The following is a 72,089-nucleotide window of genomic DNA, read 5'->3' as shown; positions in this document are numbered from 1 at the left end:
CTATTTGTGTAGTGCTTTCTTCTAATCGCATTTTTTAAATTCATTTTAATCCGTACGTGTACCATGTATAATACTGTGATTTTTTGCGGCTGGAATGTTAGTAGAGGAGGTGTCAATGAACTCATTCCCAAAATTCACAAAAAAGGTAGAATGGTCACACCTTTCTCCGTATTCTTATAGCATCTCTAAGCCCTCTTTCACAATATGTCTGTTGGTAAGCCCTCCGATCCCCTTTTTTTCTTATTTCATTCATTCAAATATATGTGTACACCCTTATAATCTGTTCACAATCTACTTGCAAGTCCAAAGAACTTTAGTGAATATCTTAAGGCGTCCCGGTGAAAGGGGGAAGGCGAGAGAATGCGTGACCTGGCATATTGATTTCCAGACTATTCATGAATGCAATGACGGAGTCTTGAAGAGCCACATATGGAGCAGAGGGGGTAAAGAGTGCCCCCATCATCCATTGTCAATCTAACCTCCAGCAATGTTTAGAAAGCACCGATGAAGCTGTTGACTCAATGCTTGACTTACCTTAATATAGTTGCAGATATAGGGCGTTTAATCGTGACATAAGAACCAAAACAAGATGTACACAACATTAGTTATTGTGTAATGCTGCTGCTCCTGCTGCTTCTGATAATGATGCAAGTGCAATGCATGTCTATGGAGTCGACTTAATTCAGATGGTGTGTAGATTTCCCAATCTTGTTTGAATTTTCGACATTGATGTTTTTTTACCTTATTTTACCAATTAAAAGTTTACCGTTTCCCTTTACCCAACGACGCACAATTTTTTTACTCAACCTTTTTCGAATGGTGTACAAGGCACTCGTAGAATTCAAACGGAGTTGTGGATTATGTTATATATTCCAGCAAGGCTCCTTCCAGTGCAAATAATAAAAGCCGGGTTCATAACATTTGTAATTGGGGCATGGAGTGCCAGAAGTGGGATGTATCGGGGGCTGTTATTTATTGATATTTCTGTACCGTGATGAAACTTAGAATTGTATCGCAATGAGCGACAAAAATAAAGAAATACAGAGGAGCTGGTTACAGAGGATATAGACTAAAGAGGCTGTGTGACGTAGTTTGAGCAGGGAATGTTTAGAAAGGAAAAACGCAGTGCAATCAGAAATATGAAAAACCAATGTTTTACTATTTTCTCAATAAAATGAGTCACAGTGTGAGATTATCATAATAGAAATAATAAGAGAAAACAGAAATACACTAAAAAATAAAAACAAATCTTGTATTGATGTTATTATTTATAAGAGGGGAGCACTAGCGTACCTAACGTGAGGGGGGGGGTGGCAGACTGCCCCGCTGACGGGTAACAACGCATGCAGGGGACATACCCCTGCCGCCTGACAAGTCACAACTGATCCAGGGGACGTGCCCCCCCCCCCCTTTGAGTGGGATTTAATAGAGGAATGCTCAGAATGGGTACGTTGAAAAGGCCTAGTGCTTTCTTTTTATGGGTTATTAAGCCTATACATCTCATGTATAGGCCCTATGCAACTGCTTGCGAAAGGCGCAAATGCTTCCAAGCATTAACAGATTAAGAGGAAAAGTAAAAAAGGATATGCTAGAGAGAGGAGCAATGAATGAGTCTCTCTTTATTCACGAGGGTGGGCCTATAACCCCGACCGAGAGCTGTCCGACTTTCAACCCCACAGTCTCCCGACACTTCACTTAGAGAAAAATCGAAGATTCGGCGCGCGCTAATAGCGTGTTTACATCAGGTTTTACGCGGGAAATAATTCAGAATTGGCGGGAAAGAGTGAAGCGAGGGTATGTGTATTCATGGGATGGTAATAGAGACTAGTGTCCCGATATAGGTCGCCAATAGGAGAAGATGGGATTACTGCTGCATCGTGTGTGTGATTTCTCACATAAAAGAGAAGAATGAGTTCTATAATGCACCATCGCTACCCAAAAGGTCTACCACACTTAAAATGCCCAAACATGTTAAAATTGATAACAGAATACAACGAAAATAGATTCCGATTCCGCAGCCAACACGTAGCGGGAATCATTGCATTTGCATATATACCGATAGAAAAGATTGGAAATATGAAATTGACATTGTGGCATTATGTTCATGATTTGATAATTAATGCTCTAATGAAGCGTGTTTAATAAAAGAAAATAAATCATTTCAATATGATATTTAATATGGTTTTAAATGAAATGACTATAAAAAACTTCCAACACTAGAATTGAATCGGAACATGAAAAATTTGATATCCTAATAAGAAACAAGGTTTTTATATTGCACACGCGCCTTGTAAGGTAATCGATGCGATATATTGCCCAGGCTGTGAAGCTTGGTGTTGTAATGTGATTTAGGAACTCTGTCCTGTCACTATCCATTTTCATCACCTGGGTCGAGTGCAGCACGATGAGGATTATTGTCATTCTGATAGAAATTAACACCTTGGATGGGATTAGATCATCAGAACCCATAACCCTCTTCATGCAATGCAATGCAAAGTCACTCGACCAAGACATGAACATAGCCTTAAAATAACTCATATATTTATAGCATTAGATTAAAGAACTACAAATCGGAGCCTGTGTCTATTAGATTTCCACTTTAATATGAAAATTTGAGATTGAAAGAAAACAGACTAATCAATTTACGAAAGGAAATTGGAAATATACTTGATGAGAAATGGAGGAAATTGAATACACCGGTTTGTTGTTATCTTTTCCAGCGATCATATTGTCTACTAAAAAAGAAAATGAATATAATATATATATATATATATATATATATATATATATATATATATATATATACATTATATTCATTTATTATTATTAATTTCACTGATTATGATGATGATAAGGAGGTAGAGGAGGATGATAAGGATGATAAAAATAATGTGGAATATTTTATATACAGAATAGAATTCATCACATTTACTCTTGTGATGGTCACACTGTGTCATGGCATGCAGAAACAAATGAATGAATGAGTGAATGAATAAATATATTCCGTTACTGCAACAAATAAGCTAGATTGATTCTAAATTGGATTCCTTTCTTTATTTACAGGAAAAAGATCATACACTAAACACAACAATGCTGGTAATGATAAAAGTGATGTTGAAACACGATGGATGATTACAGTCACTGTATTGAGTAGAAATGTCCGTGAAGAAGTTGATGATGGTAAAAGTCTATTTCAACAGTGGGTTGAACAATGTTCTTTAGCACAGGTTGATGATCTTGATGAGAACTGAGGATTCCTTTATACAAATAAATGCAAACGGTTAATTGATGGTGTAAAAAAATTCCAAAGAAGTTAAGGTTGTATTTCACATAGAAATGAACAATGCTCTGACATGAAGACTGGCGAGAAACTCAAAGTTCTGATCTGATGATCCCCTTAAAGAAACTGCCAGCTTATTTTCACTATTCTGGAAGCTTCTAGTATTGTCTTCAAAAAGAACATTCTCCTTATTTCTAGAGCAGTCCACTTATCCTGTTCTAGAAGACTCTTTAATGACCTCAGTGAAACAACGTTAAGAACATAGCTAATCCCATTGTCCCTTTCCACTGCCGCTAGGAGGCCCTAATATAATGTCTGCCAAGGATCAGTGTAAATGACACAAATGAAGAGCTCACTTGCAAAAGGGGTTAGGTCCATTTTTCATCAAATTAGATTTTTATGTTTTAATGTATAGATTTTTAGTAGCTCTATAAGATACCAAAGAAAGGTTGAAATTCCTATTAAAAAATGAACTAAAATGGCAAAGTAAAATCACTTTTTTCAAAAGGGGTTAGGTCCATTTCAGTTTAGTTGCAAAAGGGTTAGGTCCACACATAATTTTTTCGGAAAAAAATATCTTTAGAAAATGTGAAGACAGGTAGATTTCTCTTATACCCAATATTATGTTCTCGTGGTAGGGTATCATGATAATTCAGTTTCGCATAAGAATATTGCAATATGGGAGAATAACAAAATGATTTTCTTGGAGTGGACCTAACCTCTTTTGCAACTAAACTCTTCTGAAGAACTCATTTGTCAAAAGGGGTTAGGTCCATTTTTCATAAATTGTATTGTTTTCTGTCTCTAAACCTCTAAATTTTAATCACTTTGATGATACCAAAATCAATTTGAAATTCAAATGAAAACGTGAATGAAAGTGGCAAAGAAAAATAACTTTTTAATCAAAATAGATTGGATTCATTTCAGTTTACTTGCAAAAGGGGTTATGTCAAAGTGGTTAGGACCAAAATGTTAATTTGTTTTTAATATATAGAAAAAAATTGAAGACAGATAGATTTATTTTATACCCAATTTTATGTTCACATGATAGTGTAGTACATCATGACAATTTAGTTTCTCATAAGAATATTGCAATAAGTGAGAATAAAAAACATGGTTTTTCTTGGAATGGTCCAAAGTGGACCTAACCCCTTTTGCAACTAAACTCTTCAAATACAAGTCATTACTCCGCCTCATGCCTACATACCAACATTCCATTCTGGAATGTTCGTATTATGCAATGAACTTCCTCAAAGAAAAAGAATAACTAAATGGATGACTTATGGGTAATTTTTCTTACCATTCGTCTTATATGTATATAACAAATAAATTAAAAATAATTTGGCAGTGAAGATCAAGATGCCCATGGTGTTGATAAAGACGTTCATCATGATGATGACCACTTTCATTGTCATCATTGTCATCAACCATCACCATCATCATCATCATCACCACCACCACCATCAACAGTCATCATCAGTCATCATCATCATCATCATCGCCACCACCACCACCATAATCATCTTCATCATCACTACCATCATCACTGATCATTATCATTATCATCATCATCATCATCACCACTACCACCATCATTACCATGCTGTTGTCGACAATATTGACGGTGAAGACGATAAAATCTATGACGATGATTAAAAAAAAAAAAAGTAGCAGTTTAAATGATCAATTGAGTAAAAGCATAAAAAGAGGTTATAGCTGAACGGCTTTTGAGCACGGAATTGATATAGGCCGGAAGTCTCCCCGCAGGGGATTGTGGGAGTAATCACATTTAAATCAATCACTTTTAGTTGATCTCGGTCATTGCGGAGAATAAGGTTGAGATGACAATGGATTAATCGTCGATAAAATAGGTTGCCTATACCACACGGACCCCGCTGATTATGTGCAATATATTTTTTTTGGGGGGATCCTTTTGTTATCGTATTTATGCATTAGTGCTTGTTCTTTTTTTTTCTTCAACTGTTTGTGTTTCATTCTAGTTGAAATTAGTATTTGATCAGGAGGCTACCTCACATTTACGTACATGAATTCAGCAGTCACTTGTTCTATGCTTGTTTTATTAATACTTTGACATCAAATGTGAATTTTTTTTTTTGGGTCATGTAGTTTCAAAAGAGATAAGCCAAAAAATTTGTCGCATCTAAAAATGGATATTCACCCATAATCAACTTTCAAAATGTTTCTGTCCCTGTTTGCCTGGCTAGGGGGCACTTGGGGAGGTGTTATTGTTTTTTTTCTTCGGGGGCACATAAAATTTCCTATTACTATTTTTAATTATCAACTCACTTCATACACCGCCACACACAAACAACAAAACTATTTGAATATTAAAAAAGTGTATTATTGATGAAATGAATGAATGAATTATATATTAGTTGACTAAATAAATAGAGGGAAATATTGATACCTAGATACGCACTAAGGCTTTGGTCAGAAGGGAAAAATAAACATAATAATCCCGAACAAACCGAAACAATATCTCATTTTCTTTTGTAGTGACGCATTACATTTTCTTTTCTTTTTACTCACAAATAGTGTCTCATGTCTCAACAACATTTTGGCATTATTTGCTCGAGTTCTAATCACATTCTTTGCCTAGAATCCGCCTCCTTTTACCCTCATATACTTGCAATGAACATTGAAGCGGTCGATCGCACAGTCAAGCCGTGGAATTACATGACGATTAAATCGATCGCTCCCTTGGGGGTCGAACATGTGTGTACACACATTAAAATTGGAATCGAAACCTTAAGGGATCGATAGTGAACCCTCAGGCGGGGAGCCCGCCCTAATGGAAAATCACGATCAGCCGATCTCTTCCATCCCACTCGCCTACGGGTAGCGGCACGGGTGAGTCGAGCGCTAGATACACGTTCACTGCGAGTGGCACGCAGCGAGGAAGGCGAAAGCGAACGAAATTACTAGATATAGCTCTTTTGGAAGACAAAAAAGAGAGAAATATCCCAGTCGTAAATAGAGTAATGATTCAATTTGGGCATAATTCCAGACCACTTTGCAGACATATCTTGCCCTGGATAGGAAGATATGATTTCATACCCCCAAACGCCCCACCCCCCCCTTTTGAAAGAAGAGGGATGTCTCTGCTAAGGGATTGCTTTAACGTCCACAATAGGGCGATTCCACACTAGAACTTCAAAAATATCATAAATTTCAACATGCTTTCAATAAGTCATAAGTAGTGTAATATTTTACTATGATACCAAAATTTTATGAAAATTATGAGTTTTAACCAAAAGTGAGGTCAGATATATTTTTGTTTTTTGGGGGAAACAATTGAATTTTCAATAATTTTGCTAATTAAATAATCAAGTACAAACACTGCCTGAAACGATTATTGGCAAAGCATGAGAAGATTAAAAATATTGCAGGTCAATGGAATAATGTATCATTGATGGTTCCAAATAATATGTGTGTGTATTTGAGTTTTGTCAGACGTGTATCAATCAGATATGATTATTTACGTCTGGGACCGATCTTTAACGTCACCATCCGAAAGACGTGACCGGGGCTCGAACCTCGAACCTCTGCATCGATTTGTAACTTCCCCACACAGCTTGGATTACAGGCGCACACCACAACGCCCAGTCATATCTACAACATTTCCATGATCCACAAGAGGGGCAGCCCTGATTTTTCCGAACCTATTTTGGCAATGTCCCATACGACGCATGAAAATGTCAAAGTTATTCATACAATTTTATTTTTGATGATGCAATTACACAATATCAGTTTCTCTATCTTTGACCCATGGGTGATCGATCTACCCCATGAAGATGTTTTTTCCGCCCCCCACACGAGTAGAACGGGAAGGTTGTGACGACGAAGGGCATGGGAGGGGGGAGGGGTTATGGGGAGGTGTAGAGGATAGGGGGGACACATGCTTTGGGTTGGAAGGGGGTTTGTAACGTTTTGCTTCCGTGTTTTTTATTTTTTTTTTTCTTTCTTTTTTTTTTTTTTTTTGCTTCTTGGCTATTATCAAACTCCTTTATATAACAACATAGGGTCGGGAGGGGGGGGGGGGTGGTAGGGAGGGAGGGTTCAGGGCCAGATGCTGATGTTGTTAGAGGATATGAAATATTTGAGGAATGAGGCCAAGGTGGGGAGGGAGGGGGGGGGGTTATGGAAAATCCTTGTTAATGGCTTCAATTCGACTAGGTTATATTAATGATTGGCTTTGTGTATTTGGAAAATTTGTTATGTTGTGAATATTTTGACACTAGAAAAAAAAATGAGTACGTTGAGTTTTATTGGGTTTTATTGTAACACTAAAGGAAAAAAGAGAAAATGTAAAGTGTTAACTATATGAGTTTACAATGTATTCATATATTAATTTGTAAAGATAATATTGTATTGACGTATGTATTTTATTTTGTATATCACATGTATGAATTGAAGTTGTTGACAAATAAAAACTTCTTAATACAAAAAAAGATCTAATTACTGCCCTTCATTTTTCAATAATTGTCCTATTAAAAGTTGTCCCGTACGACACACAATATATACTGCGTTCAATTGCAGGATCCTGATTCAGAAACTACAAAATAGTAGGCTTATTTTAATTTAAGTAATTGATTTGACATAACGTGAACTAAAAAAGTACCCTTTTTTATCTCAAGAGAACATGAAATAGGTGATTTTAACCATTTTAATTGACTTTATGTAGGCGTATTCTTTTGTGAATCGCTTCAGCTAAACTGGTGAGTTTCACTGGTCAGAGCAGGATAATTTCTGTGTCATTGAGCATGAAACGAAAACCTTTATAATTGATTCCCCCTATCCTGAAGATGACTCCCTCTTGCATGCTAATGTGAAATTATTATAAGATGTAAAAAAAATATATTTACATATCAATCATCTATTTGGACTTGAGAATCACTATTTTTTATTCACAGAATTGAAACTCCTTACTTTTTTTCAAGTTGTAAAAAATATGGAAAATAAGACAAACCGTGTTGTTAAAAAAAATATGGAAAATAAGACAAACCATATGGTTTCATGAAATGCAGAAAGGTTTGAAAAAGTAGAATCGCATTTCTTTAGAAAAAAATATTTTGTGGAATTACAAGTGACAGTTGTGACATATATCTTGTAAATATACAATTTATATGAAAAATCATAACATTTTATCCCCAGAATTAAACAAACAGTTTCATTCAATCATTGTTTAAATAGTGTATTGGAAATCATCAATTAATTCACTAAACCTATAGTTTTTTCAGCTCGTAAAAATGATCTGAACTAGTGTACATTTCCCATCATGAAAACAATGATAATATATTGCTCCTGATTGTATATATTGAGGATACTTAATTACATTGTCCTGAATGACTACTTATTAAAAGGCTTTTCATTAAAAATGAAGAATTTAGGGGCAATGCTTCCCTTCTGATTGATAAAAAGTTCATTGTTTTATTCAGGCTGTCCAGTACAATACGCAATTGCCTGTACAACACACAATGTCCAATACGACACATTATTTTGTTTATGATATATTGACATAAATATTCAGTCAATAGCGGTTTCTAACATAATGAATATCTTTAGTTTGATAGGATTATCATTATCATCAGCCAAATAAAGTGATTGAAGAAGTCAAAGACACATAAAGCAAGAAAGTTTGGCTTCAATTTAGAGATGTCCCGTACGACACATTTTGAGTGTCCCATACGCCACAATCTTCTCGAAAATTGTAATTTGCTTTATTTATTTATGAATGTTTATTTTGCTTTCTTTCATAGATGTGTTTGTTTTGGGGTAACTGAATATCAATTTGAGTTCAGTTTTTATGAAAATTATTTGTCCAACTCCCAGACTTTAGAGAATAAACTTAAGGTTTCTAAAAAAACAACTTTTTCTGCGTCCGTACGACACATTAATATTTTAAATCTGTATTATACAGGATGTGAATTCAAGTCATGTTAAGTCTTGGTTTTCCTAACACTCTGGTAGTACTTGATGATCACCTTTAGTTACTGGAATATTTAGTGTTTTTCTTGTCAAAAAACTGTCAAATGTTCTCTTAATGTCCCGTACGACACGTCGTATGGAATCATCCAATAATGTAACGCTGTAAAGGGTAGGTCTAAATACATCGGGGCTTACCCAGGGTAACATCCCACACCTCCACCAAAAAGGGTTAAGAATGTAACACATATGCCCCCCCCCCTGAAAGAAAGAAATTATTGCATTTCATTGAACGAGATCGATTTTGTAAAATGGGCCACAATATTTGATTATCCTCTATTTTTTCTTTGCGTATTATTTTTTCTCACTTGCTTCGGTCGCTTGTACGATCGAAATTCTGGTATCGGTTCTGAAGTAGTCGCGTGAACAAGTAATACGATTTTCATGATTGCGTCGTATCGGACCTACTCCCACATGTTAAACTGCTTGGCAGTGGCGTACCTAGGATTTTCCACAGGGGGGGGGGGCAAAACCGTCCACTAAAAAAATTGACAAGCAAAAAAAAAAAAAAAAAAAAAAGCTTCAAGCTCGTCAGGGGGGCAATAAAGGTCTTCAAGCTCGTCAGGGGGAGGGGGGCAAAGAAGGTCTTTCAAGCTCGTCAGGGGGGCAGGGATACGTCCTTTGCATGGGTTGTGGCTCGTCAGGGGGGGTAGACTGCCCCCTCTGCCCCCCCCCCCCCGTAGGTACACTAGTGCTGCTTGGTTTAGTACAGAATAGACAAAACATGTAGATCACACTTCAATAATAATTAATAACAATTGATGATTGGGTTTAACTTTTCCATCATCATAAAAATAACATCGCATTTATTCTGACTCAACAAACTGCGTTTGATACAGTCAATATTCATTTTAAAATAAGATATAAAATTACAGAATTATTATATGATATCTTCAATTGATGTCATATGGTTGGTACTGTATTTATCCGTCTCCGCTTCTTTTACTTATCGTGCCCATTCTAACATTTTAAAACGAAGCCAATATCTGTTTTCATGTCATAACTTTCAATATAATTTGAAGTGCCGTGCTTTTTCATTGAGCAGTGGGTGTTCAGAGAGAAAGTAAAGATAAAGAAATGAGAAAGTCGGAAAGAGAAGAAAACAATAGATAATACGAGGTTTTGTAAGTGTATAATATTTCCAATTCAACTGGGAGAAAATTGCATCACTTAAGATTACCCCCTCCATACCAAATTTCCAATTAATGGATCTCGCTACGCAATTTAAGCTTCCAATAGTGATGCTTCTTTTAATTTTACTTGTCCAATTCATCCATTTGAGAAAACAAGCATTGCTGGATACAAGGTGATAACACCTTGAGAATCTAATCACACACTGATGGGAAAGCGTTTTAATGACTTATTTGCCTTCTTTTGCTTCAACTATTTGAATTTAAAAATACTTATCCATGGTGTATAATGATGGAGTAATCATCGTCATAATAATGAGGCGAAATGGATAAACATGTTCAGTATTAATTTGGTAAACCAGCCAAAGATGACATGTAGCTCTCTCTCTCTCTCACGGTATTTCTATATACTATACTTTTCCCATGTTTTAGACGTTTAGTTGTAATGAAGATGGTGTTATACGTGTAATGATATTACACAGTATATACGTATAATCCCGCCATCACTTAAAATGACAAGCCCATTCCAACAAAAAATTGACTTTGAAGAAAAAAGGAGGAGGTGGACATTCTAATAAGCAAAAATATCAAAATTTGGTGCAATTTAAAAAAATACATTTTACAGTTCTCCTTAATAACAAAACAAATTTACCTATATGCACACCCTGGTCGGTATGCAAAAGAGGGTTCTTTTGACGTTATCTACTCATTTCACCTTTGGTCATTATCATTCAAAAGGAAATTATACAAATAACCATTTACCGTTTGGATGTTTCTAATGGCACGAACCTGAAGTCTAGGAAAATGTGATGTTATGAATTACATGTAGGTATCAAGAAAATAATAGACCCAAATATTAGGGACATTACATTAAACTAAAAACATTTTTTAGTCATGAGGTTGTGACAGAATAAACAAAAAGTTTGTTGTGTATATGTATGAGACAAAGGGCTAAAATGCGAGTGAGAGATAGACAGACAGGAAGTCCAAGAGTAAGCATGGTAAGTGGATATGTTACCACCCACCCCTCGTTCTTTCTCTTTAAAACATCAGTCAAGATCAGGAACGTATTACATTGCGCATTAAAGCCAATCTACCGACCCCCACCCCCTCGCTTTCATTTTCTTTTATTTTCCATCGCTTAATTATTCTACATGTCCACTCGACTATACCCGACTATTTACTTAATCATAACCAAGTGCACTTTTTAACGCCCCCTACCCCACCTTCTCACAAATGCCTTACTCGCTTAAGATACCCATCTCCAAATATTGCTTGTTCTACGAACGCTCCTTTGTGACAGCAGTGTGATTTACCAAACAATCGTGAGAACGTGATCGCAGGATAATGCCCCCTCCAGGATCGTAATGGAATATTCCGACATATAAACATGGCAAATTTAAGAAGGTGTAGAATCTGACCAATATTATGTTATTGAGTTACATGCAATCAAGGTGAGCTAGTGTCTTGCAACCCCTTGATAAATAAACACTTCTTTGGTTATAAAAACGAAAGGTAGTTTGACATGGATAAAACACATGCATGCAGTTGGTAGGCATATCTATTTTTTTACAGGAGCAACGGCGAAGCAGAGGGGATAATGATTTAGCAATTATTACTGCAATCTTCAGACTTGTTTAGATCACTTCTTACGTGAGAGCCAGTGGCGAACATCAAGCTCAAAAATGCAAAGAGCCTATTATTTTTTCAAAGGATTAAAATCCGTCTAAAGATTTGGTAGGGGTCAAATGTTGGTTAAAGTGACGATACAGAAAATGGAGAGGAGGAATTGGGTAGGAGGAAGAAGAAAGGGGAGAACGAAGTCGATCAGCATCAGAAATCTTAATATTGTAACTCCATGATAAAGCGTTTGTCCCCCCACCCCCTCCCTGCACCCACAACCAGAATACCCTGTAACCATGCACGCATTCCCACACCTAAAATTATATTGAAATATGAATACAAAATCAAATAATAAAGGTGCAAATCAAAACGCTGTAAATATCACTGTAACATTCATCTCCAAACGCACATACCTTCTTTAATTCTAACTTAAGTCATTAGACATCCAACTTTCATACATTCATACAAACTATAATATTTCATAACTTTCTCATCTTCTTTCTCTCCTCCACTCCTTATTTCTATTATAAAATTGATCATTTTCCGAAAGGTCTACGAGCATTGTTTTGTCAAACCAGACTTTAAAAAAGGATATTAAAAGTAGTGTGTTCATATATCATATAGATTGGTTATCATTATTTGTATTTTCATTATTATCATTATTATTATTATTATTATAGTTATAAATGTTATTATTATTGCTGTTTTGATTATTAATATATTATTAGTTATAACAAGAATATCAATTACCATAAAAGTAACAATGGTAATAACAACATATTTTACCTAGATTAGGTTAGGGTCGTCATTTAGAAGAAATTCCTTCTTTGTCTACGAACATTAGTCTTGCCAAATCAATCCTGATTGATAATTTTCAATTTCAGTGTGTTCTTATATCACCCAGATCAGTAAATTTCATTAGGGTTGTCATGTGCACAAGATTTCGTCTCATTTTCGAACGTACATTACAGTCAGACATTAGTCTTCCCAAACGAGACCTGATCAATTATATTTAATGGGTGTGTTCATGTCTAACTTAGATTAGGTTAGGGTTGTCATGTAGACAAGATTCCATCTCGTACTTATGTCAACATTCAATGTACGACAGGTATATGGCTATTAGTCTTACCAAACATGATCTGATCAATTATATTTAGTTGTAGCGTGCCCATAGCTCATCTAGATCGGATTACGGTTGTCATGAAAAGATCCAATCTCAATGTCAATTCTACGACAGGTCTACGGACATTGGTCTTCCTAAACCATACCTGGTATGTGTTTCAAAAAGCTGTTCGTATTTTAGGAGCAACTGTACAAAATTATTAGGATTATAATTCTTTTAGTAGAAGTAGTAGTAGTAGTAGTAAAAAGAAAAAAAATAATAAGAAGAAGAAGGAGAAGAAGAAGAAGAAGAAGAAGAAGAAGAAGGAGAAGAAGGAGAAGGAGAAGAAGAAGAAGAAGATGAAAAAGAAGGAGGAGGAGGAGAAGCAGAAGTACCACCACCAGCAGCAGCAGCAGTAAAAGTAGTAATAGTTCTAATTAACCTGAACAATGATATTCAATAAATCATAGTGTGTTCATAAAATTATCTCATTAAGATATGGTTTGCATTGTCATGTATTCATCATGATTCCATTTCTGACTTACGTCAGCATATAAGTCTACGGCAGTTCTACATATATTAGTCTTCCCAAATCAGATCTGATTAATAATACTCAATTGGAGTATGTTCATATCTCACCTAGATGAGCCCATAGTTCCAATGTAGATACGATTCCATATTAGTCTCACGTCTACAATCAAGTGTGCAACATGTCTACGGACATTGTCTGGCCAAACCAGACGAAAACTGATTATATCATATTCATTATCATTGCACACGCCTATGTATCAAATATCATTACCCAAATGTTTTGTCTCAGTTATTATCCCACGCTTTTAGACACCTTAATTGGTATAATTCAAGGAATCGTTTAACATTATGCACTACTGTGTCATTGTTTTAGGTTCTATCGAAGAGACAGCGAGTTTTTACTTATGCTACTCACTTCTAAATAGATTATCGTTAATGTGTACCATGAGTGGGTGTGGGTGCGTTATGTGTGCGTGTTATTTGAATAATCAGAAACCTGTACAAACTTTTGATCTTTCTAAGGTTTTCCATTCTAGAGGACTAGGTTAACAATTTGTGTAAACTTTCATTTTTATATCCACTTTCACAAATACATCTTTATATCTATTATGATTGTTTCCTTTTTGCATATAATTATACTGTATGTTGGTCATAAAGTTGGAATATTTTTTTCCACCAAATTTTCACAGCGTATTTATTACAACATGATTTGAATATGGCATTTATGGTGCATGATAACCACTTTACTTTATTATTCTGCCTTTTACACACGTTTGACAGTGATATTTTACAAGTTTATGTCCTAAACGATGGATGTCATGAGCATAGAACAACAATGACGACAATATACAGTAAATTAAAGGATCATGATATATTTATTTTCAATCTCTCTCAGTTTTCCAGATGACTTTTTTGTGTGTGATTTCATGGACAAATTTGCATCAAACTTAAGTAATTGTTCTTAATCAGTCACTAGTATCGGGTATGTCCACCCCTGGCACGAACCAGCGCATACAGACGTCGTGACATGCTGTCCACTAGCTTGTTGATGACGTCAACAGGCATAGCGTCCCATTCTTCCCTCAGAGCATCTGCCAACTCCTGCAGATTTTGAGGAATGACCTCTCTGTCGTTGATGGCTCGGCCTAGGGCATCCCATGCATGCTCTATGGGGTTCATATCCGGCGAACAAGCTGGCCATGGCAACTGTACGACGCCCTGTGCCTCCAGAAATTCCCTTACTGCAGCGGCCCTGTGCGGTCTAGCGTTGTCATCCTGCAGTCGGAAATTGTGCCCATACACTCGTCTTGCATATGGAAGACAGTGGAACTCCAAGATATCCCTGTAGGGGCGGCGTTGACGTTTCCGTCCGGAACCACCAGTGGCGTTTTCCCTCCATAATGGATGCCGGCCAATATCATCACTGAGCCGCCTCCGCCTTGAGTCGTCTCGTGGATACATTCATCGCGAAGGTTTTCCCCGGCTAATCGACGAACTCGTTGTCTCCCATCCTTTCGGTCAAGGATGAACCGGCTCTCGTCCGTCAAGACCACATGTTGCCAATGTCCTGGATGAAGCCTTCTGTGCTCCCTAGCCCAAAGAAGACGAGTTACTCTGTGGCGAACAGACAGGCGTGGACATTTGGTCAACCGTCGTGCTCGGTAACCATGTTGGAGCAATCTGCGATTAACGATTGACCAGGAAACGTTGATCCCAAGATATCTCCTCCACAAGCGACGAAGACGCTCGTGGACAATTTCCGGTTTCTGCGGCTGAAATTCAACAGTTGGCGATCATCTCTTCTTGTGGTCAATCTGGGACGTCCTGGAGATTTCCGTGGCCGCACATTCCCCGCCTCACGTTGACGTTTCAGGATCTTAGAGACTGCACTCTGTGATATCCCTAGGACTTCTGCGATATCAGTCTGCTTGTAGCCCTCCTGTCGCAGTGCTACCACTCTCTCGCGTGCTGCTGTTGCCGTTGGACCAGGCATAGTCCAGGGAACGTCTCTACCGATTTTTATTTCAAACGGTACAAGGAACTCAAAAAAATGCAACCTTCTTATACAGAGTGCTCAATCAGGGAAAGGGACATAATATCATATGCATAGGCTTTTATAGTCTACAACAAAAGAATTTATTACGTAATCCAAATTTCTCATGTTATAATGTCACCTGTGTAATGGGGAAACATTATGCAATCACTCAATTACCATTTTGTCTACGCGTAGCCTTTCAAATACCAACAAAACTGTCGATTTTTATTCAAAAATATTTTATTCCACCTTTATGACCAACAGTGTATATAACGATATTACATTCTGCGTGTTGGACACATATGAGTTATGTATATATACACACACACCCCACATATATATACACACATATATATATCTTCATATATGCATATATGTATGTGTGTGTGTGGGGGTGTCTGTGTATATGTATGTAATTTTTCTTATTGACGAAATGGCTAAACTGAACTGAACTGATTAATCATGAATGAATGTAATGCTAAGATATGGAAACTCAAGACATGAAGTAACATCGCTCGAAGGCAATAACATTTCATTCAAATCCCTACTCTGAATAGAGAAGCAACACGAAGGTGGGCAGGATGAACAATGCACGTGTCAAAAATCAGGTCAGGATTTGATAAACCTCGGCGGCAAAAAGCAATAGGCTTTTGCGGAGGTGCAATATAGGCAAAGCCCCCTACATTACACATCACTTGGTATTGAATTGATGAATGAATGGAGAGGTTATAAGGAGTGTTCAATTCTAAGATCCCTGTCGCAGAGCCCTTTGATAGCCGCACTGCGCTCTCATGAACATGAAGAGAAATAACAACGAGATTCCATGCGATTCAACAGTACCCTCGGTTGCACATTTTTTTCGATTTGCCGACCGTGATATTGGAGTAACAGTTCAAATTGAAGAAAATGCAATCTGCCCACCGACGCATTACACGTGGTTGATGTGGCGGTCACACCAATGGCATCTTCCCCAAACCGGCCGATGGTATATCATTGCATAATTGGTATCGGTCTGGAATCGGTTCACGAGTGTGACTGAACATAAAATATAAAATCACAGATGTAACAATCACATTTTTTACATCTTTGTCAAGGCGTAAATGTTAAAAATAAACCTGGTAGTAGATAGTATTACCGGACACTCAGTTTGATAAATTCGTTTGTAGCGTGTCTTGAAATAAATTTAGTTAGTTAAGACTAGATTTTTATCATCCCCGGTTATTTATTATCTGAGCGCTTAGAAAGACCTGTATTAAACCCCTTACAAATGTTATTATTATTATTATTATCATTAGTATCATCATCATTATTATTATTAGTAATAGTAGTAGTATCAATATTCTCAAACTTCCACCATAGATACACACATACTTTAAAAGAAATGACAGTTGCTAGGATTGGAATTTTTTTTTTTGCGAACTCAATTTCCGATCGCACAATTTATGTGTGAGGATAATCTAAATTCGAGGCGGTTGTTGCTTTGTGATTTGTAACGTGGAAACTGAACGATTGTTGCATAGAAATGAAGAATGACTAAGTGATTGTTTGGGATATTTTTTTTTTTCTTCAAAGCTGTTTTCTCTTTTATGTCAATTTTTAACAAAACTTATTGGCAAGTCACTGACACGCGCACCTACTTACATGCACCCATGAACACTTCTCATCCACACAAACAAATATGTACTTATTGCTTAAACGGGTCCATTTAATGACGTCATATTTCGTGCTACAAATCATAAAACCTGAAGTAACCTCGGAGTCTGATACTCGAGTGTCCTGATCTTTTGGACTAGGGCACGACTGATACGTGTTACGCCCCTGGTTGTTTTTATATCAACAGCAATATTTTTGAAAGACGATTCGATTTTATCCTGAGGGTTGAAAGAGGGCGGGCTAACACCAGACGAAGAATAAGTAATTTCCGCTTCTACAAAAAACGTAATTAAATTTCCATGAATGATTTTCATCGGAAATAATCGAGAATAAATGCATGTTTTTCCCCGGCCGGTGTCGTGATTGATTTATGGTGTCTGCAAGGTGAAAATTCCTTTATAAATCAAAACCCTCCAGGGAAGAAAAATATGACGTCCTCTGTTGAGCTTTGATGAATAATAAACACAAATCGGGCATATCATAGTCTTCAAAACATGATGGAAACGCTACTTGAAAGATACCAGGTCACGTGACATTAGAATGTATGATATATGTTGCTGCATTGCTTTTATCTTGTAATGTATTATTATACTTTTTGTAATATGGATACAAGTAATCAGGAGTTAATTACAATCATTTGATAAATTGAAAATGTTGAAAAGGGAATGGAGAGCATGGGGTAAAGAGGTGTTACGAAATAGGGGTATGGAGGGAAATGAAGAGGTGAACAGAAGAACCAAAAAAAAAGAGGAAAATTGTGATAGAAAGAGGGATAAATAAGAAGGGAAATGGAATAATGAGAGAATGGGAAAGAAGAGGAGGGAATGATATAAAGAGAGAGAGACCGAAAGAAAATGAGCGTTTGCAAGGAGAGGGGGATGTGCGTATGTGTGTGTGCGTGTGAGAGAGAGACGGAGAGAGGGAAAGAGTGTTCGAAAGGGTAAATTTGATTCTTTGGCATGATGACAATGGCAAAAACGCATATGAAAGGAAAAATAGTAACCAATGTTAGAGAAAGAGGAACTCATGAATAAAGGATAAAAGGCACAAATTCAATCGTTTATTATAAATGGTTAGCCTATCGTCCATAAGGTTAACTAACAGACGGCCAAAAGAATTCCCTTATGTGGAAGATTGATACTTTGCGATGTCACTGGGGTGCTAAAATATGTATAGCCACGTCTCGCTATCTGAAGCCGAGACTCACCACAGGGATGTGTACAGGAGTGTGGCAATGGGAATGGGGGGGGGGGGGGTTGGCTGCCCAACTGGAAAAATTGAGAAAAAGTTAGTGAAAAGGTTCCTTGTCATTTGCTCCGGCGATTGAAAGTATGTAGGTTATGCCAAACATACAATCTTATTTTATAAAACTAAATATACTCTACTTGTTCTCTTTACATCATTCTGAAGCGAAAATATATTACAATACTAACCCTAAGGCTCTGAGATATTACGAATGGAGAAAATGTCGCAGAAGCATATGTCGAGTCACCCGTGAAAACAACGGACAACTTAATTTTCAAGGCTATCCAGCCAATTTTAGTTTTAGTACGCTCTAAAAAAGGACATCGATTGGTCAACATGACATTATAAAGTAATGTGTTGGTGAATATGCTCCCCACCTACAAAATGGTTGACAATTGTCTCAATTGTTATCAACAAAAATCTACCAGGATTGCGATATGTATATATTTACCATTTTCTATCGGTTGAAGGCAAATCCACTAACAGAGTGGCTACTTTGACCAATCTTCTTCTTTTTTTGCTTTCCTTTGTTTCTAATTTGTTTCTAATTTGATAAACGACTAATTGGTAATATGACACAATCTGCATTCTTTCTTTATATATTAATTCGATAACCTTTTTTTTTCTCTCCTTATGTTATAATGAAGGTTAATTCATATAGAAGTATATTCTAATTACATGTTTCAATTTATTTTTATTTTTGTGTTATTCCATGTAAGCACCAGCCGATGTGGAGAACCTCTCGACAGAATTTTCAATTGTTTAAGGTGATCCCCAAGTATTGGTCGGTGCTCAATTTTACATCTCTTTTGTAATGTTTCCATTGCTGTCATGCTTTCTGCCTGGAAATGAAACAAATGAATAAATAAATAAATAATAAATAAGACAACAGGTAGGCAATTGTCTTGTCTAGTGATACGGGTACGTTGCGCCAATGGCCACAGATACCTGCAGTTACGCGATTCAAGTATATGCGTAAGCACGCGATGGTGCGTGTGCGTGTGGGTGGTGGGGTGTGTTGGTGCATGTGGTTTGACACAATATATCACCCTAGCAACTTTATATTTTAGGCATTTCTTTCTATAATTTCATCGTAATGCAGATTTGAAAAAAGAATGTTGTAACTATTTACCTTGAATTGATGTAATTGATTTAAATGGAATATATTGATATACACTTTCTTTTAATGCAACTACTGAAAACCATGAAATGACACATCTACGCCCGAGAATGATCAATTAACTTATAACTTATATGACATTTCATATGATATTGACTCATTATAATTGTGGTCAAGCAATATCTTATCGTAAAAGCAAGAGAAGATTCAAACCAAAGGGTACATGCCTAGAAAGGGGGGTGCGGACTAAACAGGATAAGAAAGGGTCTCCCCTTTAATAACGGACACGCACTATGCCCGTCAATGAAAACAAATCTAGAATACCCACGGCCGTCATTGATGATGTATTGGTATTACACCGAGGAGTGGAAATAATTTCGAAACGAAGAGACAGTGGCTATTCATCTGTAATTGCATGCAATTTTCTATTGAAAACTACCGAATATTATATCTATATTTTTGCTATATTAGATTTTGTTACATGGATGAATAAAGAACTAATTAGTAGCCCTTACTTTTATTTTAACAAGAGAAGCCATTTAAAATTTCAAGCAAGCAATGCAGATAGTTTTACCCTTCTCCTTTCTCAAAAGTCGGGTGCCCCTGAGAAAAAGTCATAACTCATTTTCAAGTCTTCGGTATACCTAGGTCCAAGATCGAACTCACTGCCTCCTGTTCATGGGGCATGCGCTCTGCCACTGTGCAATGAACGTTTTAGCTTTTAGTGATCTATACTTTGAAAAGGTCATGCTCTCTGTTATATAATTTTACCTTTTATAACCTTGATATAGGCCTACTTGTTTTAAAATTTTTGAGTTTTTCATGGATGAACTATCAATTTATTTAACATTAGTTTTAATTCTGTAGTGAATTTACTTTTATTTTTCCTAAATCATTTGTCATCATTAGATTTCATTTGTATTATTTTTTTTTTATTTGCGGAATGAATATTCTTATTTATCTCAAAGTTACATTTTTTGCAGATTTGTATCATAAACATCGTTTAGTAAACAATTTCTTTCACATTTGTTTTACTTTGCTTTCGCTTGCATTTTTCATCGGATACTTCACATTTCAGGTGAGTAAAATTAATTGTTTTTATAACATGAGATAATACTGTATAACTTTGACTAGATTTTTTTGTACGAGATATTTTTTAGCTAATAGCAATAAAAATAGTATACATAAGCATACATCACATTACATTACATCATTATCATTATCACAATAATTGTTCCATTTTAAGACCATTCGTTGAATTGCACTTATTGTATCATTCATTTCATTATACGTATCTCTATCATAATTGTCATCATTGTCAGTCCGGTCATAAATACATTTTCTATTATCAAACCGTCATGGTTCCCTCTATCGTAATCGTCACCACATCCACCATTACCACCACCATTAGCATCATCCCCATGACAATTATCGTTATCAGCATGAGTTTTATATAAAAACAAACAAAACAAAAAAAGCAATAGGAAGGCGCGGGAGTGGGAGTGGGGTAATTACAAAAAGAAGAAAGCTATAATAACAATCGAAGAAGACAGATTCAAGACGACGACGACCAGGAGGACGAGTCGGAGGAAGAGAAGAAGAAGGAGAGGGAGGAGGAGGAGGGGAATAAGAAAAAAAAGAAGGGGAATAAGAAGAAAAAGAAGAAGAAGAAAGTGGTAACAAGAAGAAAGGGGTAAAGTATAAGAAGAAAATAGAAGGAGAAGAAGAAAGAATGTCTAAGAAAAGAAAATTATCAAAAGGAGATGACGTCGAAAATAGCGAATGTTAGAAGAAGATTGACAAAAAAAGAAGAATACATAATGGGAGCTTTGGAGTGCCGCGTGCAATGTTGCTATACACGGTTTCTGTGATAAAAACAACTCTAAGCCAGTCATTATACCAATAATGAATGGACTCATCTCTTGTCTCTCAAATGATAATCGGTTTTGTGTTGATGGGTTAAGATGAAAAAAAAAAGCAATTAATAATCAATTAGGCGAAAGTCGTTGGGCCGCACCAAGTATTTCCATTTTATCTGACATCAGATGGACCGCTTTTATTCCCCCTTTCAGTATCTATCTCTCTCTCTCTCTCTCACACACACACACGCTACCCCTCTCACTCCTTCACTCTCTATATTTGTCTTTCTATGTCTCTCTCTCTTTCTGTCACTCTCCCTCTTCATCTCTCTCTGTCTCACATACTACCCCTCTTACTCCGTCACTCTCTCTATTTGTCGTTCTCGTCGTTCTCAGTCTCAACCTCCCTCTCTTTCTGCCTCTCTCCCTCTTCATCTTTCTCTCTCTCTCTCTGTATGTATGTCAAGCTTTCCCCTCTCTATTATGTTTTTCTCTATCACGTGCTCTCTCTCTCTCCATGTCCATGTATCTTCCCTTTCTTATATATCTCTCTTTCTCTTTATCTATTCTCCCTCCCTTTCTCATTCCTCTCCACTCACTTTCCCATCTTCTCATTATACCAAAGTCACTCTCTGAATTTCAGAGGTGGTGTATGGATGTCTAGTATGACGTCACTCACACGCAAGTACCCATGGGTAATTCATAAACTATTGCAGAGATGCACGACAAAACAAGCAAGGAACGCACGAAGAAACTCTGACCAATAAAAATACTAATTAATTACAGGACATGGAGAGTATGAACAATGGCTTTCATTTTTACTTCAGTATTGGAAGTAATTTTGTTTTCGTGTAATCCCCGATAAGTATAATGAAATAATCTCTTAAAGCCGACTATAAACACGTCTTTTCTCAATATTTCAATCAAACATTTCACCGTGTATCTGTTAGCAAGACTAATTAAACTACACATATAAGATATATCTATCAAATCAATTTGATACATCAAATTAATTCAACGTTCGTATTTGCTTTTATTTCATTGATTGCTTTACAATCTTAATGGCTGGATCGCTTTAGCTACATACAGTATTATCAATTTATGAATAAGAATACAGTCTTTACATTTGCCTGCCTTCTTATTATTACTTTATATATGTTATATCTTTTTCATGTATTATTGTGTTATCATTTTATTTTTTTCATTTATTCATCTATTTTTTATTCATCTGTTTATTTTATTTCATTTCTCATTCATTTATTTATTTCACTTGTAATTTATTTGTATTTTGTTCAGATTTTCTTTTTAATATCATTCGGTTTAGATGTGCCTAATTAACATCAAAATTTATCCATTGGAAATCGAAATTTAATTGAAAAACCTTATTCATATCATTTGAATACGCCCAAGCGTGCGAATCTTCATTTACTTTATACTTGCATAGTGATTTTTTGTTCAAGTCATGTCGTTTGCTTTATCAATCTGTGATTCGCTTACTTGTTTGCGTTCTCTCAAGTGTTCAATTTAATAATGTTGCCGTTTTCCTCCAATTAATTTCACTTCCTCTATGAGAACTAGCAAATTTAGCTGATCCTCTTAACTCGCATTCACGACGGACCAGTCCTTGTAGGGCACTGGCGTACCCTACACCGATCCATACACATGGGGATTGGCCATGTGAAATAGACCGTACTGTAATTACGGAGCAATCATTTATTCATAAGCCTCATATGGTGTGAGTTTGCCCTATGTTATGGGGGTAAACTTACAAGTGACGCCTAGATAGCATGGACGGGTGGGCGACCCCAAACTCGTTTTAAAGGGGGACTCTCCAAGTTCAATTTCACACCAGCGCGCTGCAGTGGTCCTCTAATAGAACAATTTGTCGTAGGCTAGTTTTGAAAAATGTACAACTTGGTATTCAATATGGAATTAAAAAAAAATAATAGGAATTGAAAAGGAGTCTTAACTAGATCATCATAATTCTATCGGGAATGTATCGCTATATTATACGATCAGAGTTATGCACTTTCGGTAGAAAATCGGTGCCACTTAAGACAGTTCGAAAATAAAGCTTATGCCACCCTTTCAAGGTGGGTGTTATATTATATTGTCCTTAAAGTGAAAACTAATACTGGTAATAAAATCAACAATTTCACTCGGCACCGCCACCAACTATTTCATCATTTTCAGTTGTTATTTTATTAGTTTATTATTGAATGTGAATGTTATTCATATTAAACTTGAAATGAAATAAGACCTATCAATCAATCAATCAATCAATCAATGAGCAATTATAGTTGCTGAGTAAGATAATTTATTTATAATCCGTTTAATGCCAATTCGTCTAATTGCCAACTCGTCTACTTTCATTTGGTCTACCATCAGTTCGTTTACTCACCACATGGTCTACTTTCATTAAGTCTAGTGCCATTCCGTCTAATAACCAGGTTGTCCAATAGCCATTTAGATCATATACCATTTCGTCTAATTGGACTAAGTGTTAAATTGTGCAAAATGAATTAAAAAGAAATGGACATTAGACCAACTGGTTATGAGACAAAATGGTCATAGACGAAATGGGGACTAGAGGAAGTGATGATTGGACAAAATGATTAATGGATCAAATGGTTGTTTGACGAAATGTTGATGGACGGAATGGTATTAGGCTATAAAGTAGACCATGTGGTGAGTGGACGAGTTGACAGTAGACTAATTGGCAATTTAGCAGTAAGAAGTGGGGTGGTTCTATATCATTACATGCACAAATCTTCAGTATAGTATTGTAGTCCGACAACTATGGATTTATCAAGAAACAATCCATTAAATGGGATAAGGTAATTTGGCAATCAGGATTGATGTCACATAATGTGGAAAAGTTATCATATCCAAGTCATATACAACAGACTCACCCTCACAAAAAAAACAGAATTAACGGTAGGCCTAATGCTAATGGAAAATTGCAAATGATAACCGAAGATAAATATATTATATATACATTTTTATTCTATTTGATATAGCGCATTGATTTGGTAAACCGTAATAAATATGAACAGTTTCTTCTGGAAAATTTCATTAAACATATACGAATAGAATATCCAAACTGTTGAAACAACAGTTTGGATATTCTATTCGTATATGTTTAATCAAATTTTCCAGTCGAAACTGTTTATATTTGTTACGTTTTACCAAAGCAATGCGCTATATCAAATATAATAAAAGTGCGGTATTCGACCCTAAAAACCTGATTGATATCATAAGGAAATGGGATAGAGTTTTCCCTTTCTTAGTAATTTATCCTAAGAGTATAGAGTGGTCATGTATCATTGATAAAAGTTGAGTCAGCACAAGAGGTCGTAATTTGATCAATGAATTGCTAGAAAGACGAGAACTGAAAAGTGCGCGTTACATATAATTCATCACGTACACTAAATAGATCGTACATTTCAAGTAAATTCGCGTTTTCTTTCACCGCGTACTTCCGAAAAAAAAATCACCTCGTAACTGTTTCAAGCAAGCTACAAAATTGATTGAATAAAATTTTGTAATGTTATAAACATGCATCTGAAAGTGCACCAAAAATGTTCGGGTAAACCTGTATTGTATGAGTCTTTAGAGACGCAGACTGTCGTCCAATAACATGCATAATCAGCCCCACGCAGAAATAAAAACGCATAAAATAATCTTGAAGAAAAGTACAATTTGATATAAATTTATAATAAAATCAATAAGATTTATTAAGTGTTAACGACACCAGGCGATAAAGAATAAAATAAAGAGGGAAAAAATGTGAGCAATAATATAATTTATGATATCAATCGAAGTAATCAGAATGACGGCAACGATGATGGAAATGACGGTGATGATGGTGGTGGTGATGATGATGATGATGAAGATGATGAAGCTGATGGTGGCGATGTTCGTGATAGTGATGATGATGAAGATGGTGATGGTGGTGATGGTGATGTTGTTGTTGATGTTCATGGTATTAAAGTGATTATGATGAATGATGACGACGATGATGATGATGATGACGATGGTTATGGTGATGGTAATTATGATTGGGATGGCGATGATAAGGAAGACGATGATAGCATTACTACACGAGAAATGGAAAGAAACAAGGAGAGGGACAAGAAGAATAGGAAAGAAGAAAAAGAAAAGGAAGAAGAAGAAAAAGAGGAAGAAAAATAAGAGGAAGGTGAGATAATGATAAACAACGGGGAAAATGATACAGATAATATAGGTTCCATACGCGAACATATATTTTTTTAAGTGACAGAAAGGGTTTCTTTTAAATAAATCAGAATAAATTATATTATTAAAACGGAAAATGCTATTAAGGACTTGCTCAGTTGAATAACTGAGGACAGTGTCTCCGACATTTTCACCCTTCCTTGATATACCCCTATTTACCTTGACACTATGCGTGTGTATTTTTCATAAGTGTATATTAGATATAATATTTTATAAACACGTGACATAAGGAAACGGGTATATTTACACAGTAATCTCCACACGTGAAGGCGCCAACCCTAGACTGGTAACTATTCTCTGTATCCGTATGCAACGTTGCTGACAGTGCTACACACGGGGCTGGCTGCACCAGGAGTTTGCGAGATATGATAACCTTCTTTGGGATCATCGGGTGCGGACAAATTAATGCTATTGTACACTGAAACTCATTACAATTTACTGGATGGCCGGTTATGGAGCTTAATAAACGACAGGTCCTCAATTCGAGTTTAGTTTTCATTCGCTGTAACAAACAAATCGGCGAAGCTACATCCATTAGGAATAGGATGTTTCCATCGCGTTGAAGCTCAACCTAGAATAGGAAGTGAATTACATTGTTGGATCTGCAACTTTTTGGACAGGGGGATATTTAATTTTCGTGTGCCTTTAATCTTAAATCTTCGCTTTCTAAATTACACAGTACCTGACTTCAAAAAGAGAAAAAACCGGTAAAGAATTGATAAAGTAATTAATAGCACCTGCATGAATCTTTATATGCTGATCTGTGTGGATTTTTCCGGAAGGAGTAATACAAATACTTCGCAGATATTAACCATTCAGAATGTTGCCTTTAGAAAGGTAAGCCATTATGAATGATATATTATTTTTTTTTAATCATTGTGGTGTCACGTCAAATTGTTTAGAATTGTTTAGAAATCATGATTAAAAGAAGGTATTATTGGGCTTCATACCATGCATCATTAAATTTTATGATAAATTTCATTTCGTTTGTAGCAAATAAGAGTTGTATGCGCTTTCAAAGCAAAATATGTTATCTTGACATATATACATGTATATTTCCTTTTAACTGAATGCAACTGTGTTAAGTCAGTTAAGAGGTTCAATCAATGTTATTTAATTTTCATTTCATTTACTGACTTATTTTCATCAACATTAAGTAATGTTGCAGTCAAATTTTTCCTACGGCCGCCGTACAGCGGGTCGAAAACATCCGTTTTATCTAATTTTATTCCAATCGCTCATGTAACTGGTACAAAAATAAAATGTAGAACCTGCTGTTTTCGACTGGCCCTACGGCGACAGTAGGAAAAATGTAACTGCGCCCTAAGATATACCTAAAAAAAAAGGTAAAGATTGAAAGATAGAGGAGACAACGTCAAAAAAGCGCTTTGTAAAGAACTGTCACCTGACTGCAGTGCACAGTGGCGTAACTACGAGGGAAAGAAGAAAAAGAGGGAGAAAGGAAGAAAAAAGTAGAGGCATAGAAGGAATTGTTGTACATTACAATATGTTATATTATATTTTATTTTATATAATATGTTACATTACATAAGAATTTTTTTTTCATAACTTTATGAAACATAATTTGCTCAGGGCCTGTATGTGTTCATCGTTCATGGTGCTTGCATTGTCTGTTTAACGAAATCCCGTTCTACTAAAACATCCCCTTACAAGTCAATATACACCAAATTCCTCGCACTTCGAGTTATCATTGTTTTATGTAGTGACTTGTGATTCTTTTTCATGACTCATTAAAGTAATTGCCCCATTTTAAGGTCTGAATACAAAACATTTCTAGTCCTTGCTTACGTTCGCATTGGTGGATTGATGAGATATGTCTGCTCTTCATGAATTCCTAAAATCGGTCCTTAAAATGTCCCTTGTTCTAATCTGAATATCAGAAATTTTGAGCTCGCGCTTCGCGGTCGCATCATTTGGTTAGTAAAATACGTATGGTCTTAGTTAATTCCTACAAACAAGCTTTAGAATGCCCATATTCACGTATGAATTTCTTAGAATTTCAGCTCGCGCTTCGCGCTTGCACTATTTGATTCGTGAGATGTGTATGATAATCATGATTACAATATGACTTCAAAAATTGTGATTGTGTTAGAAGTAATTCTAACAAAATCAGCAAGCGCTTGGTACTCGCATTAGATTACTATGGTGAGATATGTACACTCTTATTAGATTCCTAAATACTAGTCCTTAAAATGCCCCTGTTTGGGGGTCAATATAATTTCAGCTCGCTCTTCGCGCTCGCATTGTTTGTTTAATAGCAAGACAGGTACATATTATCATGATTACAAAAAAAATTCTTATAATGTCCCTATTAAGGCCTGAATATAAAACATTCTTAGCTCGCACTTCGCGCTCGTATTATTGATCAGTGAGATACATATCCGTTTAGTGGCACAATCCTTAAACTGTCCTTTAGGCCAGTATACATGGCAATTGAGCGCGCTTCCCGCGCACACTAAGTGACTAAAAATTGTTGATGGTGCCCCATCCATGCCGTGGCCCACGGTACGCCACTGGTAGTGCAACTATGTATAAAACGATGTAATATTGGGAGAATTCACACCCTTGGTGAGATTATTTTGATCTACTGAGAACTTGCATTACGTTTCATTTATTTATTATCTAAATGTGTGTATATCGGGAGAATTTGACAGTCTTGAAAGTGATTATACTGCCACTTGTAATCAATGCAATGCCTCACACGGTGTAACGCACGTAATTTTTTTTGTGCAAAGTTTCAGAAGACAGTTTTCATGGTTTTGGCACGAACAGCTAAAAGATGGATTTAACCGTTTTCTTTTGTTTTTGTTCAATTTGAGAAGATTACGATGAAGGCAATAAAGGGAAATTTATTAACAAGCATGCGACAGGCGACGAAGAATAGCGGTTTAGGTTGCCATGGAGATAATTTGATAATAATAATAATAATATTATAATAATAAAGGTATATTTACCCAGGGTAGCCACTTCAGTTCCGAAAACTGTTCTCCCAGCGGGCCCTGCTATTATACCCGGCTAAGCTAGGCTACCGATTCGGTGCACACAGCTTTTTTGAGGAATTACTTCCTGCCGGTACCCATTTGCCTCACCTGGGTCGAGTGCGGCAAACTGTGGATGAATTTCTTGCTGAAGAAAATTACGCCATGGCTGGGATTTGAACCCACGACCCTCTGTTTCAAAGTCCGGAGACTAATCCACTGGGCCACGACGCTCCACATGATAGTATTAATCAATCAGATAGTATTATGTACACATGATAGACGTATTATATATATATTTTTAAGAAGTGTGCGAATACAATAACATTTTAATCATGTAAACAAAATTATATTAAGAAGCAATATACACGATACCAGAAATAACATATGAAAAATCAAAATAGATATACAAATGTTAACATGGTTAGAAAAATGTAGTATTTAAATTTTTATGATGACGAGCAGGCGAAAAGAGCGACCTGTGGGTCATTATGATTAAAGGAATACTACTACTACAACAACTTCTACTACTAGCAATAATAACACAATAATAATAACAATAATAATACTATAGCGTTAACAATAATCAGTAATCATTATTCAAACCGTAAATTATTGTGATTTAAATATACATATATATATATATATATATATATATATATATACAAAAACAAACATACACCAATTAGAGAAATCAAATCACCAGTTAGTATTTGTGTCGCTGTATCAGACTCGAATACTGTAAAGGCTGCCCTTAAAAAATGAGACAGTCAGGGTGAGGGATTGTTAAGTGTAAGAGAGAAAACATGCAGCAGAGCAAGTTCAAAGATTTGGACGCATAAACCTATTTTTCATCTCAAATTTATTCAATTTACGAAACAAATTATATTGACCTTTTATGTTTGAAGCTTTTTGTATCTGTCCTTCAATGAGCGATTCGATATAAATCTTTATTTACGCCTGGCTTGTAATTTGTTTATGTTCATTGTAGCACTGTATACACACGCACAAACACACACTGGCACACCCTCACATTCACACATTGGCGGATCCAGATGGCCCGAGGGGCCAGCCCCCCCCCCCCCCCCATTCTATTGGCGGAGCAAAAAAAAAAAAAAAAAAAAAAAAAAAGAGAAAAGAGAGGAGAAAACGAAAAAGAAAAATAAGAGGAGGAAGACGAGTGAATAAAATAAGATGAGGAGAATTAAGACAATAATATTTCATGTCACTACGTAAAATTTTCGCTATCGCTTTGCTCTCGCATTGCCTGTTAGGTAATTTACATATCTTGCTTAATATGGAGCAGCCTGAAATATCAAGTCAATATACAAAACATATATCAGCTCGGAAATCGAAATTTCATTATTTTGTTTGATTTACAAACTTATTGTTAAAAAGTGCTCTGTAAAATGTCAGTTTTATGGTCTTAATATCTACATTTTCTGCTCGCGCTGCCCGCTCGCGAAATTTGATTTGTTAGGTACCTATAATTTTCGTGTATTCCATATAATTCTCAAAATATCCCTATTCAGGTCTTATTGTCAAAACGTATCAGTTAGCGTTGCTCGCTCGCATTTTCATTAGTGAGTTCTGTATATCTCAACATTAATTTTAACAAACTACGTAAAAACCCTTTTTTCGTGACAGTATATCAAGAATTTCGGCTCGCAATTTCCGCTTGCACTAATTTGTAAAAATATATTAACTCATGCATTCTATTCATAACTACAAAAATGCTTTAAATGTCTAGTTTTCAGGCCAGAAAAGATTTCGCGCTCTCATTAGGCTTATAGATTAATAAAACAATAAGATTTTAATTTTATAATTATTTGTCCTTTTTAAAGAATGGAATATCAACAAGATTCATCTCGCGCTTAGGTAGAGATATTGGAATAAAGTCATTTTTTTCATATGATGACTAAATGTCCTTGCTAATGTCCCGGTCCTATGTCAGAACTGAAAATGATAATAATGAAAAATATCAGATCTTTATTAAGTGCAATCTATGTCACCTCACAACAGCCATGACAGTTATTTTCCTACAAAGTGCTTGAAATACAGAGTTTAAAATTACCCTTTCTCAAATTGGAATATCAAATAATTTAAGCTCACGATTACCAGGCTCATGGTTGCCCAGTGGGAAGGAATACCTTGAATGGGGAGCGCCTGACAATGGTTGACGTGCGAAAGACGGGGTAAAAGTATTAGTCGGGTAGATATGACCAACATTATTGCATGACCGTCAAATTGGGTATGACTGCGATTTTTTGCTGGAAGTTGTAGTATGGGGTGTCTACTTCAAAAATCCGACGGGTGCGACCTGGGCACCCTTGGGCATTTTTTGTTATTGACGTCATAGGCCGCGCCCACCTTTTCACTTACCTCTTAAATATGAATTTCATATTTTAAGGAATAAACATGTCATGTTTGGTATCAAATTAAAGCTAATGAAAAAGCTTATGTAAATTAATGGATCATTGGACAATTAAATTACGCATAAGTTAATTAAAGGTCATTTAAGGTCATAACAGATCAAATTGCCTTGCAAATGTAAAGCAATACATATAATGTGGAATATATCATGTTTGACGTCATAAATCACACCAGCTTTCTTACATTCCTCTTAAATATTTAGCGGAATAAACATATCATGTTTGATATCGAATTAAATCAAATTCAAAATAAAATCCACATATATGAATCACAAGACATTTAAAACTTTTCCAAAACAAGTAAAGGTCATTTAATAAGGTTATAGATAAAGTCAAATTGGGCCACAAATGTAATAAATGCAACACATAATGTGGAATATATCATGTTTGGTTGAGGGTGTGTATATTAAGGATGTGACGAGTTCTACCTCCTCATCCTTTGGCAATTTATATTTATGACGTCACGATCCACGCCCACTTTTCAAAAATATATACATATATATATATATATGAATATATATATATGGCCTATAACTAATTATGTCAGAAAGTGACACTTTATAGAACAAACGTGTTTGGTTACTCATTTAAGCTTGTGGCAAGTAAAGAGCAATTATAAATGTTACAAGAGATTAAATACATGACAAGATCACCCAAAGTGCAGTAATGTTAATGGTAGGTCAAATGATGTCAGGCTATGTAAAAAGACTTTAATCAAAACATGTAACATAAGCTTGGTATCGTATCACCAATTTTCATTCATGAAATAAAACTGCACAGCTTTTTTTTAAAGTTTATAATCAAGGACAGAATCACACGCAGTAAATAATGTATTACACACAATCTCCGGTTTAAGATCAATCATGTTGGAGACACCTCAGAAAATGACTTCTTCAACACAAATTCATCCTAACTCCACTACATTTTTTTCTCTCATTCATCTTCCAGGCTGATTTTCCCCTCCTTAGTCTCAACTGCATGTTCAGTTTTCCTTGAATTTAGAATGACACAATGTTATTTACATATGATATACACGATAAGTGTCAAATGCTTACCCTAGAGCATGGTGGCCCTGATTTAAATCTACATGGAACAAGTTCTGATAATTATTCCTTGGGACTAATGTGCTATGAATAGGTACAGGAGTGTTCTCCTAACTTATACTTCGCATCCATACATGGGAGGCAAGTTGCATGTGAGTCATTCTAATCAGTTGCTCTCCAGATCAAGCTCACGAGGAAGAGCGCATTTGATAATCATGTTCTTTTGCTGACTTGCCAGTTGGGGTAGGCCTATGATCTTTGAGGCATCTGTCTTCTTGCTAATTAATGTGAAGTAGTACTAAACAATTTTACAGAGACCATTACATTTGTTATTTTACACCTTTAATTTATCCAGTCCACTTCTTCAGCATCGGACTCTATATATTAAGATATTATTCGAGCAGCAAGTTTAAAGTGGACAACTTTCCCTTGCCAAATTGACACAACATGGTATCACAACCTGATAGGGAATTGTGCAAGGCAAGCATTTTTCTCCAAACTTCAATGCAATACCTTTAATGCCGATTACTTTTCCATCAGTATGCAAAAGACTTGTAAACCAAAAATGAGAACACTGGTAGAACAGAAATAATTTTTTTTTACATGCATCTATACTGCCATTACATCTTTAGAAGATAGCTAATAGTATATGGAACAGGACATTGGGCCTACCCGTATTTGTTCATGACACAGATGTTGTTCCCAAGGAATTAAAATAACTTCCTTGTCGATACAAGTCAGCATCACCCTGTTCAACAACTTTTAAGGATCAATGCAGTTGCTGGTCGGCCGTCGAATCACGTATTTCATAGTTCATACTGCAAGTGTGAATCAAGTAACACAGATCTGGCAGAGGCATGTAGTTGAGGTTGTTGGTAAAGAGGAATCCTATGAGCATCCGGTCGAAGAAATATGGTACGGAGGGTAGTTGTGAGAGGAATATAACAGGACATGGTGTAAAATGTTAAATTGGTGTAGATTAGTTGGAATCCCATGGAATGATTTGATGCAAAATTATAAATTAAACGTTTTGTAAGTCCTGTGAGAGTCGAGCAATCATCAACCTTTCATTTGTGTAAATGACCTAAAGGGCACCTTTATATGTGCTTCATTTTTTTGTAACCTTTATGTACATTCCATTTTCCATAAGCTTTAACTTGATACCAAACATGATATTTTCATTTTGTACATTAGATAAGTCATAACCTATGTAAAAAGGATGGTGTGGATTATATCGTCAGAAAATGACGTTGCCAAAGGTTGCCAAAGTAGCCGAGCTTCGTCAGATTCTTAAAGGGGAATCCAACCCAAATAAAAAAATGTTTTTGTAAGAAAAAGAAAAATCAGACAAGTTGATAGGTGAAAGTTTGAACAATATTGGACAAACAACAAGAAAGTTATGAATTTTTAAAAGTTGTAAATATTGGTAATCATTATACTCATGGAGACTTCAAATTGGCCGCATATGGGATGTCATAGCGATGTAAGGCAAGGACTACTCTTCCATGTACTCCAATACATATTATGGCTAAAATGTCATTTTTCCCAAAAGTTTTATTACAAATTATATTTTTATTTCATTAGGACATTAAATAATATACAACCTGGGTTATATTTAGATTACTGCCCCAGGGGAATGGGTACTTAGGAGAAAACCACAAATCCCTGATAATAAAGTACATGGCCAATGGGAAAGTTGTCCTTGCCCCTTGTCATCATTTACTTACCCAGTTGCCAATTTGAAATCTACATACTATTAGTGATCTCAATTTTAAAGCAGCTATAACTTTCTTATTGCAAGGCATTTCATCGACAATGCCCTTTTTATCCTGTATTCAACTAAATGGAAATGGTATATACATTCTTCTTAACGAGGTGTGCACGTTTTAAGTGGTATTTGTGGGTTTACATAGAGGGTCACGCCATTGGTTTCTACACACTCTTGCGTGTTTTGCTAAACCTCTACACCTCAGGGTGAGATCTTATAGGGACACCAACCGGTGTCAGTTTTAACACGCACATTTTCACAGCGTAGCTTCAAAAATTTAGTGGCTTTATTTCACGAATCATCGACGTTGCAGACACTGATACACGTCTGCTTGAGTCAAATTAAGAAATAAAAAAATATCCTACCCCCTCCCTTAAAAAAACTGAATAAATAAAGAAAAAATGATTCCAATTTTGAAATATCCCTTTGATAAGACAAGAGATATTATTCATTTTGTCTCCAACAATACCACGAGGGTATAAATACACGCTACCGCTGTGTAAAGTAAGAGCTCAGCTGCCGTGAAAAAAACATCACTGGCAGACCGAGCAGGATTTGAACCCACGACCTTAGGAATACTAGACTAGTGTCATAACCACTACACCATCGGCGTGCCCTTAATGACTAACACATTAATTATTCCGTCTTGATTTGAAATCAATCAATTGAATCCCATCTACATACCGGTTTCACTTTTACATCTCACACAGGTACATTATTATTTATTTTTAACAAGTGCACACCAAGTTACCAATAATGCATATAGCATTTCCATTTATTTGAAAGCAGGATAAAAGAGCATTGTAGATTAAATTCCTTGCTCACGGGCATAGGTGCCGCGGCCGGCGATCGACCCCCGGACTTTCCATGTATAACCAGACGCCTTAGACCACTCGGCCACGACACCTGTAAATTTTATATTCCATATTTCATATCGAGCGCCCTCTCAAGATAATGGTCCTAGTGTTTAGTTTTCTACGTGAAGGCATTTTCATAACATATTTCTTTTTAAAGGGTTTAAAAGTGAGGGGGCTGAGCCCTAAGCGGAAGGCCGATAATGCAAAATTCACAATCAGATGGTAATTGTTTACGTTTTTGTACACGATTTTGGAGAAAAAAATGGGGGGGGGGCTGAAGCCCCCAAGCGCCCCTCCTCCACGGGTCTACGACCGGTGCATCAGCCTGTATCATTAAACTAATTTCATTGAAAAATACATGTCATTCAAATGCTAGGGAAGATTTGTTCCGATTCAGTAAAACATGGATGTAATGATTTGGGTTAATCTTCTATCGTATGAAACCAAGTAATCGGATGCATCCACGTTTAACTTTTTTCTAATTATGTCGGTCAACAGAGAAGGCGTGAATTCCTGTAATCTCGTCTTTTTCATTTATAAATCAATTAGCGCTATGTTGACGCCAAGCGTGATAAATCATGTTTGTTCCATTAAATAGGCAAATATTCTCCGCTGCTTATTCCGTTATTGGCCGGGGTCTTCGAGTAGACGCGGCGTTGTTACGTAATCATTTCCTCCGTGACGTCATCTTCGTTCCCATATCGATGTTGGCACTTCTCTGCTTACGCTGAAAGCCTTAATTATTGCATCATCCATTGTGACTTGGGAGCCCTTTTTAATGACAGGATCGTCTTCTTTGAATCCCTGTAGGTTGATTGACTATCAATTTCTATAAGCTGTGATTTTACTAAAAGAACCTGGGTCTAATGAAAAAAGTATTTTTTTTTACATAGGTCCTGGGATGGCCTTACCAAACAGTCGCGACAAACGTAAGAAATACAATTTCCCACAATCAGTGTATTCAATACATCATTTGAGTATTCAAATTCTGTGGCGGTGGGCACCCAATTGACTGGCCTTCGTACTCTTTACATTGGCCGTTCAGCTCTGGAAAGCCCGGCGCACACTTTGCGATTCGTTGCGAACCGAATTTCAAAGAAATTGTAATAATATTTGATATGAACATTCCAACCAATAAAATCTTAGCGATCAGAGTTCAGAATATTGGTAGGACGAAAATCGAAATTCAGTCTTGCTCGAGTCTCCCTGTATGAATAAAAACAACTTCAAATAATCCGAATCGTAATGACGTCATCATCGGGCGCGACTTGAAGCCGATTTGAAGTTTGCCCTGATGACAGGGTTTGCCGCAAAGCAAAATTATGATTGTATTATTCCTATCATTATGCCCAACTTAAAATCAAATAATCTTTCTTCTTGGAACTTTCAAACACATAGGCCCGTATTCTGAAGTCAGGTTTAACTTAGACTCAGGTTTAAAGTTTTGGTTTAAGTATGGGAAGCCAAAAGTATCAATTCTTTTTATAAGTTGTACGTTTCTTATGTTTACTGTGCTCTTTCCTGATTCATCGATGGTGAAGACAATAATCTATATATACTTCCTAGACAATTGTGAATGATTTGAGAGCCAAATGAGCTGAAATATGATATCTCTACCGTTAGTGATTTATGTAACAATTGGCTGTCCATACTTAAACCACAACTTTAAACCTGAGTTCAAGTTAAACCCGACTTCAGAATACGGGCCATAATGTTTAAAGCGAATTATAAAAAAAAGAAATCGCCTTGCATCGGATCGCATAGTGTGCGCTGGGGTTTAAGGCCATTTCCGTACAATCACAATCCTGCTTTAATATTACTTCATGTTTTTTTATTTCTTACATTTCACGAATTCCCTCATTTTTTATTTGGTTTTGGGGGGTATTTTTTAACATAAATAATATAAAATCAAAGGCATTTTTTAGCAATCATTAGCGTATGTGATTATTAGTAAGGAAGAATATCAATACATACAATAAGAGATATGTGCCCTGTTAAAAATCAAAGTTGTCCTTGACCTTGGCATGGTTGGGTCCGTTTGGGGAAATTCATTGGCATCATGGCTTACTCCTTATGGAGAGATGGGGAGATGCGCGCAGTGAAAATGATTGCGAGAGGTAATACATTTGTTTGACATGGCAGGAAGATAATAAGATTGGAGCCATTATAAAACACAAAAAAATCTAGGTAAAAATTACGAAGCACGAGAACTAGGACAGATACAGATATCTGATCAGTTTGACGCGATATAAAATGGAGCACGAATCCATCGGATGACGACGGCGAACGCAAGACGTCGGGTGGGCGATGTTGGGTTTTGGCTCGGGACGATATCATATTTCAGTGTCACGTGATTCCAATACAGATTTGTGATATTACTGTGTACTGTACAAACAGTGGCCGGCTTCCTCCCCGTCTTCCTTCAAAGCAAACCTACTATTTGCCCAACTCGGATCACAATTTAATTACAACTCAATTCCTCGTTCTGGCACTTTGGATTCGAGTGCGTTAAGAGGGGACTGATCTGGGATGTATAGTTAGAGGTTCAGGACTTGGGATGGGCATGGGTATAAGGGGGGGGGGGGTTACGTAGCCAAGAGAAACGCTTTCCCCTGATAGGTTGGTTGAATTTTTACAAAATATTGTCCCTTAGAGTTAATATATTTCAGAAAGTTCACCAGTTGTCCCCAATCCTTTTAGATAATCAACATTTTTCTGAAGAAATTGAGATACCCTGTTTTTAAGATACCCACCCCCCCCCCCCCCGACATGAAGGTCTATGTTTTCCAAATACTAAAGTCTTGCTAGGCGGGAAGGCTTACAGATGCAATAATTATGATCACTAGCATTAGCGAATCGAGTAAAAAATTAGTGACACTGTCCGGCAATTCTACGCAAGACCTTAAGACTGCGTTGCAACTGCTATCAACCTAACGATATTCGTAATGCTATTTGAACAAATATAAGCTCGAAATGCCTATCTGGCATTCGAAATTCGAAAAGGAGGCGCGATAGCTCAGTCGGTAGAGCGGGGGATTCGTATTCCGGTGACCCGGGTTCGATTCCCACTTGGTGCGCTAGTGCCCTTTGGTAAGGCATACATCCTCAGTACCAGGTCCTTCGGAGAGGACCTTAAGCCGTCGGTCCTCTGGTTGCTTGCTTACAAGCATTAATGCTTTCTTAGCAATCAGGTAAAAAAAATCCCCACCAAATTTGACTTAAATTGCTTACGAAATTTGTTACAACATTTTACAGAGTTTTTGAAACCTACATATCAGCATATAGCTTCAAAGTGACCTGGCTACAACCATGCTTTCGCTACTCAGGGAAACATCATTTCCAATGGCAATAATAGTCTGCATGGATGAGCGTGTATTAATAACACACGATCCAAGTATCTTGGCTAGGAGTGTAAAATATTAAAGTCATAGCATCGAAAAACAACAACAATGCATTCCCATGGCGATAGCTTGGTTGAGCTCCTCAATACCTAAGAGGGCGTATTAACACTGCGCTCACCTTAGCCATGCATGAAGAGAAGCTGGCCTACAACGCATTTCCTACCAAAGATGGCGTAAGTTACTTTTTTTCTGGCGGGGTCAGAACAGACAAGTGAGAAGACAACATCAAATCATGATGGGACCGCCGTTTTATCTCCACTGCTAGATAACAGACTACATTTTCAGAGCAAAAACAAAGTTTCGAAACTGACAACCGTTGTTCCATTCCTTTTTGTCTGTATATCATTACAAACATGTTATAAGTACTCATTGTTCGAATGTTATTATCTGAAGAGTTTTTCGTTAATTTTTTTATCTTTATTTTATTTTATTTTATTATTATGTATATATATATATATATGTATATATATATAAATATGTATATATATATATATATATATATATATATATATATATATATATATGTATATATATATATATATATATATATATATATATATATATATATATATATATATATATATACATACATGTACATATTTTTTTCGGGGGTGTCTGCTTGCTGGTAGTGATATTGATTTTATACCTATTAAAATTGCATGAATTCATTTGTTCTTTTTAATGGCATTATTACTCTCTGACATGTTCAGTTCAGGTTCTCTGAAAGTCTGGAATAGATTTTAAGTCCCAAGAGACGGTCGTTCGCCTTGGTGTCGAACCTGTGTCACCCTGGGATGATGGTATCCATTACTTATAACCACCAGATCATGGGGAAGGGTGGTGCCGAGAAGACATATTCCTCATTTTAAACCCTAATTTTGTCAATTTTGATTCCTTTTTTTTTTTCATCTCCGCCTTTTGAAGTAACAGCCTTAAAAGAAAAACCTATCTTTGCCACAATGCTAGACAATTTTTCGCGTGTTGGTGTATATTTGTACAATAATAAAACTACATTATATACGGCATTAGTTTGCTATCATGTATAGGAAGTCATAAAATCCCGAAGATACATAACATAGGCGTTCACCCGAAAGCGTGCCAGGAATGTTTGCATTTAACACATTCTGCAACGAAGATGACACAAACTTCAAAACTTATTGAAGAAAAAAAGATGGATAAACAGCGTTGAAAGGATGTATACCCCCTCCTCCCACTCAATGGTTAGCGATCAATCATACACTTCTTTTTTTACGATTGATTGTCCATTGTAATCAAAGCAATCAATCATTACATTTTTTTACCACGATGATTGATAAGCATTGTGTTTCAGGCCACTGGACTACTGTAAGAGCAACACGGAGACCTAGCCTGCCGAACGAGAACGGCAGTACCATGGTAATTTACTGATTACTTTGTTTTATAGCTTACTGGTCACTTTTCCGTGGCGTTAAAGATTGCAATTATTATTTAAAATAGCTAAATCTGTGTGTTTGGTTTGAATCTAATACCTCGGTCACATTTGCTCTACGGCGACCGTACGGCAAGTCAAAAACAGCCGTTTTAACGTTTTTGTATCAGCTACATAGAGGTGATTTGAATTAAAATTAATTCAACGGCTGTTTTCTACTCGACGTACGGCCGCCGTAGAGCAAATGTGACCGAGGTATTAGGCAATATAACGTTTCACCATCACACCCCAATCCTTGTCACAATTATGTCCGTATGGTTAAGTGGTCATTCGTCAATGAGTGATCTTTTTGAAAACAAATAGGCCCGTATTATTCTGAAGTCAGGTTTAACTAAGACTCAGGTTTAAAGTTGTGGTTTAAGTATGGGAAGCCAAAATTATCAAATTTTTCATTAAGTTGTACGTTTCTTATGTTTACTGTGCTCTTTCCTGATTCATTGATGGTGAAAACAATAATCTATATATACTTCCTAGACAATTATGAATGATTTGAGAGCCAAATGAGCTGAAATATGATATCACACCGTTAGTGATTCATGTAACAATTGGCTGTCCATACTTAAACCACAACTTTAAACCTGAGTTTAAGCTAAACCCGACTTCAGAATACGGGCCATAGTCTCTTACAGCGTCTGTTCTCCATCGCCACCCCCTTACTCCCCCTCAAAGTACAATTGCCATTGAACATTCTCACAACACATGGTGTAGACATGCCAGAGACCTTGGTTTTCGAGCATATACCGCGTCATTTAATAACAAAACGGGCACTTTTGGGTATGAACAATACCTTGAAATGATATTTGCCCTTTCAGTCAACCCTCTTTACTTTTGCTAATTTTTACATATAGAATATAATGTACCATACGAATAACCTAATTTACTCTCTCTAAAAAAATGTTTCCACTCGTTCCTCACTCTCATTAGTAGCGCCAAGGATCACTCAATTTGGAGTGAATTTAAGAGTTACCTAATTTATTTAAAGAACTCGGGCGTTTCAAACGAATGCCACTGGTTAAGCATGTTAAGAGGAGGAAATTCACTCTCAACAAGTAGACATTACTCTTGCTCTAGAGGAGAGCATTTTCTGTCCGAAGAGTGAATTACTAGCTCGAGTCTTTTTTTTCTTCTTTCGTTTAAGGTTTTTATGTTATAATCGTCATTAATATCACCAACAGCCTCATGATCATCGTCACCATCATTATTACAATTATTGATCATTACTGTGCCTATCATGATATCCCAACGACTTGACTATCAATGATCTAAATCTAATAACATCGTATTCTGCTTATATTCTGTTGAAGGCGCTACATAGTTAAAGCAAAATTTTTAAACAGATATTCAATTAAAAACGAAACGTGTATTTTTTTTCCTTTTGCAATAAGGCAAAGATAATGATAATTGCATTCATGATGAGGCGCCTATAATGTACATGTAGGTGCTCATTCAATGTACACTACATAGATGTAGATGTAGATGTACACTGTCCACGGCTTTCACCCTAGCTTCTGAAGGTTAGGTCCAGGATTTTCAAGGAATTTATCCTGATGGGTATCCATTCACCTCACCTGGGTTGTTGATCAAATTATTGATGAAGGAAATTACACCATGGCTGAGATTCGAACCCACAACCCTCTTTTTCAAAGGGGAGAGTCACAACCACCAGACCACAATGCTCGATGTCCCCCCAGTGCAGTGATAAGATGTTCCAAAGTAATAACGCTGTAGGAATAACTAATTATATACCCCAAACCATATATATATATATACATATATATATATATATATATATATATAGATGTGTGTGTGGGTGTGTGTTGTGTGTGTGGGTGTGTGTGTGTGTGTGTATGTGTGTGTGTGTATATACATATACATATAGTGAAGACCCGAGTTATGTGTGTACAACTTTTACCATCTCTCATGGCTTTTCGATGGCAAGATCAGTTCTGCAGAGAGTATCCGTAAGTGTGACCGTGCATGAATGATAGGTTGTACCTTAGTGCAGAGGTCCCCATGGGATTTCGTAGGCCCGCATCTGACGTCACTGACTGCAGCCAGTAGTCTAAGTGACTTCATGCAACGGCTCCATGCAAGTGTGAAATAACGTACCCCAGTAGCTTACTCCCACTGGTATGCTTAAAACAAAAGAAAGGCAGCACTGGTAATAAAATGTGGTGTCTCAACAAAATTAATTTTTGAGCTCCTTATCTCTACTAGACTGTAAAAGATTTATGTATCCAGGCATGTGGTACAGGCATCGAAAAGTAGGCCTACATCCGTAGGCTGAATGCTTAATAGTTCGTGCTTTTCTTGCACGTTTCCATGAATCTAAATTGAAATAGAAGGCGAAAAACAATTCGGTGAGTTATACCAAGATAAACCTCAAAATCGAGTTTTCATTAATAAATTTTTTTACGAGATCCGTTGAAATGTGGCCAAAAGCGTGAGCACAAACCATAAATGTATATGATAAAATGACCTGTGACCATATTAAAGACGGAATACTTGGACCGGCATCACTCCATGCTTAAAGCTTAAAGACCATTCCAAGGTCAATGTCCTTACCGATTTTTAAATCATCTTTATCAGCACCAGCACCAGCAGCTGCTTTATTATCATGAATCCGTTTAAAAATTCGGACCCCTGTGACTAGATGGAAAAAAAAATGCTACTGAATAAAACAAACATAACATTTTAAATGTTCTGTCATTGAGGCATTATTTGGAATGTATTTTGAGACATAGTTTAGGGTTTTCCTTTCCTGTTCTAATTTCGCTTTAAATGGGTTTGCATATGGAAACTTTTCCTATGTAAGCTAATGATAACGGGCCCTTTTACCAATAATGTTATCCGTGATAATCATCGATTAACAAGACATAGAACAAATGGATTAGTAGTCAACAATGGAGCACAAACATGGAATAGATTGCCCTCTTGATATGAAGTATCATTATATTCCAAAAGAAAACATATGTATATTTGTCTCCTCAATCCAATATTTGAATCGCGTGAAAAGGGGGATTCATTTATTGGACAAATATTCACTATAATTTTTGCAAAACATTGACTAATATCATTAGGGCAACCATACACATATTACGACGGATATTATGTTGACTTAAAGAAAAGGGCACACCACGATCTCTGCATGAAGTTGTACGTCCATAACTCATGTTCCCATTATTTCGAAATTAAATACGGGCGAGCGAGGGACAGTTCTTGATTGCGTTTTCTCATGCCGGCTAGACCAAAGCTTTTAACGGAATTAAATTGTAATTTTAGCACATGAACTTTCTCATCCCTTGGGAAGACACGAGACTCTATTACAAGAGGAAGATTAATTATATCCATCCATGATGATGTCTTCCTTTTGGTGGTTTTGTCTTCTTCATCATTTCCTTGCGGTCTGGGAAGAAAACAATCGATATTAATCCAGTTTTGACTTTTTTCTACGAGCGGTTTCTTCGGGTTTTCGCATGTTCGTCGGTAAACATACACCGAAGGCAGTGTGTGGGACTGAAAGTCGAATTTGGTTTCATTTACATTACTCGATGGCATGTTCCACATGCTATAATGCCAAATATATAAGTTAGCTGAAATATTTGTAGGGATTTTAGTGGTTATTTTAGAAAGATATTACAGCTGACAACAACCCAGCCTCTGTTTTGTCAAATATTGTTTTTGTTATTTGTCCAACTTTATTCACACGATTTAAAAAAGGAAATAAATAACAGGTTAGGAGTAGCTTAACAATGAAAATAAATATTATTTTAGGCCTACATCGGTATTTGCTATTTATTTTCAGTTACTTCGTAGCTTGATATACACGATAAAACTGAAGAAAAATATGCCCATTTACACATGCAAGAACATGGTTATATAAAAAAAAAAGAACTTAGCAATATTCTTCCTTTTAACAACAAAAAAGTGGTTGATGTGTAAAAAGTATAATGTTAACCTGGCAAACGCGACAAACCTTGTGAAATTAAAAATTCAGCATTATGTGCACGATGGACTGCCATTGGACAAAAGAATAGACACACCATGCCTACGTTAATTTTATTTTATGAACGTAATTTCATTATTTCTAATCTCAGGAAAATAGAAGAAAGATCAATACAGAACATTGAAATAGACACTACGAAAAGGCGGAACTCTCTTCAAACTTTCAAGCTTACGACAAAGTCAGATTCCTATTCCTATTCTTTTTTGTTTTGTTTTGTTTTTTTAGTTGCAACGCCATTCACGACACTGTTTACATATAAAACTTATTGCAAATATGACTCCAAAATCAGTGAGAGTACACACTAATGATATTTAGCAATAACTTTTTTTTTCAAAATTATGACTTTTCTATAAAAAAATGATGTTCAATTTCTCATCGCCATTCATGAGCGAGAGAGAGATAGTGGGTTGTGTTTGTCGTTGCCCGTATTCAAACAACTTAACGAACGAGAAACGATAACGAGAGGCTCTACTAAACCAACATATCAAAATTTTCACTCTTCACGCTCAAGATACGACAACGAAAGGTAAAAGATGGGCGAAAGTGGATATTGACAGAGAAGATGTAAGTATGACTGTGGGTCAGGCAATCAGGACAGAACAAGAAAGGGGAGGGGCTAGTGAAAACAGAATATGGATGAGTGTCACAGATAGTTAAGTCGGACAAACTTTCGAAGCGCGCATGGTCGATACAACTCAAGAGCGCGTTCTATCAGAGCATGGTTTGACTAACGCGAAAAAGTGATAATTGGCGTGTTTGTTTTTATATTTTATTTCCTTTTTTGTATTATTTCCATTTTTTTAAAGCACACCTTAGTTATCTTTGGCGATAATCTACGTGTTGTCAAGGGGATTAATACAAGAGCTTGAAAACGGGTAATAATCACACAATCACTGCATGTTCGGGGATCAGTGAACATGTTCTAGTTTTTAATTTGCTTTCTTACTTGAAAAAAAAAAGAAAGATGAAAACAAAGAAATTCATTTTGTTAAAAGTTTGCCGTTCTCGGAAAAAATAAGGATGTCTTTTTCAAAGAGTTTGATGCGCCAATATCCAGACAATTGTGAAAATATATTGCATAGCTTTGGGAGTCCCAAAGGGAAAATATCGGACCGGGGAATCATTTAAAGTGAGGTGCCTGTGCATGCAGTTTTGTGTGTGATGGGTGGGTGAGCGAGAGTGCCTTGCGCGTATGAGCTTACATGTACATTTTATTATTTCACAATTCAATATCTTGTTTTTTTAATATGTGTCGTTTAGTGTAAAATATATCTGGTAGGCATATCGTGTAGCTACAGTTTGTAACTGCCGACGAATATTGCAAACCACTGTTAACCCTTTTCTTGGGCTACATGATAGTTTCTTTGTAGCTGACATAGCAACCAGGAACATGTTCCAGCCGTGCTTAAATATGTAGTTTTGCATTTACTACGGGGAATCTCTCTACAACGCATCGATTCCTTTGAACATGCAATTAAAATCGCAATGGAGAGCTGGGAGGCTTTTGACGAAATTTGGTGGACTGGGACAGCAGATCATCCGAAGATGTGTTCAGGACGAACAATTGCAAATATGTCGTCCAGACATCAAAATATTTCAAAGCTGTCCCTGTCCACCAACTTGAGACAAAGGCCTTTCAGCTCTCCATTGTCCATGTTGTCACTGGACTTGCATTTTCAAAGGAATTGTCGAGTTCTAGAGAGTTTCCCCGTAGTAAATGCGAAAACTCCGGAATACACAAGTCATAGATGACTTACGATGAGCTTTGCAAAACATCCTCCCGGTCTTGTCTTTGATATGGCGAGGCGGGGTGGGAGGGGGTCCTTACCTTACCCCCCTCATGAATACGCCTATTGGGGGATATATGGCAAAACCGAGAGAATTGGGAAGAAATGGAGCGCCAAAGAACAAGAGTAAAGTGCGGCGATATGTCGCATGCATGCCTTCTGTCAATATTGAACTGTTGTACGGGATTCCGTGTACATTTTGTTTGCTAAACGCCCATAGTGCATTTGCTTTTGAGGAATAGATCTGAGCGTGACTCTTTGACCGATCCCCGGCGGACTTGCCCACTTTCTTTCTCGCTGGATTCTATTTCCTTTTTCATATGTCCGTCTGTACTTTTTGTACCATTAATACTCTTCAGGTCCTGTTTTATCATCAGTGTTTTTAAAAAGCATTGAAGTCATTTCATTTGTGTTAGGTCCAATAATATGTTAATCTGGAAGTTTAACTGTAGTTCAGATTAAACGTACTCGCACTGCATTGTCCAAATACGAGTGGACTTTAGGGGACACTATGCTACCCATAAGTTCCAAAAGCCCCCCCCCCCACTTCCCCAGACAAATAAAAACGCGGAAAAATAAAAAGAAATAGGATTACATGCGATATAATTTCTCAAGTTCATTCAAAATAAGTATTTATATGTGTATTTTCAATAAAAAGAGGGGAAAATGGGCTCGCTTATTTCGTTCTCGAAATAAAAAAATTAGCTTCATTTTGCTGAGGCCTAATGATAATACATGTTTGTTAACAAACGTAATGCGCCTCTTTTTAGTCAAGAACCACTTCATGAAATTTACAAAGGGTATTAAAACAGAGCAGTTTAACGTTAAGAACGGTAATCCTGTTCTTTTATTGATAACCGATTATATACCATGGACCTATCACTATACCATTATATTTGAATAAATTTACACCTAGTTACTTGAACCGTTTTAATATCATCTTTCAAAGAATCAGCAATGTTTTAAACCAAGGGATATATATTTTCATCTCAACTTCTCAGCCTTCCTCCCCTTAACCCCCCCCCCCCTTTCTCCCCGTCTCGAGTCCTCTATCATTCTTCCCGGAGAACTCATATTCACCTATTTTGTCTCAAGTTGCAAAGAGGAATTTAGCTTGTTTCAGAAGGGGACCCAAGCACCAGCTCCAAAAAGAAAGAAAAAAAAAAACCGTCATTTTAACGTTCGCCATTTGTGGAGATAAAAGTTGAAAATGTCTGATGACTTAGATATTGTGAATGCCATCCCTCACGTCCCTCGGTTCCAATTAGCAATGTCGGTGATTTCGCTGGTTCCGCTCGGTGCGTTGATATATACAAAGAAGATGGTTCCATTGTTCCAGCTCATTTCATCTAGTGATAACAGACACCTCCCATATCTTCTCCATTATGGAGAAAAAATCAAACATAATCACGATCACAGATTCCCATGACAGAGCACAGTGCATTACAATATACTGCAAGAGCTAAACAATCCGGATTTTAGTTTGTGATTTTAAGACAGAGTCATCTGAACAAACGATTTGAATATAGAAACATTGAACTAGCATAACACTGAAAATCATCGCATTTAGAAGGCAATTAATGATAAATCAAGTGACCTATAAAGATCGAATTCCATTCTTTAGAGTGCTCAACGCGTAGCTCTCCTTATCAACACTTTCAAAAATTAAATTAGATACAAAAGTTTACTTTCAGAAGTTTGCCTGTGATTGTACAGTTTGGAAATTCCATGCTTGAGCGAACCCGATATTTCGAACCTTCTGTATTCTTTGAAACTCCCATTGAATTCTACATGCAATCAAAAACTGGGTACTTTCTGGTCAATTTTTGTGCTAAATTATTTATCATTTCAAAGCTCATATGCCTTTTTCAAACTCAATAAGAATCTCAAAAGTAACTTTGTGCGTCTTATTGCTTATTTTGGGGATTGCATGACAAATTTATCTACTCTAAAATCATTCAGTAATCATACACTAAATATTGTTTTTTTTTTTATAAGTATTGTACAATTCCAGTTCATGTGAAATGTAAATAAAACTCGTACTATTGAACCTTGAATCATAAGAGTAATTTCTTTAAGAAAGGAAGGTTAACACTGCGCAACTGGCAGACAGGTCTGCATGCAAGTTGAGTTTGTATGTCTCGAACGCGTCAATCTGCGTTAATATGAAGTTTTGGCTCAGCGACGTACGGAGCATTCAAGAACAGAGTAAATGTATTGTCAAATACCGACCAACAACAAACAGGACTTTGTCAAACACGGATGAATCAACACAGCAGTTTAGTCATTGCGTCTTGACAAACGATACAATTGGATTTGTCATTAGCTCTGAAAACTGTTTTTTTTCGTTTCAACAACCTTCGACAAAGACATCCATGCTGTCCTTTGTCATTTGACGGGTATTTCAAATGCTACAACTCTTTTTTTCAAACCTACGTAGGTCGGTGAGCGAAAATTCCCTATAATGATGATGGTGGATGGGATGTATTCTTGATGAACCAGGAATGGCCACATATTCTCTTCTGTACGATATGTGTTGGTATACTACCATTAAACAAGGACATCATCGTTTAGCATCAATTGGTATTTGAACAAGCCGCTTGTCATTAAATGGCATTAAGACGAATGGTATACAATTCAAATAAAGGTCATGTAGGTCTATGGATATCGTGACTGCACTATATCCTCAGTACAATTTCGATGCTCTTATCAATGTTTTGCGTGTAATAATTTCTTAAGTTTGTACAATCAGAAACGATGTTCATTTATGCAAATGTCATAATCATATGATACTTTATCGCATACATTTTCTCATTGACTTTATTCCGTACTTTTTTTTCAATCAGTCCTTTGTTTGCATTGCCACAAGTAAATATAAAAAAAACACAAATGTTCATCTAATTAATTAATGTAATGATAAATTAAATCATATCGACAGAAAATAAATGTACTTGATGCAAACAGCGATATCGGAGATTCATTAAAAATTGACTTGCAGTAGATTAGTGGCTTTGAATGTATTTCGCAAAAAAAAATTAAGCCGGAGGTTCCTCCTTGTCACATAACAGTGAAAGAGAAATTATGTATAAATAGTATGTATACCACATAAAAGTAAATGTGACAGGCATTTTCGGTAGAAACGTTGAGGTGCAGGAGAAAAAAGGATTAATGTGATTATCGTAAATAAATATATACTGTAAATTATTGGTTGTAGTGAAATAAATTATCTCATACAGTGAGTCTGCATTGTTGTAGGGAAAACGGCGAATATTTTTAGGATTTTAATGGATCATAAGGGGATAACCACAGATTGCCGACCGAGGTGCTTCTGCGAATTTAGTCGCATCTTGACTATGAAATTCATGGTAGCATAGATAATACAGAAGTTTAAATATCAAACAGTCTTGAGACAATGAGACGCGCTGTTCGGGTGGTGGAATGTAGGTTGTTTGAATACATAAATCATGTTATATTTTTTTTCTCATTTGACTAGCCAAACATTCATTTGCAGTGCCTCACAGAGAGACGGTAAACTTTCTAGACAAATTCGACGCTAAAATAAACTGTAATATCTAAATAACACAAATTGTTGAGAACACACATAGCGTGAGTTCCAATATAAACACACCAAAGAAAACAAGATCATTTCGCATGCTCTCCACGATTCACAGTCAACCCAAATAAGCAAGGGATAATGATAGATAGGGTGGCCTCGAAAAACAAAAATATGAGCAATTGTGACTGTCTGATTGCTCCAGAACGAATCGTGCGAGAGAAATCGTCCTGACAAGCGATTTTTCTCTCTTTCGTATATCCCATAAAAGTATCGTAATGCATTGAGACTGTCGTGAATGCGGTGAATACATGTTATTTCAACGTAGCATCCTAACCTTGACCTGAAATAAAATAAAGTAGGCCTAGATACAATCTGTAACGGAAACAAGAATAACAAACACATAAATTAATGAATGAGTAAATGGATAGTTAAATAAATATAAAGTGAACAATAGACAAATAATGGTGGCAGAAACACTTTTAGATTGTTTTTCTTAAGTTTTGTAAATTTGGATAAATACATTATTACGCCCTTCTAAATTATAAGATTATTTTCAACACACTCTATGTAATAGTGTGGTTCATATAATCTTTAAATAATTCAGTAAAGGTTTTTACCTAATCTTAGAGTGTTTAAGTGCCAAACATTTTGTTAAATTAAAAAAGGGCGTGTGTGTGAGTTTGTGGTCTTTACAGAAGTGAATGAATTAGATGTCATGTAGAAGTTACTGTTTCATAGTTCACCAAATATCTCATTGGTGTAATTTATTGAGCTTTTAATTTCTTAATTTTTTTATGAGAGGTTTTATGTATGGGTGCAAATAACTTCCTATTAAATAAAAAAGGAAACAAAATAGTTTGGGTATGGTGGGGGCGGGGTAAGAGGCATGTTAGGACTTTTTTTTTACGAAATAAGGTGTCTTAGACGGAAACTTTTGCCTAGCGCAAAGTACAATATGTTATAAATCTGTTATTTCTCAAGAAGCCAATAATTTGATATTAACCCCATTTTATATATATATATAAAAGAATGGATACCTACTTGTTAAAGAAGGAATTTACTCGGATCCGATTTGACTAATCAGCTATTCTATCCACCGCCAACAACTTTGAAGATTAGCTCTAAAATACTCTCACACGGGGATACAAAACACAATTTACAATTTTCAACCTAGAAATCTAATAGGGACAAACCCACGTGCTGAACGATAACGTATAGAAGCGGATCTAATACTTGTTTTCCCTTTAAAAAAATCATCTTAATGGAAAACAAAATATATAGTTCTTTGGATTGATAAACAGTTTATGTGTGTGTGTGTGTGCGTATTGGTGGTGCGCGCTTACGTGTGGATGGGTGTTGTATAAAAAGGATGCCTACCTGTTGAAGTAAGAAGTTATTTGGATCCGATTTTACTAATCAGCGTTTCCATCCACCGGCAACGACTATGAAGATTATCTCTAAATTACTCTCACACGGGGATACAAAACACAATCTAAAATTTTCCACCTGCAAATCTAATTAGGACAAACCCACGTGATGAACAATACAGTTTAGAAGCGGATCTAGAACTGTTTTTCCCTTGGAAAAAAATCATAATCATAATGGAGAACGAAATATATAGTTGCATGAAATCATCTTTGGATTGATAAGCAGTGTGTGTGCGCGTGTTGGGGTGTGCGCTCACGTGTGGGTGTGTGTTGCATAAAAGGATACCTACTTGTTGAAGTGGGAAGGTATTTGGATCCGATTTGACTAACCAGCGTTTCCATCCACCGGCAACGACTATGAAGATTATCTCTAAATTACTCTCGCACGGGGATACAAAACATAATTTACGATTTTTCACCTGGAAATCTAATTGGGACAAATACAAGTGCTTAACAATAACTTTTCGAAGCGGATCTAGAACATGTTTTCCCCAGACAAAAATTATTATAATCATAATGGAAAACAAAATATATAGTTGCAGGAAATCATCTTTGGATTGATAAGCCATGTGTGGGTGTGTGTTGGGAAACGGAGGGGAGGGTGAGCTGGTTATTACCGCCATTTGGGGGATAACACATTGATCAAAATTGTAAACACTTCATAGGAGATATGCCCTTTTTAAAGGCATAATAGCAATATCAATCACATGTGGCATTGATAAAGATCGGTCAAGAAAGATATGGCAAGCAGAGATGGCCGAACTATCAACTCGAACAATGTCTATATATCTAGGTGTGCGCCAAAGTTCTCACACGAGAGATGACGAAAGGTCATGTCCTCGATTCAACCAGTTCAGCAATTCACGCTCGTATTTTTTTCTGTAAACCCTGCACCCATATAATAGTAATAATGATAATAATAATAAAAATAACAATAATAACAATAGCCATTTATGTATCACCATCTATCTAGAAATATTATATTCCGATGCGTGTTGTTATTATTTCATTACCCCCGGCTTTAGCTCGAGCTGCTTTTCAGCGCTCATGCATTCAAGGAATTAATCCTGCCGGGTAGCCATTCACCTCACCTGTGTTGAGTGCAGCACAATGTGGATGAATTTCTTGCTGAAGGAAATTCAAAATACCTTAGTCGGTGGGGCGGGGGTTTTGTATTCCGGGGACCCGGGTTCGATTTAAAATGAGTGCACATGTGCCCTTATGTATGGCATTAAAAAAAAAATCATCCTTAATACGTTCCTCGGATTGGAGCTAAAGCCGTCAGTCCTTTCGTTACTTGCATTAATACAAGCATGCATGCTTTCTTAGCAGTCAGGGGCCGTTTCATAAAGCTATTCGTAAGTTTAGAGCGACTTTAAAACGACTGGTGGTCTTTTCTTATGCGCTGAACCATCGCCTATGAACAACACTTTTTACCACAAGAAATGATCACCAGTCTCGCTCTTAACTTACGAACAGCTTTATGAAACACCCACCAGGAAAAAAAAATTACATATCGCAACCATCCACTACCATATTTACTATCATTCACAACGTATTAATTTAACAAATAGCATGTTACAGTTTCTTTGTTACAAACCGCCACTCCGGGTAGTCGGTCAGTCTGCACTCGGTTCCGCTGGTGTGACTGTAACATTCAAATCAAAGAAATGAGGAATCCTTGTGCTTCTGAGCCAATCAGAACCAAGGAAAGTTATCTGTCAACGTATCCTTGTGGTCTGAGAAATTTGCTGATTGGCTGACAAAGCAAACGTGTCGCACTGGTTTTACCACGGTATTTTTCGGATAAATGAGAACTTTCTTATTATAAAGGGCCTACTCATATGTCTGTCGACACGCTGGAGGAGGCATGGGAATTGAAATTACGTCTTTAGACAACTGAATTGATGTTAAATTGAACTTGTGGCACTTCATTTCTCATTATGCAGGTTAACACAGAAGAAAGAGGACAAATCATCTCTCATCGTTGACGAGGCGAACGGTCCTTTCGAATTCACGTCAGACGGCAACGTCGTCAACGCCAGCGACAGCGGCGAAAATGGAACGCCGAGCCAATCATTCCAATTCCACCACAACACCTACGGGTACGGGTCCCGCCGACGTTGTCCCGGTAACTGTGACTGCTGTCCCGCATGTTGCACACGGATACCGAAGCGTTATGTAGTGGCAATCATGAGCTGTATTGGCTTCCTCATATCGTTTGGAATCAGATGTAATCTGGGCGTGGCGATTGTCGATATGGTGAATAATGAGACGGTTCATTTCGGTGGAGTCGCACAGATACATGTAAGTAAAACGGGGTGTGTGTGTGTGTATGTGTGTGAGAGAGAGGGTGTGGGTGTATGAAAGTGTGTATTGATATATCAGACGGTTTATTTTGGAGGAGTCGCACAAATACATGTGAGTAAAACAGGGTGCGCGTATGTGGCAGGGGCCGCTGAACGGTTTTGATATATATATATATATTTTTTTTTTGGGGGGGGGGCTGACCATGCAAAATATTATAATCAATTGGGTTTTTTACGTTTTCGTACACCGTTTTGGCAAACAATGAAGGGGCGGCATGAAGCCATCGCAGTCCCTCCCCCCACCGTTTCCGTGGCATCTGTGTGGGTGTGTCTCTGTGTGTTGATAACGAAGTTGGTTCGCTTTATCGCGCAAATACATACGAGTGAAGCCGTGTGTGCCTCCTACTCACCCTTTCACCCTCTTCCTTCCATTTCTTTCTCCATCCATCCCACAGGAGCCTGAATTCAGTTGGAGCGTCAAAACGATAGGTGCGATGCATGGTTCGTTTTTCTGGGGTTACATAATAACTCAGGTACCCGGTGGATTCCTCGCAGCTCGGTTTCCCGCAAACAGGTAAAGTATGACTAAAATATCCGCTTGAACCCGCAGACACACCAACGAATCCGAATCGAACGATAGTATGCCACTGGAACCAACGCGAAAGATGTTGATCTGTCTTGGATCAGTTTTGCTGGTGTGGCTGGGCGTAAATGACCCCAGAGCAAAAATAACAATATTGACAATTTTTTGCGGCAGTCTTACATTGATGATTAGCTGACTGAAATGAATGAGTAGAATTATTTAATTATATGATATCAAGTTGCTTTTTCTCAGGAAGATACTCATTTAGGTATGAAAGAAATCTCATCATTGGCGACATAAACATTCCGACTCTGGATGATTTGACTGCAAATCTGAGTTGGTGGAAAATTCCATAATACAAAGATAAAATAATTGGCACGTATTCGCCACTCAGAGCAGCGATTTCTTGGCACCAGATCGGGAAGGGTTTTCCTGGAAAAGACGGGATACGTGCACCCTTGGTTTATTAAAGGAGAATGAAACATTTGGAACAAGTAGGCCTGTGTCGAAACAGAAATATCAAAGAATAAGAACAAAGAAAGTTTGAGAAAAATCGGAAAATAATGAGAAATTTATGAGCATTTGAATATTGCAATCACTAATACTATGGAGATCATCCTATTGGCAATGCGACAAGGATGTGTGATGTCACATGTGAACAACTTTCCCTTTGACGGACTATAAAATACCGCCAAAATGTATATTTTTGCTCTTTCTTCTGGTGATACAAACTCTTTATCCATGATGTATTCTTTAAACATCTGTATTACATGCCCTCCTATAGAAAGAACACATGATCTACTGATAGATGTGATAGAAAAAGCAGTTGAAGTGAAATATATACCTAAGTAATAGGGAGAGTTGTTCACAAGTGACATCATACATCTTTGTCACATTGCCATTGTGAGGACTTCTATAGCATTAGTGATCGCAATATTCAAATGCTCATAACTTTCTCATTAATAGTCCGATTTTTCTTAAGCTTTTGTTGATCTGTTTCTTTGATTTTTCTGTTTTCACACAAGCTATCTTGTTCCAAAAGTTTTATTCTCCTTTAAAGGAGAACTATATTGATTATGAATGTGGTCTTATTATATGTCAATGGAAAGGTAATGATGTGGGGATTATCAGTTGGTCATTCAAAAATAACGAAAATAATACATAAGGTGAAAATCGCCGATTAAAAAACGCTCAAAATGCCTCTCCGAAATATGCCTCGCATCGGTCTCTGAATTGACTTGAATTTGATGACGTCACTTTCTGTACGAGATGCGTGATTGGCTCTCCCACGTGAAGCTCCACTTGCATGCAAAACCTGTTGCGAGGGTACGTTTTCTCCACACTGTCACTGAATACTTCGATCACGAAATGAAAGAAAACCCAGAATTTCATCTAGATTTGGATTTTCAAATTGATGATTTTGAAGATGAAGAGAATGATGATGAAATGAACAACAAAGTGACGTAGTTGGAGGTAAATTGGGGGAATTACGCCGATGATGATGAGTCGGACAATTCAACTTGCAACACGATCACATGCCGATTCGCTACCTAACTCATGCAGCTGCTAAGTGCTAGCTACACCGCGCGGGCCAAATTAAATTCATGAAAATGAATTACCACACTGTCCAGACAGAGTCTCTTACCTCTGTGACTATGAAGAAGGAAAATAATGATAAAACTGTACTTACAAACAAGTGAATGTAATCCGAACCTGAAGGCAACTCAACGAATAGCAGCAGACGATATGCACCGACGATAAACTTCATGTGGCTGGGATAGATTGTCACTCGTTCTGTTAGATGTAATTTTTATCTCATTAATTTGACAAAATTACGAAACTCGGGGAATTATTTATCTATATAAAAATATAGTAACATCTCGTATTATTTTTTAAATTACGATAAAACCTTTAAAAGCTCGTATATGTGATCGTAATCAAAATCACAAACATGCCGTATTGCTTGCTCGCCTTGGCTGAGAGAGTAGATCTATGCACGTGTTGCACAGCTCTCAATCAAGCTACGCATAATGGGGATCTTTTACATCTAATTTTAATTTACCTCAACGTTTTCCTTCAAAAAACGTTTTATCGTAATTTAAAAATTATACGAGATGTTATTATATTTTTATATAGATAAATAATTCCCCGAGTTTCGTAATTTTGTCAAATTAATGAGATAAAAATTACATCTAACAGAACGAGTGACAATCTATCCCTGCCACATGAAGTTTATCATCGGTGCATATCGTCTGCTGCTATTCGTTGAGTTGATTTGCCTTCAGGTTCGGATAAAATTCACTTATTTGTAAGTACAGTTTTATCATTATTTTCCTTCTTCATAGTCACAGAAGTAAGAGACTCTGTCTGGACAGTGTGGTAAGTCATTTTCGTGAATTCAATTTGGCACGCGCGGTGTAGCTAGCACTTAGCAGCTGCATGAGTTGGTAGCGAATCGGCATGTGATCGTGTTGCAAGTTGAATTGTCCGACTCCTCATCATCGATTCCCCCAATTTACCCCCAACTACGTCACTTTGTTGTTCACTTCATCATCATTCTCTTCATCTTTAAAATCATCAATTTGAAAATCCAAATCTAGATAAAATTCTGGGTTTTCTTTCATTTCGTGATCGAAGTATTCAGTGACAATGTGGAGAAAACGTACCCTCGCAATAGGTTTTGCATGCAAGTGGAGCTTCACGTGGGAGAGCCAATCACGCCTCTCGTACAGAAAGTGACGTCATAAAAAAATCCCCAATTTCGCGGACGTAATTCTGCGTGTTTGAAGCATTCAGGGAGAGAACTTTAAAATATCAATTAACTGAGTTTCATCGGTCTCCATGATAAATGATGTACACCATCGTGTTCTCCTTATTTTCTCCTTTGATTTGATATATGATTCTCCATTTTTACGATTTTCAATATATTTCTCCTTTAAGATAACCACTTTAAGAGTGTAACAATCTCAAATTGAGTTCGGACAGAATCCAATAAATTGACCGCCAAAGTATTTAAAAATAAGTGCCAAAAAATCAGGTAAAAAGATTATAATGGCTAAACGATGATCAGAATATACAAAAGTCATTGATTTCTAACCAGATTAAGGTGTTTTCCCACGCAATAATAACACACTTTCCACGTCTGCTTACCATTGCCAATCTTCGGTGTGATTGTTTTGGGGGAGCTTAGATTTAATAATTCCCGAAGTTAAGTTAACATTCTTGACTTGATATGGTGACAATTAAGTTTGGTTTTAACAATTTGCTTTATTTTTGTATATATTTGTATGTTTTATTATATCATAAAATCACAATCAAGGTAAAATTAGAAGATCTACAACTTATTAAAACAGATCAGAGTAATCGTAACAAAAGGCAATACAAACAAAAAAATAGAGTTTAAAAAACAAAACAATAAAAAAATACAAAGCAAACACACTAACAACATGGCATTGCACAGTTGCTACTTGCTATAGGTTAAAAAAAGACTAGAAATATCGAGTTGTATTAGCATATTCCTAAACAACAGGGTCACACCTCAAATTTCCATATTTTGAAGTGGATGATGGAAGCTCGAGAAATTCTTGTTTGCTGCAAGTGCATTCCTTACTGTTTATTGTATTGTAAGTCAATGTGACATATTTTGTTTTAGTTTGATTACTTGATTACGTCATGAGTATGAGACGGAAAAGCCCTAAGGAATCGCTAGGATTAATCATTTTCCTTTGCTTAACAATTTAAGCCCCATGAGAGAGGTATGAGATACAACCATAAATGGGTTAGTGGAGGCATGGATAAAGTTTGTTTGAAGACAAATGGGCCGCGGCGGCTCTCATTGGGTTAATTGCCCCCCCCCCTTCTTTTTGAAAAAGAATTCGAAATACCACTTACAGAAACATCTTTTGGGGAAAAAAAACAGGTTTAACAATGGAAAATTCGTTCGTCAAGCCAGGATAAACAGAGGAAAATGTCATATTAAAGAAATGTGACGTAAGGACTCTACAATTAGGCACCTTCCTGTGGCGAAACTTCATCGTAAAAAAAATGTATATTTCGTTTGTTTTACAACAACGCTGTGGTTAAAATCATAAACAACAAAGCCTTACCTAAATATTAATTTTTCAGTAAATCAAGCAAGGTAGTTTATGCTTTTAATCGCATAATTTACGGTTCGTATTATAGTAAACAGCGCTTTCCCTTTTAAACCGTGTATTTACCATTTACAGTTTGTTGGTCATACATGTATATAAAGTTTGCTCTACTGTTGGTAAGTTAAGTTCCCATGGGTGAAGAATTCCCCTTGAAATCAGTCCTTCACCTGCTTTAAAAAAATCACAGTCTAATCAATGCATTCGATTTGTTTTTGTATTTCTTCATTTTCAGAATATTTGCCACAGCTATCTTCATTTCGTCCATTTTAAATCTTTTCATTCCTCTGGCATGTCACGTGAGCCCTATGATGGTGATCGCAATCAGGATGCTGCAGGGTTTCGTTGAGGTACGTTTGTAAACGACCACGATGCAAACTATGGAAGTGATCCCGAACATTTTCAAATAAACGTTCATTTTCTTTTAATGGACCTGATATATTTGACGTCATAATCTCATAACGCCCTCCCTCAGAGGATATAGCTATACGTGTAAACGGAGTTGTCAGAGATCAGCCAGCTGCTTATCACATATGCATGCCAGCCAATGGCTTTAACCTCTAAGATGGCTGCGCGATTACACGGCCCATTGATATTCGTTTCATATAATTCTTCGAAACGTAGAAGCGCGTAAGAGCTGCGGCACTGCTAAAGCAATTATGCTGCATTATTTTTTAAGCGTTTTGAGGCTTCTAATAAAGTAAGAAGAAAGTGATATATAGGCGAATATTAGCATTGATAACATGATTGTAGTCATTTAAGTAAAACCCCAGAAAGAGGATGTGCTTCATTTTCAATTCCTAGCTAACCGCTGTCTTTAGATATTCAATTTCGGTAGACGTAGAAATAATAAAATACCAGATAGCATTAATCGGCCTAAATTGTTTTATTATAAGCTTGAAGAAAGGACGCGTCGTGACGGTAGAAGCATGCTATTCAATATCAAAAAAGTTACTTTTATCATCCTTTAGCAAAAGGATAATCCAGTAAAAACCACCTGTTATTTTTGTTTATTATTATCAATAATTCGCTTCGGGAAAAAAATTGTATCGTTATATTTCTCCTAATTATAATTCTTCTATTTTTTCTTAATTATTTTATATAAATTTGTTTATATAGATGAAGAGTTTTATTCTAAAAAAGCTAAATCCACTTTTTGAGTTTTTCTGTAAATCAAGGATTTTATTTTTAATTCACCAACTTTTCCGTTAATATCCACTGCTGATTTATTTCAATCATAGTCTGATAGTGCTATTATCTTATGTTAATCAAATCATGTTTTTAAAAAATTATCATTTAATAGCAATTTTTACGAATTTAACGAAAAAAGTATAGGTGTTTTTTTATATTCTTTCTTCATTGCGCAGGGAGTTGAATATCCAGCTTGCCACGGTATGTGGAGTAAATGGGCGCCCCCTCTAGAAAGGAGTAAACTCGCTACTATTGCCTTTTCAGGTAGGAACCAATGTCATTCAGTTCAGTGTATTAATTTCCAAATCGTTGAATGTATTTTAGGTCATCAGAAATGTATATACACAGCTGATGTTAAATGCATTCCATAGTAAATTCATGAACGAAATAACAAAGGATATAAAGAGAACACCCCGTAACCATGGTAACAAAAGTAGGTAAATTGTCTAAACGAAAGTAGGGTGATTGTCTAAGATTCATTGATGTCATTTCTGTTCCTTTCTTTCGAAAATTAGAAAAAGAAGCGGAAGAAGAAGAAGAGGAGGAAGAAGAAGAATAAGGAGAAACGGAAAGGAAGAAGATGAAGAAAGAGAAGAAGGGGGAGGAAAAGGGGAGGAGCAGAATAAGATTTTGAATAATTAGGAAGAAGAAAGGCAGCAACAACAATGATAAAATGGATGAAGATTGATTAGGAGATGAAAAAAAATGAAATGAGAGGAAATAGGATGAAATTATGGAAAATAAAGATTATGTAAAACTGATGAAGACGAAGTATATATAAAATACTAAAGTTAGTGGAAGAAGGCAAATAAGAAGGATATGAGGGAGGGGAATACCAGAACGAAGACAACAAGAGAAAGTAATAATATTCAAAATAAGAAAGTATTTTGCCCGTTATTTCTGAAGGAAAAACAATATATTTATACATATTCGAACCCGTGTTTTTTTTTTCATTAATAAAAGGGTCGTATGCCGGAGCAGTGATAGGAATGCCTATTGCTGGTATCTTAACAGACTACGCAGGATGGCCGGCCGTATTCTATGTATTCGGTGAGTAACGGTTCATCTAATGAACATACTGTGTGAGTAAAAAAAAATGATAATAAAAAAAAAAAAAAAAAAAAATTACACCTCACAAATCCCCAATTCAAGAAAAAAAAATTGTCATGAACACATAATCATTATAATATGGCTGAAAAGAGTATCCTCTCCCTAATAATGTGATACCATATGAATGCTGGATGTCATCAGCCTTGGATAATCAGTAGGTATTCTTTGCATTTATGTAAATTCTGATTTGCGCCAAAGTAAGGGAGGATTGCGATGGATGAACCCTAGAAGCCAATGATGTCAAAATCCTATATTAGTTATCCATTTTCAATGAAATTAACTTGATAATTGATACTACAAAGTGTTTATTAAACAATTATAAAGTAATTTACTGTAAAAGGTGTTTTGAAATGGATTTTAATGCAACCCTTGTAGGATTATGACGTCATTGACATCTGGAATTATTCATTGCAATCATGCCTGACTTTGATGCAAGTCAAAATTAAAATCACTGGAAAGAATAACTCCTGATGATCCAGGCGAAACACATACCACATAAATATGGTATCAAATTATTTGGGAGAGGATGCTCTTTCATACCATAAATAATTATGTGTTGATTACAGTTTTTTCTCCTTAAATCGGAAATTCGTGAGGTATCAATTTTTTTATAACACGGTATTTTGAATGAATGTACCGATTAAGAGTTCTATACATGTTTAGTGCATTAATAAGACTAGAAAGCCGGCTGTTATCAACACTAGTAGCAAAACTTAAACAAGAGCAAAAATGGTTGTATGACACCAAGGAGCTTGCTCATTTCAACACTTTTTATCGAAGGGTTGCGTTATAACGCGCTGCATCGCACTCTAACGCAATCCTTCGAGATAAACCGATAAATTTTCAGATATCGTCGCTGTTGCCAATCTCACTTTTATGACGCATTATTTTTAATGTTTACAGGGGCCATGGGAATCATTTGGTATGTATTTTTCATGTGGATAGTCCACGAAACACCGGCTAAACACCCAACCATTACCAAAGAGGAGAGGAATTATATCGAAGAGAGCATCGGAGAGGGGCGGGGACTAGTCGCTCAACGGATTACGGTAAGATGGAAGGAGAGGTAGAGGAATTGAAAGAGAGAGAGAGAGGGAGAGAAAGCAGGGAGGGGGAGAGTGAACGGAAGGTAGAGAGAGTGAATTTGTGTGTATGAGGGGATTGCGCGAGAGAGTTCCTGGGGAATTGAGAGAGAGAGGGAGAGAGGGGTGTCTTTGATGGAGAAAGTGAAAGAGAATGAACAAAGAAGAAGGGGTGTGAAGAGGTGAGAATATACAGGGAAAAAGAGATAGAGGGGGTAGAACGCAAATTACAGATATGGTACTCTAACGTGATATTTTCTCATTCCAAAGGGGGGAGGTTCACCCTGACAATAAGTTTATTGTAAAAATAGCAGAAAAAAATTGGCGAAAGTTTGAGGAAAATCCATCAAAGAATAAACAAGATATTATAATTTAAATTATAATAATGTGACGTCATATGCGAGGAGGTTTCCTTCACATAGAATGCTAACAAAATAATTGAAATGCCATTTTCTCAGAAAATGGAAAATGGTTTTTATTGTACCTTCAGTTTATCAATACACGAATAATTTTGTACGCGCCCACACAAAGAAAATAAAAAAGTACGTCATCAGGAACCATCAAAAATGAAATTTATGGATTTTATCTTACATGACATATTGGACAACTGCTCGTTTATGATGTCCTACATACAAAACATCAAATTACATCAAATTTCTTAATATTTAATGAATTTTTCTCAAACTTTCTCCATTTTTGAAAATTATTTATTTGCTATTTTAACAAACTTTTTTTCAGGGTGATCTTCCCCTTTAAGTTGTGTTTCAGTGGTGCTAGTCAACAATCCGAACTTTTAAGATCTTGTGATTTCGAATAAAACTATCAAAACAAAATAGTTGAGTTCATCTGACGATGAATGCTTTAGTTTGGTGCCACCTAAACCTTATTTTTTTTAATAATTTTTATTTATCCGGTAACACTGTCGTGCCTGACTAAAAATGAAGTTTGTATTGCTACATGGGGTAGTGTCATGGAGTTTTGAAATGACTTCGTGCCTAAATTTGAAAGTGGATAATCATATTGCTTTAAAAATTCATGATTATTATAAAGTTGCTCTTTCTTAAATTAGTATTTTCCACCTTCAAATTTCTAGGTGAGGAACGTTCCGTGGAAGAAATTCTTCACTTCAATGCCAGTATATGCCATCATCGTAGCTAACTTCTGTCGTAGTTGGACCTTTTATCTCCTGTTAACGAGCCAGCCTTCGTATTTCGAACAAGTTTTTGATTACGCAATATCTAAGGTAGCGTTGGGAATAACAGTACTAATGAAAAACACATTTTTTTTATTATTTTTTTTAGTATTCCATGGGGAAACTTTCCAGGCCGTCACGTTGGTCTTCATGATTTAAACTATATAAATCGTCTTTATTAATGAAAGGTGAACAAATATGCAAATATAGTTACGGATTTATGCAGTTGGAAATTTTTGTTAGGGTAGTTGCAACCATGAAATGGTCTATTCGGGAAAAAAGTTTACACTATTTATTTTGTACTTTCAATTAGGTACTAAGTTATTAGGTACACATTTATTAAATGCTGTGAGGAGCAAGATACTCTCGGTTGTCCAAATCATGGAAAATATGAATATATGTATCTACTCTTCATGCCATGTGGGGCACAGACCTCGCAAAATCAAACGTTTAACATTCATAATTATCTTGCTCTTTTACGGATTCGCGCATTAGAAAATGAAATCGTTTGTAAATTTACCAGCGTCTATTGTTAAAAAATTGTATTCGGTATTATCTTTTCCCCCCACCACTGATTTAGGTTGGATTCATCTCGGCCTTACCTCATCTCGTCATGGCGATCATCGTTCCTTTTGGTGGACAACTCGCTGATTTCCTTCGAAGAAGACAATATATGTCGACCACCATGGTTCGAAAAGTGTTTAATTGCGGAGGTATGGTATTTCAAAAGTTTTATTTATTTATCTACCCCCCCAAAAATATTAAATAGCTTGTACATGCACTACCATATGTATGCCAGGTTGATAAAAATTGATATTTTGGTCTTGCCATAATTTATAGAGTAAAACCAAGCCTGATATATATAAGATATACTTTATATTAAAGTATAGCAAAGATATACTTTAATTAACTTTTTATTGCAGGGAACCCATACTAACAAGCTTTGCTTTCCAGTGGGTTCCCTTTTTTCATTTCTGTATATTATATCTTTGTGTTTTGCTTTACACTGTAACTTTTGTTGAATTTTGGAATAAAAAAGAATAAAAGCAATCAATCAATCAAAATGAAAACTCAGGATGTACTTATATTAATTGCACTTTATTCGTTATATTTGTGCAATTTGAAAGACTAATACAATGTGCCCTTTAAATTTTATTAATTTTTTATCATTATTATATATGCATAATTCATTATACTTTTGTAGTACCAGTATGCTAGTTTATTTATGGATTCGTGTCAAAAATCAGTAAACTTCAGTTGAATCACGGGATAACATGTCCCTTCCTTCTCTCTCCTCACTATGTTTGTTTGCTTGTTTGATTACGAGTCGACTTGTTTGATATATGCATGCATATCTATTGTATAATGTTTATTTATGTAAATTGCCATACTCTATTCATTTTATATTGTCCTGTATCATGCTCGTTTAGGACAGGTAACCTTGGTTTATTGTTGCAACTGTTTCTCATTGTTACCAGTAAAAGGTGATTTTAATATGAAAAGTGTTCACATTTTGAATTATATATTTTTTCAGTAGATTTTCATCACACATGCCTATTTTTTTATTTTCATTTTTCATTTCATTCCAGGTTTCGGTGGAGAGGCGATATTTTTGCTAGTGACTGCATATTCAAGAGGTCGTATGCTTGCAATTATATCACTCTGCTTAGCTGTAGGATCCAGTGGGTTCGCTATATCAGGTACGATGGCCTTCTTTTGGTTACCGTCATGCGATGCATCAGAAGAATAATGCTCATTTCCATTGTTTGGGATACTGTCATCAATACATAATGTCCGTGATTGTTAAATGTACCAATGAAAAATATTGATGAATTCGTTTTTACATACTGGTTTCTTCTATGTTGATACAAGAGAATAAAAGTAATAATCTTGGTTACCAGATGTTAACCATCATGACCATGTCAGGTCTAGTGAATTGTTACCCTTTTGGACCCTGCATACCTAAATATGTTTTTACTACCCCTCTCAAATCTGATAACCCGAGCGTCAGTCAAAAAGGCACAAGAACTCAAATTCTTGGTCTTTGGCGTAATAGGACTTGGCCGGAGATCGAACCCATTACGTCCCGTTTGTGAGGCTAAAACTTTACCACTTAGCCAGCAAGGATAGTATTGATCTCACTGGTATTTTTTTTTCTCCAGGTTTCAATGTAAATCATCTAGATATTGCTCCCCGATATGCTAGTATCTTAATGGGAATCTCAAACGCTGTAGGAACGCTATCAGGTATCATATGTCCCGAGGTAACGGGCACCCTCACCAAAGACCATGTAAGTATACGATTAAGTGCATTATTTGTTTTATTTTTATTTTTTTTTCAAACGGTATTTATTTCATAAGTAACCAGCAAACCAGAATCCAACAATAACGCGGCCAAAATAACCTTAACTCAAAATGTTTACATTACGGAGAATGAGAAATGTTATTTCAGATAAGATGCCTTTTTGAACCAAATTATTATTTTGGTTGTTTACATTGAACTTTCCCTGACGACTTATTTTTGGTTTTCGAGTGGCTGGTCATATTCTTATCTTTCGATTATAGGAAAATATACCATAAAGTGACATGAAATATATATATACATATATATTTATTTATTTATATTACTTCAACAACAACACAGGAAATGCTTATTCTAGAATGTAAGAAAGTCAGACGAATAAATCATTGCAAGATTGTATTTTTCATCTGCCATCGAATGATTATCATTTATTGATTTTAAATTAAGCACAGATTGTTAAGAGTGTAATTGTAATTCCCCATCTCTATTAATTTGAAAATATATGACAAAATGTAGTCTGACACCCATATTTCTATAATATCTAAATAAACAAATAAAAAAACATTACCTAAAGTAACTTTATATTCTGGAAGTAGAATGTTCATCTAAACAATAACATTTGTAATGGCAGTTGAATACACAGCCTCAAGAATGACATAAGTCCAGTCCATCTCCAGGTCAAATTTTCTTTATTGGTAAACAAACATGGAAATCGTTACTGTAAACGCGCCCATCTTGTACGTAATTCATAACCTGAAATTTCACCCAAAATTAATAGAGAAATTTACCAAAATCCAAATTTTACATACACAAAAATTATTGTATTTTCTCTCTATTTAATCAAAATGAACTAACATAGACTTGCATCGTTTTTACATCCACATTCTCGTTTGCATCCTAACAAGTCAATGCATGATAAAAAAAGTTTTTATAAACCTGCACAAGTTCATATCCCCGATGCAAAAGATAATATTAAAACGATTGTATAAAAATGTATCTAAACTACAGTAAAGAAAATGTTAAGTTTTCACAATAATACATATTCATTGGTTGCCATATAGAAAATAAATAGCAATATTTAATGATTGTATTAATAGTGAAAAATAAAGAAAAAATGCAAAATAATTTTGAATTATCGTCTCATCTGGAATGTTAATATACTTTTTAGAAGATGACACAGTTATAACATGACTTTGTGAGTTGAAGTAAAAAGGAACTGTATTATAAAATCCCCCTCCCCGCATTTAACCCCAACTAGTCACCGGATATCGTAGCACAATAATATGATATTCCTTATGTATTTCCGTGCGCTTCTCTCCAATAACACAAGGATTGAATACTCATTGGGAAAAATTCAATTTATCTATGTATTTACTTATGCATAAATTGATTTAGATACTGTAGAGCGTATACTTGGTTGTTCAATGAATAATAATTACAAGGTTGGCAAGTCAAAGGCTCTTTCGCACACACATTTGTACCGTCTTTATGGAAGCTTAAAAGTGCCACCAAGATGTTCATATAACCATTTCGTAATGTGTACATCAATAGGGAAAAGGGACAAGATGGCAAGATATCGTATCCAAGATCTTGCCATCTGATCATCTCTACTAAAGTATGTAGACATGACGAGATCCAAGATCTTGTCATCTGATCATCTCCCCCACGGGATGTAGACATGACGAGATCCGAGATCTCGTCATCTTATCCTGTTTCCTAAGAGATGTAGACATGATGAGATGATCACTTTTCAGCTTGCATACGTCTGGGAGCTGCATTTGTGTTTAACCAGCTTTCTATGTCAGACTATTGTAAGCTTTGACCTAGGGGATCGCTAGTACTACTACTGGGGACATTAACAGTGCTATCATCACCACCATTATTAATCATCAATATTTTTTATCACCGTTGTCGAAATGATTTCAAATATCTGCTTCCTCACTAACTTTGCTTCTGTTTCGGGGTCTCTTTTTGGATGTAGACATGACGAGATCCAAGATCTTGTCATCTTATCATCTCGCCCACAAGATGTAGACATGACGAGATCCAAGATCTTGTCATCTGATCATCTCCCCACGGGATGTAGACATGACGAGATCCGAGATCTCGTCATCTTATCCTGTTTTCTTAAGAGATGTAGACTTGATGAGATGATCACTTTTAAGCTTCCATACGTCTGGGAGCTGCATTTGTTTTTAACTAGCTTTCTAGGTCAGACTATTGTAAGCTTTGACCTAGGGGATCGCTAATACTACTGCTATCATCACCTCCATTATTAATCATCAAGATTTTTTTATCACCGTTGTCGAAATGATTTCAAATATCTGCTTCTTCACTAACTTGGCTTCTGGTTTGGGGTCTCTTTTTTCTTTTCTTTTTTTCAGACTGCAGATGAATGGGAGAAGGTTTATTTGGTAGCAGCAATCGTCCATTTTACAGGTGTTCTCTTCTATGGCATATTCGCTTCAGGAGAAAAACAGCCGTGGGCAGAACTTCCAAACCTCCCGATACAGGTACAATTGTCTGCAATAGCCATATCTACAAATACTTCTTTAATCTAGATCTCACCATCTTTTTCGACCCCCTCTCCCATGATTGAATTGAATTGATTAATCACTCGGTTTCTTCCCTAACCCCCCCCCCCCCCCCCCACACCGGATATCTGACATTACCATTTTGCTTACACCGCATTTGCTCCCGCGACATTTGTTCCGGTCTTAATATTTCAGAGGATTCAATTTTGGAAGTGGGGTTTTTATATTTGCCTTAACATGCAGAATTTCCATCGGAGCAATGTTACCAGAGCAAATGTCATAGACCCACAATTTCACAAAACCGCTATCCTGCTGGGCAGTATAGGGATATCAATATGAATGTTTCTTTGGAAGAAAAAGGGATATCCAATCGAGAGTTATATGATTAAGGTTTCATCTCTGTCATGACCAATACAACCACAGACTGAACTTGAAAGACTAGATGTACGATCTAAATTCCATGAAAGTGCGAATTTGAAGGTTTTCTATATGTGTTTTTGTTTTCCTCTTATCATTTTCTCATAAACCTTTTTATTCTCAGGACGGTTTCGTAACTGACAATGGTGTCGGCGGACCCGGTTTGAAGAGTTATGGCGCCCTCACCGAATCCGGTCAGACAATGATGCCGACGAGTGTTACAAACGGCGGTTATGGGCTATCAAGTTCAGTCTACCCCACCACGAAAGAATCCTTCGTCCAACCGTTGCCCTACCGCAGGAATAGCAGCAGTGAAGACAGCACAATAGATGGGGAGGAACGCGATTCATAGTACGCCCTCAATGATGGAATGTGTAGAATAGAATATTGACTTGCGCGTGTAGCTCTTGGGAATTTTCACCAAATCATGAATTTGCTGGTACTATCTTATGAAGAGATGTACATGTATAAGAACAGATGCAAGATCGTCACTGATCCTTATCACTCAAAACCGAGTTTTGTTTAACCACAATGATATTGGGGAGGGGGGGGGGGAGTCAAAGACACTTTATTTTTGTAAATCATTGACCTGTTTAAAAGCCCTTGGATGAAATGGGTCTCCTCCATGTGGCTATTCTAGTCCCCTACTTCTAGCCCTCTACTTTTTCTTCATTGTGTAGGCTGATTAAAAAGGCAACCCAATACGATAGAAATGTTGCGTAAAGTTTGCTTGATTAACTGATTAATGTAAAAAAAAACGATATACAAGCAAAAAGAAATTGAAGTAAAACAAACTCTTTTCGGCTAAGCCCATTACGATGAGCATTAATGTGATGTGTTAGAGGACAGTATGCAAGACGTCAAAGAGCCTCAAAGATTGGTGTAAATTGAATAGAGTATGATTTCGTAGTCCGTCCAAGCTTTGAGGGTGTATATTATTCAGGGGCGGTGCCAAGAGTTGAGGGCTGGGGCGCCCGCATCATATGATCATTAGTGTAGTGAAAGCAACATAAGAGGATGGGAAAGGGGAGAACGGGGTACAAAGATCAGTACAAATACTAATTTATTCCGTGTAAACCACATAAACATAATTTGGAAAAATATGACTTCACATTTTAATTGTTTTGCCCTTGTCCCCCAGTGGGGACACCCCTCGTATGATATATTTCATTATCAATGAATTCAATTCGAAAAAGAAACAAATATGAAAACACGTTAACGTTGTTTTGCCCTCATCCCCTATCAAACTTGCGCCGCCCCATGTTATGACAGTTCACTATCATCATCGATTTTTTGTTTGACTAAGTAAACTTATACATTAACAAAAACGTTCGTTTCCCTTTTTTCTGTGGTTCTTTGGTGACGTCGAGAAAAAAAATATTAGTATTATTGAACTACCGTAGTGTTGATTGATCTGAGTTCTAAGGCTTATGATGTTTTCTCCCCGGAAGAAGAAGGGAAAAGAAAATAAAAGAAACAAATTTAATAATCAACGAACAGGCAGATTCATTTATTATTTTTTATATATTTTTTTTGCGTGAAAAATCGTTTAGTGTACTTGCATGCTGTTTCCATGGAAACGACATTTTGTCAAGCTCATGCAACAAAAAGTGTAACGAGTAATAATGTACAGTTGAAACAGTAAGCAAATTAACAAACAATGTCTCGTCAGTGTTTTAGTTCCATGAGGCCATATTTTTTATGAAATAGATTTTTTTTACCAATGCTTCAACGTACATCAAACTATAACAATTGTTTTATCTGGCTCGAGATTATTATTCTGCAATTTAATACACTGTTTGTATTTATAACGTTTTAAGAAGCCTATATTGCTGCAAAAGGGATAGGCACCCTTAACATAAAATTTTGTTTACGGTGTTTTTTTTTTTTTTTGGGGGGGGGGGTTAAAGCAAATATCTTTTAATAACTATGTTTGATTTTTTTATACAACGCTGTTTCATATATGGACCTTACATTGTGATTTAGACAGTTTAAGCAAGTGTTTTAAATCTTAAAGAACAGGTTTAATCTTTATTTTTTAAATTTCCTATAAACAAAGCACGGTACTAAACTGTTAAACGACTTATGCCAGGTATACACCGTAAAAACGTTCTTTGAAATGTTTAGCAAGTGACGCTGTTTAAGCCCATCACTCTAACAACTATTGTTTAAAGTTTCTAAACAAGTTGTTTAAACAATTGTTGTTTGAGTGACAAACTTAAGCAGCGTTTTTACAGTGTTGTAAACAGCGCTGTATAAATATTTAAACAACATTTTTACTGAAAAGCAAATGGAAGGAACTTGCAGGATCACTGCAGGAAAAGGCACTGCTGTCACCTTGCATTAAGAGACAGACAATTATGGAACTTTTTGCTTTCCATATCCATAACAGATATGATTGTTTGCAACATAGCTGGATTAATCATAACTTTTTTTGTCTCAAATCTTATACATTCGGCCTTGTCAATGATTTAATTCTTACGATATCTGTCCAAGCGAAAAGTGACGTCGTTTTTATTGAAACGTATTGAGGTGTTTATATTGTCTATGTATAGAAATATATTTATTGAACTCGTGTGTGACTATATTTGTGAATGTAATCATATTTATGCTACCTATGTTATCCCATCTATATTACTATACAACCTCTACTGGAGCTTCATATTATGAATATATTAAAAATAAGAAGAAAATATTGAATATGAATTAATAGTGTCTATTTGGTGTTTGAAGACTTTTCGAATATCCTTTAACTTGCTATCAGTTCGAAATACATTTATGTTATTGACATATTTATATATATGAAAGTCGGCAGTGGATCCCTTTGAAAACCATATCGGAGAGGGGCAAAATCCCACAGCAGCACTAGCGTCCTTTGGCAAGGCGTTTATCTACATTTGCCACTCTCGACCCAGGTGTAGTAAATGGGTACCCGGTAGGAAGGAATTCCTTGAATACTCGATGCGTCCGATCACGGTAGCAGTGCTACAACCGGGATTATAGTACGCAGCGCTTAGAAACATTTGTATTACTCGCGATATAAATGTTGCATAGTATTATCATTAAGAGATGGGATATATTGGAGGAGAGAGATAAAGAGAGAAAGAGTAAACAAATTGTATTTGTATAGACAAACTAAAATGTTTTGAGAGGAAAATTCATTATTTTTTTTCTAATTGGTAACATAATTATTGTGGTATATATGTATAGAGTAGATGTTTAACATATTATCATTTAAGTGGGTCTATATTACTAGACTGCACTTGCATTATAGGTCAGGAAACTGGCCAGACATAAGTAGTTGAGGACTCGAGATGACGCTATTGGTTCGTATGTGCTTTAAGGACGGGAAAAGAAGAAGGGTGAAAAGGGGTTAAATCAAGATTAAAAAAGAAGGATGTAAACATGGAAACTGGAGAGAGAAAAAGAATAAAAGACATATCACATCAAAAGAGAAAGAAAGGGATGTGAGTTAAAGAGAGCAGGGGGGGGGGAGAAACCTGGTATCAAGAGGGGAGAAGACGCAAAATGGGAGGAGGGGAAATAAGAAAGGGGACGATAATTAAGGGGACAAGAGAGTGGCAAAGAAAGCTAGGAAAGAGGAAGGGCAGAATAATGGAGAATAGAAATTAGAAAAATTAGTGTTGAAAGGAAGAGTCAATACAAAGAGGAACGTGGAGGGAATGAGAGAGAAGAATAGAGGATATCAGAGAAAAGTCCATAAAGAAAACAGATGTGTGTGTTAAAAACTAAGTACATGAACTTCAATGGTAACGACCTGTATCGGTGCAATGATGAAGGAGTAGGTCGCTTCGCTCTTTCGAACTAAGTCGCTTTACCTTCTTCTTAACTTTCACCACTGGCTCGTTCGGAAAACGTCCATCTCCCTTCTCAATTGAACGATGGTAATAAAACATAATGATTTATGGTAATGATAATAATAAATTAGGGATACCTAATAAAAACTTAAGGAAAATTAAATAAAAAATATATTATTGTGTTTAATTTTCATATCACTTTGTGAAGATCAAATATTTAGAAGCCTACGATGATTTTTGTCTATTTTTCCTTGAAAGTGAAAACATATAATTTAATTGCATTGTTTATATACGAAATTTCCCATCTACGTCCTTAAACTAGTTTGAAGAAAACCGTTAAGTAGAATATTTCAGATTTAATGAAATGAAATACAAAAAGAAATAGTGAGTGAGTGATGTCAGCAGTCCCCTTATTTGCATACTGACCGTGATGTGCATTATACTGTTTTGTGAAATGAAGCAAAACTTAGAAATGTCATAACTTTCTTACTTTACTTCAGATTTTGATGAAATGTTTAGTGTTATGCTCGTTGGATTTGTTTATTTTATTCAAATCACCTTTTTTGTGGGGTGGACTTGTCCTTTAAAAACACCTATGTCTGTTGAACTTCACTGTTTAACACCAGGTAAACTAACTGGTGTAATTGATAAGGTTACAGCCCGATAGACCGCGGGTCCGATAGACCGCGGGTCCGATAGTCCGCGGGTCCGATAGACCGCGGGTCCGATAGACCGCGGGTCCGATAGACCGCGGGTCCGATAGTTCGCGGGTCCGATAGTCCGCGGTGTGTGTAAAATTATGATCAGGATATAGTGAGA

General features: G+C 36.3%; 3 protein-coding genes across 3 annotated transcripts; 2 read left to right on the top strand and 1 right to left on the bottom strand.

Moving 5' to 3' along the window:
- Positions 1 to 15,317: 15,317 nt before the first annotated feature.
- Positions 15,318 to 15,665, bottom strand: LOC135155570 (paired box protein 6 homolog). Its single transcript, XM_064105056.1, has one exon. It carries the CDS (start codon positions 15,663 to 15,665, stop codon positions 15,318 to 15,320), a length of 348 nt encoding a protein of 115 aa, XP_063961126.1.
- An 8,602-nt stretch (positions 15,666 to 24,267) lies between these two features.
- Positions 24,268 to 25,778, top strand: LOC135155569 (uncharacterized). The gene is made up of 2 exons (XM_064105055.1): positions 24,268 to 24,272; positions 25,409 to 25,778. Exons 1-2 carry the CDS (start codon positions 24,268 to 24,270, stop codon positions 25,776 to 25,778), a joined length of 375 nt encoding a protein of 124 aa, XP_063961125.1.
- Positions 25,779 to 52,538: 26,760 nt separating this feature from the next.
- On the top strand, positions 52,539 to 70,156 carry LOC129268826 (vesicular glutamate transporter 2-like). Its single transcript, XM_054906320.2, has 12 exons — positions 52,539 to 52,892; positions 53,350 to 53,468; positions 57,861 to 57,975; positions 58,993 to 59,080; positions 59,780 to 59,866; positions 60,830 to 60,975; positions 62,102 to 62,251; positions 62,781 to 62,913; positions 63,790 to 63,900; positions 64,363 to 64,490; positions 66,886 to 67,014; positions 67,577 to 70,156. Exons 1-12 carry the CDS (start codon positions 52,779 to 52,781, stop codon positions 67,802 to 67,804), a joined length of 1,548 nt encoding a protein of 515 aa, XP_054762295.1. The 5' UTR covers positions 52,539 to 52,778; the 3' UTR covers positions 67,805 to 70,156.
- Positions 70,157 to 72,089: the final 1,933 nt, after the last annotated feature.

This window comes from Lytechinus pictus, chromosome 9 (assembly GCF_037042905.1).
Source record: "Lytechinus pictus isolate F3 Inbred chromosome 9, Lp3.0, whole genome shotgun sequence".
Taxonomy (NCBI): domain Eukaryota; kingdom Metazoa; phylum Echinodermata; class Echinoidea; order Temnopleuroida; family Toxopneustidae; genus Lytechinus; species Lytechinus pictus.
The sequence above is the reverse complement of the archived record's forward strand: the minus strand, read 5'-3'. Positions and strand labels throughout refer to the sequence as shown.

Bases quoted from the DNA above. Each gene is read 5' to 3' on its own strand.
- LOC135155570 (XM_064105056.1), bottom strand. From the start codon at position 15,665: ATGCCTGGTCCAACGGCAACAGCAGCACGCGAGAGAGTGGTAGCACTG.
- LOC129268826 (XM_054906320.2), top strand. From the start codon at position 52,779: ATGAGCTGTATTGGCTTCCTCATATCGTTTGGAATCAGATGTAATCTG. The intron at 52,893-53,349 runs GTAAGTAAAACG...TCCATCCCACAG, and splicing joins GTGGAGTCGCACAGATACAT to GAGCCTGAATTCAGTTGGAG. The intron at 63,901-64,362 runs GTACGATGGCCT...TTTTTTCTCCAG, and splicing joins CAGTGGGTTCGCTATATCAG to GTTTCAATGTAAATCATCTA.